This window comes from Talpa europaea (assembly GCF_964194135.1).
Source record: "Talpa europaea genome assembly, chromosome: 5".
Taxonomy (NCBI): Eukaryota; Metazoa; Chordata; class Mammalia; order Eulipotyphla; family Talpidae; genus Talpa; species Talpa europaea.
This window is the reverse complement of record NC_140071.1, coordinates 112,818,230-112,890,318: the sequence shown is the minus strand read 5'-3', so window position 1 is coordinate 112,890,318 and position 72,089 is coordinate 112,818,230. Positions and strand designations below refer to the sequence as shown.

The 72,089-nt window shown below is 36.9% G+C and overlaps 1 protein-coding gene across 1 annotated transcript; it reads left to right on the top strand.

Moving 5' to 3' along the window:
- Nucleotides 1-11,901: 11,901 nt before the first annotated feature.
- Nucleotides 11,902-63,380, top strand: CEP135 (centrosomal protein 135; the record flags this gene model as incomplete). Its single annotated transcript, XM_084233375.1, has 24 exons — nucleotides 11,902-12,029; nucleotides 13,745-13,935; nucleotides 14,834-15,001; nucleotides 17,001-17,142; nucleotides 19,275-19,359; nucleotides 23,085-23,213; nucleotides 23,582-23,797; nucleotides 26,693-26,758; nucleotides 28,663-28,801; nucleotides 31,020-31,243; nucleotides 36,362-36,514; nucleotides 37,401-37,553; nucleotides 43,372-43,449; nucleotides 44,606-44,757; nucleotides 52,005-52,120; nucleotides 52,192-52,346; nucleotides 52,762-52,817; nucleotides 53,552-53,720; nucleotides 54,709-54,819; nucleotides 55,096-55,281; nucleotides 58,188-58,397; nucleotides 59,230-59,432; nucleotides 60,311-60,415; nucleotides 63,281-63,380. The coding sequence occupies exons 1-24, from the start codon at nucleotides 11,917-11,919 to the stop codon at nucleotides 63,378-63,380; spliced, it is 3,420 nt and encodes a 1,139-aa protein (XP_084089501.1). The 5' UTR covers nucleotides 11,902-11,916.
- Nucleotides 63,381-72,089: the final 8,709 nt, after the last annotated feature.

Genomic DNA, 72,089 nt, shown 5'->3' with positions numbered 1-72,089 from the left:
ATTTATTTTATTTATATAAGAACCGGGGCACAGGCCAGATGCGCAGCAGGGTGAGAAGATTCACCAGAGACAGAGCAGGGAACAGAACAAACAGACTGATGAAACACACTGCTGAGGGGAGCAGCAGGCGAGACAGGAGAGGTCTGCTGCACCATGTGGGTTACTCAGAGGCTGGCGGGGATCGAACCAGCACTGCAGAGGCTGCGGACAGCTTCACAGAACTGTGCTCAACTGCCTGTGCCACCAGGGAGGTCCCCGCCAGTCTCTTGTACAGTCTTTTGTACAGCCCTGCAGGCTGCCCAGGGGCCCACCCCACCGTTCGAAACTGAGAACTTCTCTCACGTGCCATGCCTCTCTGGGTGAAAAGATCATATGCACCTCAGAAGCCATCCTCAACTCAGGATTCTCTCCTTCACTCAGGAGATACATACTAACTGGTCTCTTAAAATCCTCTCTCTCTTGATTTGAGATGAAGTGAGAAGCTCTCCAAAAATTTCTGGATTGATTTTAACATTCTGTTACACTTGTTAATAGAACACTAATTTGGTCTGGGAATAAATTGTAATTCAGGGTTCTGTGTCAGTGACTGCTATAAGGATAGGCACAGAACCCAGGTCTAGTCAATAAAGGGATTGCTACTGGGAGACATTTTTCTGACGGGAAGAGACTTTGAGGTTAAGCCTTTTTTTTTTTTTTTTTTGCCCTTGTCATGCAATCCCTGCTTGTTCTCACTTCTTGTTTTGGGTGCTGTTGCAAGTAGAACTGTTTCTCAGAGCTGTGACAACCATCCTGTGACCTTGACCTAAAAGGTCTAAGGATAAAAACCACCCACTGAGGAATGAGTAGAAGGACAAAATGTGGTCATGGCGACCTTGAACCACAAACCAAAATAGGACCTGCTACTGCTGGTCACTTTGTCAAGTGAGACCATGAAATGTTTTTATTGCTTAACTAATTATTAGGCAGGCATTCTGATAACTTTCTGGCAATGCACATAGACTGTGAAGCAGCCTGAGTCCTTGGAACCTGTAGTAAGTGGGGAGAAGTGGGAAGAGTTCTTGAAGGGGTTGGGAGAGAGTGCCCGTTTAGGCTTAGGAAAAAGATTTGACTCAGGTCCAAGACAGCAAATGAGTATTTTCTCGTTTCTGCACAGTTAGGCTTTCTGATCAAGTTTTACTGGAATCTGGGTTAAAGAAAAAGACTTGGAAATTAAATTATGACTCTGAATAGTGAGAGAACTCTGAAGAGATTTATGTCCCTGGATGTATGATTTACATCCCAAAGCAGGCAAAACCTGGAAGCAAGGAGACATCCCAGGTGCTGTAAACCAGGAGATGCTTCTCTTTTCATCCCCCTGGAGATATTTATTGCTATCCCAGAAGGTACGAATCCAGGAGCTTTCCCTTCTCTTCTCAAGGAAAATTAGTACATACCAGGCCGCAAAAGTTTCTCTCCCTTCAGCAGAAGGGGATGGAAGAGAGTGATTCCTCTCATATATAAGCTCTTACTTGGGGGAAGGGAGCCTCCTGCAGTACAGAACCTGGTACAGATAAGGCGACTTCTGCCTTTCATCATATCACCCTGCAAGACTGGGCAAGGGAACTGATAGTCATTGATGTAAGTAACAATAACTGATCTCTGTTCCAAAACCTCATATTTGCATTCATGATAATATAAATAAATAAAGATTTTAACAGCAATCAACCAGAGAAAGAGGCTCACGTATGCTTCTTTTTTTTTTTTTTTTACTTGTATAGGTCTTTTTTTTTTTTTTTATAAATTTTATTGTTATATTCCCCATACAATTGCAGCCCCCCATTCTGACCCCAATCCCTCCCCTCCCGCCCCCGCCCCCCTAAAAGTGTCTCTGGTTCATAGTTTTTTGTTGATTTTGATTTTCACTTTCTTATAGTTATTCATTTTCCTGGTCCCTTATTTAAGTTTTCTAGATTCCTGTTATGAGTGAGACCATCCGGTATTTTTCTTTTTCTTTTCGTATGCTTCTTCACTGGAGAGCGTGTGACTCAATTTGCTCAAAGGGTTACTGCAATACTGTACTGCACTGATAACATTGAATGTACTGCATATACTAAGCAAAGTAGATATATTCCGGTCCTTAGCCCCATTCTGATGCAATTATTTCTAGGAATAAATTTCAACAAGAAAACTAAGAAACTAAGTATTTCTACTCCAGAGAGGGCAGGCAGATTAGTAATAGATGTGAGTGAAGCTTGAAGGATCTGGTGTATTTATTCTGAAGGATCATCACATACTTGTAGGGAAAAATTCACATTTTAGCTTTTTATGAAGAATTTTTTTTTTCTAATAAAGATTCCAACAATGCAATGAACTGCTTCAAAAAGTAGTAAATTCTCTCACTGGAAGTAGCTAGGACCTTCCAAGCAGCCTAGGGGTTAATTAAATATCACTAGTATGGCCTGTGTTGGATCCATATGCCAGGGAGCTAAATCACATCTGGTGCAGCAGACTGCTCTGTCTCGCCTGCTTCTCCCCTTAGCCATGTTTTCCAGTAAATCTGCCTGTTCCACTCACCACTCTGTCTCTGGTGAATCCTCTCACTCCTCTCCCACCCCTCCCCACCCACACATACACCTCTGGCCTACACCCCAGTTCTTCTTTTTTTAAGGAAGGAGTTAGATGTCAACTAGGCTAGCCATCACTTGGAAAGGTTGCACAGGGAATCTATGTTTTATGTGAGAGATTGGTCTAATTGAGTTTGTAGGATCCTGGTGACTCTATGACCCCACAAAGTTAAATTGATTACTATGTAAATATTCTCTGCTTTTTTGGCTATTATCCTGCAGAGTTCCCTTCCAAGAGAGTCTGCCAAATTCAGAGTTGGTTTAACTTCCAGAGTTGAAGTCACGGCTCTATCACTTGGTGACTTCTGGTAAATTACTGAATCTCATATGTAAAATGGGGATAGTTCCTACTTTAGAGAGTTATATGGTGACTCAATGTAATAATTTTATCTGTTAAGCATGCATGACACGTGGAACAGAACCTAAAAGGCACTCAGTACTCAATGACTGTTAATAATTAATATCTATGCTTATTGTTTTTCTCCACTTTTCACTTGGCCATCTACTGAGCCTTCACATCTCAGTTTTCATTTACATTTAAGCATTTATTTATTTACATTTATTTATAAGCATCATTTATTTACAGTAAAATTGCAAAGAAGCACCTTTCTTTTCCCATGTATTCGGCGAATTACATTTTCACACCTTTGCCCAAATTATATTTAGTTTCTTAATATATTCTATTATTTGTTGGTCATTTGATTCTATTCTATTAAAAAATTTTTCTTAATGTAGTCTATTATTTGTTAGACATTTTACTGTCAATTTGTAGGGACCCTTTATAGAGTAGGTCTATGATAATTGTTGTGAATATTTTTCAAACATGTCCTTTATCTTTTGGTCATAGTAGTTCTGACATGTCAAAGATTTGTTTGTTTTTTTTAATGTATTTGTGTTTCACAATCTTCTCATTCATACAGAGTACCCACTCTCATCTCTATTCTTACTGACTCCAAATGGTGACTAAAAGGTGTAACTAGCATTATGAAAAGAACGTTTCAGAAGTTTTTATAGAGCCAATGAGCTGCTACATCATCAAAGTGCTTCAGCATTGTTCTTTTAAAGGGGACCCTTTCCGAAGATGAATTTTCCAGTGTCTCTGCTGCTAAAAAACAGCTTCTTGTAACATCTGGTCATTTACACAGCTTGAGTGTCTTTTGTACCCAAGTAACTATGGAGTTTCCACTGCCAGGCTCCAGACAGACTGGAACTGTGGTAATTTTATCTTTATCTGCCAGTAATAATCACATTGCCTGCCAAACCATACACCTGTGGCAAGAGGGAAATGGAGTCCCTCTTGCTTAAATGAAAGGACCAGAATTAACTGGCAATCATATTGACATTTTAGCTCCATCTCTGGACCAGTCACTAAAGAGAAGCAACTGAAGAGAAGCAACAATGCTGTCCTGAACTTGGTGTCTTCAGAAGGCCCTATTCACTCAGTTCAGTTGTGTTTAATTCAATTCACTCTTCCTGGCCTTTATCAAGTGCATACAATCTGCTTGTCACAAGGTTTTTAGTTGTGTCATTTGCTGCAAGTTTCTTCTCACAAAAGCTGAAGGGGAGTTTTTCCTTCCATTCCCTTGATCAGATCATTAAACAGGTAACTGGATCAAAGTATCTTTCCCTTAATTCCAATTCTAAGATTTTTCTATATTTTAATTTTTTATTGCGGTAACATTGGTTTACCACACAGTATATTATTTAGAGGTATAAGAAGGATCATATGCTTCAGATGTATGTTACCTCACCACACTCACCCCCAGGGCACCCAGAGCCCTCTATGGTTCATTGGTCCCCTCCCCACTTTGTTCTAACGCCTTCCCTCCCCCTCTGCTAGCTTCAGTTATATAGTCAGATTTCTGAGTTTGTTATTAGTTTGATTTTATCTGATTCTTTGTTTTATTTCTCTATATCTATACATAAATGAAACCATCCATATGTCTTTCTCCTTATTTTACTTACCATTATCCTCTCCAGTTCCATCCATGACGTTGGAAATGGCAGGCGTTTATCTTTTTTTTTTTTAATATTCATTTATTTATTTATACAAGCACTGGGTACAGTCAGAAGCGCGGGAGGGTGAGAGAATTCACCAGAGCCAGAGCGGAGAGCAGAGCAGGCAGAGGGACCGAAGTACACTGCTGAGGGGAGCAGCGGGCGGCAGGAGAGGTCTGCGCGCCATGTGGGACCCTCCTCAGGTGGCCGGGGAGCAGCCGGGGATCGAACCGGCGCTGCAGAGGCTGCGGGCAGCTTCACAACCCAGCGCTCAACCGCTGTGCCACCGGGGAGGCCCTATCTTTTTTATATCTGTTTAAGTGATACTCACCCTCCTAATCCACTCATCTGTCTGTGGGCACTTAAATTGTTTCCATAATTTGGCTGTTGTGAATAGTGCTGCAATGAACATAGGAGTCCCCATGTCCCTTCAAATTAGTGTTTTGCATTTGTTGGGAAGTTGCCTAGGAATGGTGATTTTGCCTTCCGAGGACATTGGCTGTATCTATAGACCATTTTGGTTGTTATAACTCAGAGGATACTACTGACATCTAGTGGGTAGAAGCCAGGAATGCTGCTAAACACTCTACAATACCCAGGCAGATACTTCATAACAAGGAAATTACCCAGCTCAAACTGTCAAAAGTACTAAGGTTGAGATACCTTGACTTAGATCATCTTAGACATATTCATTTTAAAGACTTCCACTAGCATCAGATTTCTTCATTGGTAGGTCATTTTTGTTTGCAAATTCATTTTCAGTGAAAGGTTATTTCTTTTTCACTCTATATTTAGCTCTGTATTATCAATTTTAAGGGTGACCTCACCAGGCACACCCCAATCAAGAACCAAGTCTTACCAGGGCACTTCAGACTTTTTGGGCCATAGTGATTTTGGAGAACTATAGAGAGCCTAGCAGGTTGTTTCTGTTGCCAGGCATGTTCCTTTTCCTTCTGCCTTCCTAGCCCTACAGAGACTCAGTGCCCTAGGATCTGCTTGGTGAGCAGCAGCAATTTTGTGTGTGTGTGTGATCCAGGAGCCCTCACCTGAGGTGCTAGAGTCCCGCAGTGAGCCTGACTCCCTTCCTCCAAGGCACTGGCCTTGGAGCAAAACTCGCCCATGACTTCAGTGTCTGAATCATCTTCTCACATTTCTTTTTTTGATTTTTACTTTGTCTAATAGCTATGTGTTTAAGGCAAAGGGAAGTCAGAGTCATGTGGACAACGTAGCTGTTGCAAAGTCATTTTGATATGGTATTAATTTATTCATGGCTACCTGTTTTCAAAATAGCTATGTATTTCAAATTTTTAATTTTTTTGGTATTGAATACAAAAAAGCATATAAATTATTTCATGGCTTTCTTTCATTGTTCAGCCAAAATGTGTCTGTTGTACATGTTCACGAGTACAAAACCACTTACAGAATCTAACACATCACCTTCTAGATATCTCAGAAGACAACTCTTTAGGTACACAGAAAACAGACAAGGCACACACAGTGGGAATGTTAAAGCAATAAATGAATGGATATCAGTTATTCACAATCCATAGCGCAGTTACATGACAAAGAGTAAGTACATTTTCAGAAAGGATGGCCCAGTTGGGGGAGCAGTAAACAGAAAGGAAATGAGTTTTTCTCTAATAAAGAAATTTTTAGAGGAGAAAAGTAATTCTAGGCTTTGATCGTATGTTTTTTTGTGTGCGAGCAGGTTCTCTAGCACTAGTTTATTTCAATTTAATTCCATCCATAAATGTTTATTGTGGTAGGTACTCAGTTAATATAGCTGACTAAAATAATCTTCCAGAAATTTAGTGCTGGGGTGCCAGGGAGGCATGTGTGAACAATTCTGTTTTGATTTCATGAGTTAAAAACAAAGGTGGCATACTGTGTTGACTATAATTTAAGATTCTACACAGAGCCTCAAGGTGACAAGAGTGCAGGAACAACAATTACTGTATTGAGTACTTGTCAGTGCAAGTTGCAAAGACAACAGATTCCTGACAAGTGGCGGTTGGCCTTGCGGGTGAAGCCTAAGGCACTGCAGAGACCAGGACTGGGGCGGCATTTTTTTTTAGTCAAATGATGAATTTATTGCCCAAAATTAAAATTTTTTATTTAATGTTTTAGTTTATATAATTCTGACATCATTTTTCATTTTTGCACAATGTATACATTTTCATTTTGGTTATATTCTCCCTACAATTCCATCCCCCTTATTTTGACCCTAATCCCTCCTCTTCCCCTCCACCCCGCAGTGTGTTTCTGTTTTATAGTCACTTGTTGCTTTTGATATTTAATTTATTACCATCAGTCTTTTTCCCGGTTGGGGCGGCATTTGAACCACGAGCACCATAGATGGTCAAAACGCGGCCCGCGGCAAAGCCCGTCGCGGGCGCCCGGGGAGGTTGGGCGCCCGAGGAGGTTAGGCTCTCGCGTTCCGCTAGGGGGCGCCCTAGCTCGCGCCTCCGGGGCTGTTTGCGTTTCCGGGTACCGGGACCCTGCGCCGCCATAGCTGTCGGGCGCGTCCCCGCTGCGCGCCGCGACCGTCCGCCGCTCCCGTTACCGAGGCAACCGCGGCGCCTCCGCCGCGCCGGCCCAGACCGTCTCTCCGCGCCATTTTCAAACTGTCCTAGCGCCGGAGCCGGTTTCTGGGGCGGAAGGAGCCTGTGCGGGAGGCGAGGCCCGAGGGCGATGCGGCCGCGGGCGGAGGGAGCGGCAGCGGGAGTCGGGGGTGAGCGCGGCCGGGCGGGGGGGCCGGGCGAGGCGGGGCGCCTTCGCGGGCCGAGCGGTCCCCGCGGGCCGGCCCGGGCGCTGCCGGGAGGGAGGCCGCGCGGCCGCTGGAGGAAGTGGGGCGCGGGCGGGGCGGGGGACGGAGACTCCCCGCGGCATCCGCTCCCGACCCCCTTTCTGTTCAGCACCCCATGTAAAGCTGCGGGCCGGGGGTGCTGCTTGAACCCCCAAATTTCCGGGGTCCCGCCAGCCCCCCGCGGGGAAACCCGGGGAAACCCGGCTACTGCTGATGGGTCGATTTAAAAGTTAAAATGCTTCCTGACTCTAAGCCGCACATGCCCTGGGGCAGAACAAAAATGTCGCAAAACGTAGACGAGAGCCGTTTATTAACGTTTGCTTGGCACCGCTGCGCGTACCCTTAAATTGCAGGCTCTGTTGTTGGGAGGAAGGAAGAACCCCAGGATCAGCTGAGCTAACGGGTTTGTTTCCAGGCCCCTGTGGGTGCAGAACTAGGCACGGGAGCTGATGTTAAAATAAGATTTACCGACTTCCCGTTGTCAGTTTCCCAGGGTTAAGTCGGTGGCCAGTTATCAAAACGTTTGTGTGTGTATTGGGGCGCCGGGCGGCAGTGGGCCTCCAAATCTACCCTTTTATTTTGTTTTGTTGGTAGTTTACAGTATAGCCATGTTTGGATGATGGAGGATAAGGACGGGGGATTGGGGCCGAGAGACAATATCCCAGAGTGGGAGGGCCTTATTTATTTATTTATTTATTTATTTTTTTATCCTTCCTGGGAGGATTTTAATCTGATCTTGTCCTGAGTGTTGAAACCCAGGCCGCAATTTTGGGCTTGTTTTTTTTTTTTTTTTTTAAATATCTGTTCTCTCTTTTATCTCTTTCTTAGGATGTGAGGAAGCATTTCTTTCTGGGTAAACAAAGTTGGTGCCAGCAGGAGAAATAGTTTAAATGAGGAGACTCTGCTAGTTCTTGCTATGACAGATGTACTTTTTAAAAATTTTTTTTGAAGATTTATTTATGCATACAAGAGCTGGGGTACAGGCCAGAGGGTTGGGGGGGGGGGTAAGAGGAGTCACCAGAGACAGAGTGGGGAACAGAACAGGTGGATCTACTGAAATACATCCCTGAGGGGAGCAGCGGTGCATCAGGAGAGGTCTGCTATGCCATGTGGGCTTTTCCCTGGCTGGCTGGGGATGGAACTGGTGCTGCAGTGGCTGCCAACAGCTTCATAGGTTGTGTCTTAACCCTTGCATCACCAGGGAGGCCTGACAGGTGTATTTCTGATGTTTCCAGGAGCGTCTCTAAAACACCCTGTGTTGGCCAATAGGAGTGGGAGAAGGAAAGATTTGTAGACAGGAGTAACCGAGGAGAGGTGCTGATATAGAAGTGACTGGATACTTTGCAGCAGCAGGTACAGAAACCAGGATGTTGGGCCTGTTCTCAGAACACTTGACAGCCCACTTGCTGTGGCTGTATAGTTTGGGGCAAGTTATTCTTTTGAGACATCCTTTCCTCATCTTTAAATAGGGAGAACATATTTAGCTCTCTTTCCCTTACAGGGTCTTTGTGAGAATAAAATTTTGCTTGTATTCACATGCTTTCATATTTTATAAATTGCAAAGAAAAATAGAACTGTAAAATAAAGTTTCTGTTTGGTTTAGATATATGAGAACTAAGACTACCTTTTAGTTGGCTAAGGGCAGAAAAGAGCAAAGTTTACAAAGAAATGATTTTTGGATAATGACATGTTAAGAAAAATTAATAGAGAATATATTTGTAAATATTTTAAAATATAAGGAATAAGCATACACAGAGATACTTATGTGTGTGTGTCATTTTTAGTGGAAGTAAAATTACATGGTGAAATGCATGGATCTAAAGTGCACTGTTGGAAATCTTTGGTAAATGCAGACACTTTTTGTGTAATGACTGTCCCATTCAGTATAATATTTTCATCACCACAGAAAGTTTTCACTGAACCCTTCCAGGCATTCCACTCGCACGCCCATCTTTTTAGGTGACTCCACTTCTAATTTCTGTCCACATAGTTTGATTTGGCCTCTTCTGAACTTCATATAAATGGAATTACACAAGATATGTGTCTGGCTTCTATTGGTCAAATTTTTTGAAGTCCATCCATGAGGTTAACATGTAGCAGTAGTAGTTCCTTCCCTTTTTATTACTAAGTAATATTACATAGTATAAATATATCATGGTTTGTTTATCTTTCAACTTTGGTGGATATTTAGATTGTTTCTAGTTTGGGACTATTATGAATGATGCTCCTGTGAATATTTTTGTAGACATTTTTTTTTATTTTAATGATATATTTTATTTAATCAAATAAATCTAAGACATTTTGACATGTAATTAGTAAAAAACAGTGAGATACTTTACATACATTTTTTTTTCATCCTGAGGCTTTAAAATCTGATGTGTATTTTACATCTATAGCACATCTTAATTCAGACACTAAGTTTTTTTTTTGTTTGTTTTTGTTTTTTTATAAATTTTATTGTTATATTCCCCATACAATTGCAGCCCCCCCATTCTGACCCCAATCCCTCCCCTCCCGCCCCCGCCCCCCTAAAAGTGTCTCTGGTTCATAGTTTTTTGTTGATTTTGATTTTCACTTTCTTATATTCATTTTCCTGGTCCCTTATTTAAGTTTTCTAGATTCCTGCTATGAGTGAGACCATCCGGTATTTTTCTTTTTCTTTTTGGCTTATTTCGCTGAGCATGATCCCTTCCAGCGCCATCCATGTTGCTGCAAATTGCATGTGTTTATCTTTTTTGAATGCTGAGTAATATTCCATGGTATATATGTACCACATCTTCTTGATCCAGTCATCTATTTTTGGGCATTTGGGTTGTTTCCAAAGCTTAGCTATTGTAAACAGTGCTGCTATAAACATAGGGGTGCAGGTGTTGTTTGGAATTGATGTTTCTGTGTCCTTTGGGTAAATACCTAGGAGTGGAATTGCTGGATCATATGGAAGCTCTATGTTTAGTAGGTCCAGAAATCTCCACACAGCTTTCCACAGTGGTTGGACCAGTTTGCACTCCCACCAACAGTGCAGAAGAGTTCCTTTTTCTCCACACCCTCGCCAACATTTGTTGTTGCTAGTTTTTTTAATATGTGCCATTCTCACTGGTGTAAGATGGTATCTCATGGTAGTTTTGATTTGCATTTCCCTGATGACAAGTGATGCTGAACATTTTTTCATATGCCTGTTGGCCATTTGCATTTCCTCTTCAGAGAAGTTTCTTTTTAGCTCTTCTGCCCATTTTTTGACTGGATTATTTTCTTTGTTGTTGTTGAGTCTCATCAGCTCTTTGCAGATTTTTGTGATCAGTCCTTTATCATTAGTGTTGGGTGCAAAAATGTTCTCCCAGTCGGTGGGGTTTCTCTTTGTTTTGTAGACATTTTTATGGATGTTTATTTCATTTCCCTAGGAATAGAATTACAGAGCTAGGGTGTAGAATTTTTTTTAACTTTGAAAGAAACTGCCATACTTTTTCCACATTGATTTTATTTTACACTTCTCTCAGCAATGTGTGAAGATTCCAGTTGCTCCAAATTCTTGATAACATTTAGTATTGTCAGACTTTTTAATTTTAGCCATTTTAGTTATGGGCAAAATTATAGCTCATTGTAGTTTTCATTTATATTTCCATGGTGATTAATAACTAACATTAATCTTCTCATATGGTTATTCCCATCCAGCTATCTTTTGTAAGGTGCTTATTCAGGTTTTTAGCTCATTTTTGTGGGTTATCTTACTGTTGAGTTCTAAGAATTCTTTGTATCTTTCTTTGTCAGATGTTATGGATATTTTCTTCCACTCTTGTTAATCCTTTTTTATATGTTATTTATGCATAGAGGAACTGGGGTATAGGCCAGAGGTTCCAGGGTAAGAGGATTCATCAGAGACAGTGGGAAGCAGAACAGGCAGATCTACTGAATTACACTGTGGAGGGGAGCAGGGAGTGAGACAGCAGAGGTCTGCTGCGGCCATATGTGGGTTTGCTCCCTGGCAGGGGATTGAACTAAGGCCACAGCAGTGATAGCATGATAGTGCTGAGACTTCACCCCTGTGACACCTGGGAGGCCCCCCTTTTGTTTCCTTAATGGACTATTTTCAGCAGAAATTTTTAATTCAATGAAGTCCAATTTATTAAGTTTTTCTTTCATATTGAGTGCTTTCAAAAGAGGTTTTTCTAAGAATTCTCCGCCTGTATCAATTTTGGGAAAATACTTTCTTCTAGAAGCTTAATTGTTTACTTTCTTCTAGAAGCTTCCTTTCTTCTAGAAGCTTAACATTTACATGTAGGGTTATGAAGGGATAATTTCAATACACCAATGTGAATACCATAAGCATTGGATTTAAATATTCTAGAAGACTGCCTATTAGAAGAGAAATAAAAGATAATTGCATCATATAAGAAGAAACTTTTCCTCTTATCATGAGACAATAATAACACTACAATGATGTAATGATGTTTTACTTTTTTCTTTTAGGACTTTAATACTTTTAAGCAAATCAAACTGGTTTTGGAAGACAAGATGACTACAGCTGCAGAAAGAAAGTATATTAATATTCGAAAAAGATTGGATCAGTTGGGCTATCGCCAGACTCTGACAGTTGAGTGTTTACCTTTGGTAGAAAAACTTTTCAGGTAAGGTAAACTTTTCACTTGTAAACCTGTACGGGCCTTAATCCCATGTCTAGTTTTCAATTGAACTTCTTGCTTCAGTAAAGAAGTGGTTAAATTCTTTGTTTAGTCCTTAAATCATCTGAAGTTCCTCTGCTCTTCTTTGGTCCTACTTCCCTACCATCAAGTCAGGTCCTCCATATGGACCTCTAGGGGTCACCATTACACTATTCCCCTCAGAATAAAACCTTTTACGGATTTTTCTTTTTCTTTTTTTTTTTTTTAAAATTTATTTATTTATTTATGCAAGCACTGGGTACAGTCAGAAGCGCGGGAGGGTGAGAGAATTCACCAGAGCCAGAGCGGGGAGCAGAGCAGGCAGAGGGACCGAAGTACACTGCTGAGGGGAGCAGCGGGCGGCAGGAGAGGTCTGCGCGCCATGTGGGACCCTCCTCTGGTGGCCGGGGAGCAGCCGGGGATCGAACCGGCGCTGCAGAGGCTGCGGGCAGCTTTGCAACCCAGTGCTCAACCACTGTGCCACCGGGGAGGCCCCTTTTACGGATTTTTCTGGGCAGCATTATACATTTTTTTTGTTGTCATGCTGATGTAGGTGAAAGTTCTGTGTCTATTTCCCTGACTGGTTTCTCATTACTATTATGTTAATAATGGTTCTCTGCTATGCAATTTGGCCAGTTCTTTAACTTGCTACCTTAACTGAAAAATTCTTTGTGATTTTTGTTCTTTTCCACCTGAGCTTTGTTATTGTGGTTTGAGACTTGGAGTAGGAAAGCTTAGGAAACTTTTTCAGAAGGACTGCAAGTGATAATGATGGAACAGAGAAAGTAGATAGAAGATAATTTGTGGTGTTTAGTATGGCCTCCAAAACTCTTAATGATCCAGGACCTGCAGCTGCTTCTCCTGTGTTTTGAACCACTGGAAGCTCTGTAAACATATGAGTGCTCTTTGCTCTCATCCGTGGTCTCTCCATGCACTGTTCTCTCTGCTTATAAAGTCCCTTTCGCCTCTCTCTCCGACGTGTGCTTGGCTAGCTCACTGGTTTGCAAGACTCTTGTCCGGCCTGTTACACTCTACTATAACTGCTTGCTATTGGACACTTATTTTTGTTTTCTCTTTAGAATGCAAACTACGAGACTACAGATTGACTTTATTCCTGTTCCATGTAGGACAGGTGGACTATGTAGTTGGCATTGAAGTGTATGTTGAGTTCATCACCTACACAGTATTGTAGCATTTTGACTGTCACAAAATACACTCTGTGACAGTGGGTTCTTTGTTGTGTTCCCGGTTTAGTAAAGTTTGGTGGAGCGGATATGCCACTGCTCTGTTGTCTGAGAAGGAGCTGATCCTTATTTGTTATGTTCCTGGCACTTTGCATATTATAGCAGACATTTAATAAGTATTTGCAAAATGAACAAATAAGTTTCATCAATTCTACAGGATCAAATCACTATTTGGCCATGGATGAGCAAAAAAGGAGACTCCAAGATGATTCTAACTGTTAGAATCTAACAAAGATGAATCTGTATTTCATAACTCTGTAACTTTTAATTAATTTTTAATTAATCTTGGTACTTTGAAAAGCTCTTAGTGGTTTTGTTTGGTTTTAGATTTGGGCTCACTTAGCATTAATATGTACTTTAAACCTTTTTAGAAATATATTTTTAGTTACTAGAAAGTTAATGGAATACCTCCTTGTATTTACATTTTCTGTTCTTTAGTGACCTAGTTCATACAACAGAAAGTCTTCGGAAATCAAAATTATCTGCTGTGAAAGCTGAAAAAGAAAGTGCCAATTTTGATTTTGTTTTGGAACCTTATAAACTTGAAAATGCAAAATTAAGCAAGGAAAATAATGAATTATACCTGGAATTAATGAAACTAAAAGAGCAGTCAGGTCAACAGATTAAAGGTAAATTTTGTGATTTTTAAAATGCAATTGTTTTTTGCCCTTTTCATTTTATATGTAGCAACAATTAATCTAATTTTAAAACAATTGATTAGAAAATGTTATAATCTTCCTTCTAGTAGCATTCGAAATACTATAGAGTATGTTGAAGAATTCCCCAGATGGAAAATAAATTTGCCTTTTGCAATTATATTTATCTTCACTATATGTGGATGAAATTTTTAGAATTAAAGTTACTACAGGTAATATTAAATGCTAGAACTGAAGAAATGTTCCTAAGCAGCATTTGTTTTTCTCTTACTGAAAAGGAGGAGTAAAACAAGGTAAAAACTAAGTATCATTCTGATTTTTTTTATATTCCATCTTTGAACTAGAAGTTGGAATAGAATGATTTCAAAGGTATGTGGCAAAGGCTAATTATGACTATCTTACTGTAACTTCTTCTTATATTCGGTAGAAAGCCCTAGCCAATACCTGTCGTGAATTCATAATCCTCATATCAAATAGTTATCATACTCAATTTACTGGATCAAAATTCTTGATTTGTATCATACTCATGCAGTAGAAGAAAACTATAATTCCCTTTTGTGCTTAGGGAGTTATTTGAAGTTTTGTTCTTAGCAGTGGAAAAGGTAATAATGTTTCACACAAAGCATGCACAAGAATGAGGTAGACTCTTTTGGTTATTTTTATCCAAAAAAGATTTATTGATAAGGGAGCAAAATTTACAGTATAATGCATAATAATATTTGTGTTTTCATATAAAATTGTGTATGTCTATAATGGAGAAGTAGATTTTTTAAGACTTTCCGATTACGTGACTTCTTGTATTTTGTTACGTAGAAGAACTTCATAGACTTCTTGATCGATAAAATAGTCTTGTAATCTTTTTCATTTTAAGAGTTGAAAACTACTTTGAAGAAGTGTGCACGTGAAACAGCTGATCTGAAATTTTTAAATAACCAGTATGTTCATAAAGTCAAACTTTTGGAGAAAGAGAGCAAAGCTAAGAATGAAAAAATTCAGCAACTTCAAGAAAAGAATTTGCATGCTGTAGTACAAACTCCAGGTAAGCCTGTTCCTTCTCAGAACAAATTTTATACATCTTATCTTTCGAGATATTAAAATTGTTGCCCTTGGACTTTCATGCTTAGATTTTGTTTTTAAAAACTTGTGTTGAAATTGTCATGTTAACTTTCTAATTTTTTTCCTGAAGATCCACAAGTATTTTATGAATGTGCTTAGAAGCATACAGAAATAACTAGTCTAGTGACAATGCCCAGAATTATACATTATTAATCATTTTTTAAATTACTTTTTTTAAAACTATATAATTGCATTTTAGTTATGTAAGTAATCCATACTCAAAGAATTTGGAAATGATGTACTTTTCTTAGTTTATTTTACTATTTTTAGCTTTATGCTCATTAGTTCTCGAGCAAGAGAAAAGAAATGATGGGGCATACCCAGAGTTGATGTTGTCCAGTCATAAGTTTGCTTGAAGAATCGCCAGTACTAGTGACAAGATCATTGAGATGTCTGAAGCTTGGGATCAAGATATGGAAGTAAGTGAGGTGTAGGGAAGTGCTGAATTATGAGACGAGATAGTGTCCAAGAGAATTGGTCAGAACAAAGATTATGAGCAAGGGAGCTGGAGATCTGGATGCTGGCACCGTTCTGTGTGCTGACGAGTCCCTGAACAGTTGCATTACTGTGTGCCTGATGTTAAGTGGAGAGGAGACCCAAGACTGTTGTGGGATTAGAAATTGATTGCCAGGGTGAGAGAACAATCAGTGCAGCTCAAGGTGGCAGGAAATGAGAGGGAGGGGCCTGTCAGCCAAAGGCAGAAAAGTGGGCAATCTTGGGAGTAACTGGAAGATTAAGAAAAACAGATAATCGAGCTTCCTAAGAAAATAGTGGACCAATTTAAGTGAGGTTTAGGTGGTATGATCTATAGAATTTAGTGACTGTGGTAGGCATGAGAAGTAGAGAATTCCCAGACTTTTATTTAAAATGAATGAATGGAGTCAATGAGGATGTTGTTTCTTAATATAGAAAATGTGGAAAGCAGGGCAGGAATCCACTGTTGGATGATTCGAGTTTGTTTTACCCACAGGACACTCACACTGAGGTTTCTAGTAGGCAGTGGGATAGCTGTTCTCAAAAGTGTTGCTGTAGGCGGAGATTCAAATTTGAGAGTCATCATAGTATCATGGGAAGTGAAGCTATGGCTGTGGTAGGAGTTACAGACTGGAAAGAGAGGAAAGCCAGAGGTAGTCCTTAGGAAAGTTTGCCTGTAAGGAACTGAGGAACAACCATGGAAGAAAATCAGGACATAAGGGGAGAACAATACAGTGTGCAGATCATTTAAAGTACTTAAGTGGCCTGCTTTTGAACAGTTTTTTATTCTCAAAATGAGAGATAGGAGTATACAAAATGTGTTGGGATTCTAGTGGAAACAAAGTTGTGGTTGCGGTTTGGTTTTTATAAGGATCGATTAGTTTTTCAATTACAGATCTAATTTTAAATAGATGCTAGAAAGAAATTATCCATGCAATTTAGACCAAGACAGCATACATCTCTTAATAAAAGGCAATTACTCCTGTTAGTTTCAAGGATAATTAAGAGAACATGCCCCACTAATCCAGGTTATAGTGTGATTTTATATTTCAGATGACACTCCATTGCATATTAATTTTGCTACTTAAAGTTTCAGTTACCTGCTTTTTTGGCATTGCTTAGTAAGCGTGTGTACATTTAAGCTCCTGGGTGATGATTTCCTGAGCTCATAACACCATCAGAGACACTCAAGTTTTAATCCTCCCAAAAACTAGTCATTATCTAGTAGAGGAATAGATTAAAGCCAGGCATATGTGCCAAGCATGGAGAAACTAAAACTTGTTTTACAGCCATGTTTTGTTGAAGTTTTCAGGAATTCATGGTTTAGTTAAAGATCCGTATATATGAGGGAGAAAATGTATCAGTATATACAAACTTTATAGCCTTTTCAAATATCTAAATCTAAGGCAATGTTTTGATTCTTTTTAAGAACACTTTTGCTTTTTTAGGTGGCAAAAAAAGAAGCATTGCTTTTAGGCGCCAGCGTATGCAAATTGATGAGCCAGTCCCTCCCTCTGAAGTCAGCTCCTACCCAGTTCCTCAGCCAGATGACCCTTACATCGCAGACCTCCTTCAAGTGGCAGATAATAGGTGCATTAAATATTTTTTTGTTGGCATTAGTTAACAGTGATCTCTTAATTGTAAGTTTCTTGATAGTGGGACTTTTGTTTTCTAAACTGTTACATCTGCCTGTTTCAGAACTTTGCACAGGCACTCAGTAAATACTTTCTGAAGGTATTCTGAATATAGAATGTTTTTACTTGTTTTGAAACTGATTTCAAATAGATCACATAACTGATGTTTCTCTCCATGTTTGCCTTAAAATAGTTTAATGCTGGGCCTCCCCGGTGGCGCAGCGGTTGAGCGCTGGGTTGCGAAGCTGCCCGCGGCCTCTGCGGTGCCGGTTCGATCCTCGGCTGCTCCCCGGCCACCCGAGGAGGGTCCCACATGGTGCGCAGACCTCTCCTGCTGCCCGCTGCTCCCCTCAGCAGTGTACTTCGGTCCTTCTGCCTGCTCTGCTCCCCGCTCTGGCTCTGGTGAATTCTCTCACCCTCCCGCGCTTCTGACTGTACCCAGTGCATGTATAAACCAAACAAACAAACAAATAATAAATAAATAAATAAATAAGACATGCCTCTAGAAAATTAAAAAAAAAAAAATAGTTTAATGCTTACCTTCTTTTGTATGTTTGACTTTTCTTACATTGGGGTCTGATATAAATTTTGTTTTAATTAAAACTTCATTAAGCTCGCTGGACAAAAGCACCATGTAAGTATTTTGGGGATGTAAAGATGAGTAAGATGGTGTTGCTGCTTTTGAGAAGTTTATAACACAGTAGTGAAGATGAAACAAAAGAAATAAAAAAGATAAAAGGCTATTAAGAAAATTATAGGGGCTCAAGGAAGCGAGAGAGCCCTCAAGGAAGTGACAGCTGCCAGCCAATAGCTGGACAAACGTTTCAAATAAGGAATATGCTAGTGGAAATGGATAGCACACATAACTTCTTATTTTGTAGATTATGCAGAGAAAATGGGGGAACTTTTCAACTTTATTTATCTCCATAACAACAATAAAGAGCATATTAGGTAGTGATTAGGATCTCTTAGCTCATTTCTTCTCACATAGTATTACCTACCTGTATATTTACAGTTGTATGACCTTAGACATGAAATATTTTGTTCTTCTTTTAGAAATTATATACTATTATTTCTCAGATGATATTTAGTAGCATTTTTTAAGAAGTTTTACAGCTGCATATACATTATTTTCTCTCTTTTTTTCCCTTAACTTTTTTCCATCAAGCCATCACAGGTGGTATTAGTCTCTTGATTATCTTTTTTGTTTTAGTTTGGACATGCACATTTTGTCTGTATTCAGAGTTTTCATGCACAAATCTGATGGCAGTTACATGTATAAAACCAGGTTAGTAGAAAACGTTGGTTCCATCAGTAGCAGGGACTAACTGCCTTAGCCCATGCAAAATCTCTCTTAAAAGCAGACATGGCTCCAGACTTTATCTTTTTTAGTATGAAAGTGGTTGTGTCATCTTTATGTTAATGGGTTGGAAAATTTGATGTAGTTTAAATACATTTGAGCAATTGTAGAATTCATATAATTTGGACAGATCTCGATTCTGTTAGAATTAATGGGTTCCAGAAAGAAGTGGTTTTTTTGCTATAGTTACTTGGAAAACTGTAGTATTTCTTAATATTTTTTTTTCTTTCCAGGATTTCAGAGTAGTTTATTAGAAAATACTGAGTCAGTTTTGGTCAGAAAACATATTTTGGTCCTTTATTTCACTTAATATTGTTAGGGAGTTTGGACTAGAACCTCAGTTTCCTGAACCTAAGAATTGGCAACAGTAACTCAGAGAGTTGTCCTAACAATGAATGCAGTTTGCATAATATATGTGTTTCTCATTTTTTTTTTTGTTTTTTTAATCTATTTTTATAAAATTAAATTTCTCAGATGATGTGTCCTAACAATGAATGCAGTTTGCGTAATATATGTGAGTTTCTAATTTTTTGTTTTTTTAATCTATTTTTATAAAATTAAATTTCTCAGATGATGTGCTCTGTCCATTCTGTGGCTTTGGAATCCAGTGGCAAAGCACCTCCTATCTCATAGAGAAACAGAAAGTAGAGATTTTATAAAAGAATGCATTCTTCTTAATTTGTAATTTTTAATGAAAGTATATTGACATTAGTTATAATGTGTTTCAGAATTCAAGAACTTCAACAAGAAGTCCACCAGTTACAAGAAAAGTTAGCAATGATGGAAAGTGGACTGAGAGATTATAACAAGCAGGTAGAATTTCTATTTACTTACATAGTAGGGATTGTGATGGGTATGCTATGATTATATATAGAACTGGATTATATTTGACATTACTGAGTTTTTATACCTCAATTACTTAATACAGTTAATAACTGAAGTGGCTTAGATGGCTCTAGGGCACTCTAGGTTATTGCTTTCATTATGCTTTGAAGTGCATAGTACTTTTTTGTTTTGGTTGTTATTTTACATATAGGTGAATAATTATCTCCCCGAGTATAATTTTATAACCATATTACTATTTCCATCACAGAAAGTATTTTATTGATGTATGCTATACTTTATTATTTTTTAAAGATTTATTTTATTTATGCATACAAGAGATAGGGTGCTGCCCAGAGGTGGGGGTGGGAGGTTGTGAGAGGATTCTCCAGAGACAGAGTGGGGAGCAGAACAGGTGGATTGACTCAAATACACTGTTGAGGGGAGCAGTGGGCAAGACAGGAGAAGTCTGTTGCGCCATGTAGGCTAGCTCCCTGGCTGGGGATCGAACTTGTGCTGCAGTGGCTGTGGATATCTTTATAGTGCTGAGACTTAACCCCTTGCACTACCAGGGAGAACCTGCTATACTTTGTAATGATACTTTAAATTATTTCTTAACACTAGCAATATTACAGATTTTTATCATTTTGAACATAAGTGTTTTTGAAAGTTACTCTTCCATGTTACATATTTGTTGTGTGTTTTCTCTACAGATACTAGTATTCTACAAAACTAGTTTTCTGAGGCACGGAAGTTGATAAATGCAGAATTAGATATAACAAGCTTTGTTCTTTTATACTTTTGTTGTCTTGTCTAAATTCTAATTTGGTTAATTATAGGCATTTTTTTCTTGATATGCTTACTGGAGTTTAAATTTGGGTAACATGTTTTCATTTTCTATACATGACTGCATTTTTTTTTTGAGTGAAGTGATATGTGCATACAATTATAGATGTAACTTTCATCTTGGTATAACTGTTAAGTTTGAAAAGTACTTTGAATGTTATTTGGATAAAAATGAAGTGAAAAGAAAAGGAATCATAATGTCAGCCAAAAAGCTCACACTATGGAGAGATGTTGAAAATACCAAATTTGCATGAATAGAGTATTATTGGTATTTTTCAATTTATAACCACATTTTTATCCCATTTTTTTTCCAACATAAACATACTAGTTTTTAACATCTGTGAGGGGACTCAAATGTTTGGAGAAAAATAGCCTGACCATTGTGATTGAAACCACCAATTAATTGTGTTTATCTATCTTAGTTGAGCCTACTTTGCCGCCTATAATTTTTATTTTTTTTGGCTTGAGTTTATACTGTTTTTCTTAGCATTTATTTATCAAATTTTGCTGTTTTCTTCAAGTTCTGTCCCCAACCTATAATACCTTCCTTCTCAGGATGTTGCCTTTTCTCAACTTCCTAGCTCTACCTTTAAAATTACCAGTATTCACTTTCTGCCTCTCCTTACCGACTTAGTGGATAATTTAGCCCTGTTTCCTTCCTTTTTCTTAGAACTTTGCTTTAATCAATTTTTCTTTATTTCTTTAACAAACACTTTGCCACTTTACAGTTATTCTTTTAATCTTCATAATAGATCTGTCACTGATAATCTCCTAAAAAAAATCTCTTTTAACTACCTCTCTCTTGCTAATGCCTTCTCCTTCCTCTTTAGGCAGACTTCCTGAAAGGGTATCTTTTTTTTTTTAAATTTAATTTAAGTATTTATATATCTTTTACATTTTTTTTAACAGTGTTTACTTTCTTTTCTCAGTTGTAGAATCCCTCAGTTGTAGAATTCTCAGTTATAGAATCCCCATAGAATCCTCCTATCTTATTTACCTCCAGCTCAGCCCTTAACCACTTGCAGTCTGCTTTGTCCCCATTCCCCCCATATATAAATTGGTCTAATAACACCAGTGACTTAATTGCTAGATCCAAAAGGATACCTTTAATATTTATTTTCTTGACTCACTCTGTAGTACTTTCCATTATTGGCATTTCCTCTTTGGAACTCCTCTATGACTTCATTTTCTTTCCTTTTCTTGTTAACCTGTTAGAGTGTCTTCCTTGCTTTTTTCCCCTCTGCCTGAAGTATCACTATTTTCCAGAACTCTGTCTTTGACCCTTCTCCTTTCTCTGTATGTTTCCTCAGCTGTTCTTATCCGTTTGCTTGGTTCAGAATACTGCCTGTATATTGATGACTCTCCATTCTCTCTCTGGCTCAGACCTCTCTGCTGAGCTCCAGGTCCTGTATACCCAAATTCACAGTGGTCGTTGCTGCTTGAAGGTTTCTCATGCTTCTACGCCTAGTACTGAATGTATTATCTTCTGCCTCAAATCTGTTTTTCCTTCTATATTCTCTTCTTTAGTTAGTGACATCACCATCTGTCCAAGACATCTTTCTGTAGCCTTTCTAGGTATCATTCTTGTCCTTTCAGATGTCACACACAAGTTCTGTCAGTTGTCCTGCCTAAGTAGTACTTAAACTTCTTTCTTCTGCTCTGTCCCATCTTACTGTTTTGTTTTTTGTATTAATTTTATCTCTCATACATTTCTACAGAAGATGTCCCTACCTCTGGTTTTCTTCTTATAATTCATTCTTTAGTTCAGTGTGATATTTCTTCTTAGCAAAGTATTCAATAATTATCATAATTAGTTCCTGCTTAATTCTTCAGACTCATTTCCAACCAGTAATTCTTTTGTACGTTATAATTCAGTCATACTGAGCCATTTCTACTTCCTCAAATGTGCCATGTGATTTTATGCTTCTGTGTTGCTGCCTGAAACATCCTTTCTTCTGTTCATAGATCATATGACCATTTGGACATATTTATTTGAAAAGGCCTTCGCTAATTTTCGTGGTCATAAATATTATGGAAATGATTATCTACTTCGATGCTATATACCTGTTTCTTTATCACTAAACAACATATTATACAGCAGTCATTGGTTTACTTGCTAGTTTTCCTTATAATAAGCTGTGTGTTCTAAAGGTCAGGGAATTCATTTTATCTTAGTGTATCTAGAACTGTATTGAATAATTGCTGAATTTGATGGTTTGATATTTGTTTTAAATTCTTTTGGAAAAGAAAACCAAAACTTTAAAGTGCTGGGTTTTTGGTTTTTCTTTCTTTCTTTCTTTCTTTTTTTTTTTTTCAAATTTTTGCATGTCAATTAGTGTAAATTCATGGTTGATAGTGATGCTGTCATGGTTGAAGCTTTTTTGCTTATAAATGCCTCTTGTTTTCCAAATAATAGATAATTAAATTCACTCCAGTCTCCTATCTTTTAATATTGAGCTTTAGTGGCAATTCACTTTTCTTTGTGTATTACATTAATTCATTTATCTACATTTACTCTACCAGGCATAGGAGTAGCGTAGTCTTAGTTTCAATATTCAATAGTTTATTTTTATGTTAACATAGGCTAGTCTTAAAGGAAGGAAAAAATTAAATTAGGAAGAATTTATTCAATAGCAATACTTATGAAAGCAGGGCTGACAGATCTTATGTTGACATTTTCTGTGTTGCTTATTTTTGCTTTGTTTAAATGCATTTCCTAATCCCATATGTTTATATACATATTGAAGTTATATCTTATATACATTGTAGGATGTAAGAAAAGTGAAAGTACATCTAAATAAATATTCAGCATTAATCATTTTGGCTCAAAATCAGATTTTTTAAATAATAGCACAACTTTATGTCTTCAGATTGAGCTAAGAGAACGAGAAATAGAACGACTGTCAATTGCACTGGATGGTGGTCGCTCTTCTGATATCCTCTCTCTGGAGACTAGAAATAAAAGCAATGAAAAACTTATTGCTCATTTAAATATTCAGGTAACTACTTCTATAATTATTTCCCTGGCTGTGTAAAATCAGTAAGTGTTTATAATGATCCATGGCTTTGTAAAAGCGACAGGGTTGGTCATTGAAGTATTACTTAGAGTGGGAAAAATTTATAGAACTCTGTTGAAACCAAGGTCACACAAACTTAGCATCTCCTTCCATGCCTAAAAATCAAAATGCATGTATATCTACTTTTATTAAACTACACATTATCAGTTTTACAAATCAAAACAGTATTTTTGCAAATGTATAATACCTATGGTTTTAATTTTGAATATTTTTTAAATATATTTTGAAAGTTTAGTATTTTAAGATTATTTTCCAATTCATATATCTCATGGATTACATATTCAATTTAGGTTGACTTTCTTCAGCAAGCTAATAAAGATCTGGAGAGGCATATACAAGAGCTTATGGAAACCAAGGAAACAGTGACTACTGAAGTTGTTAACTTAAGTAACAAAAATGAAAAACTTTGCCAAGAATTAACTGAAATAGACCAGTTAGCTCAGCAGTTGGAAAGACATAAAGAAGAAGTGCTCGAGACTGCTGATAAGGAACTTGGGGAAGCAAAGGTACGTCTAAATTGTAGGAGTGTTTGTTGAGTCTTCTAGAAGATAGTGAGCTTCGGCCCTTTGATATCTGTATACAGGTCTTGTGGTTTGTCTTTCTGTTTTGTAATTCTAGGCTTTCTAAAGTTTTTATATCCTCTAAATGCTTGTGCTTGCTGTAGGTGTTTAATGTCTTTCTAAGGCACACCTTTCTTTAGGCTAGCTCTCCAGATCCTGTTAATTTTTCTTCAAGATTTTCATCTCTATTCTTTTATCTTTGCATTGTGAGCAAGTTTTAGAAGCTTGTCCTCTGTCATTTTGTGGGTATGTCTTTAAACTATGTACGTCCTTGCACACTTTAAGTTGGCAGCTAACATTTTACAAAGTCTTTGTTTAAATAGATGTAAATGATGTAATTTCCAGTTTGTTGTAAATACTGATTTCTTAAAATAGAACTGTCACATGATTCTTTTAAATGTAGCCAGTGAAATCCAAATGACCGTTTCTCCTTGAAATCTTCAAAATTTTATTCTGTTTTAACATTTTATGCTTGAATATGTTTTATGATCATTCAACCAAACATCTGCAATAAAAAAATACTTAAATTGAAATTTTTTGTTTTTTTTGTAAGTCCTGTGACTGCAAGGTTCATGTGTTAGTATTTTTGTCTGAATAGTGTTAGTTAAAATGATTAGTACTCAGTGGATCAAAATGACAAATATGGAACACATGTTAATAAAGACTTGCTAAATAAAAAATAAAATTTTATTGGAAATGCACCTCTTCATGAGACATAATGGGAGAAAATATATTTTAATTAAAGACTTCACATAGCACCTAACCTTTCAGATTATTTTTTTGTCTGATGCCTCTAAAGACTTTTGTCTTAAGACAATATGCAATGAAATGTATGCCTTTGTTTTGAAAGGTGGTAAAAAGGCATTTGTGAAAGAGAAAGTGGGAAAGGGGAACTCACATGATACCTAGACCACAAGCAGATTTAAAGATACTTTTTTTTAATTAATAAATTTTTTTTTAATTGAGGTAACATTAGGATATCCTTTATCAAGGATCACCATCAGGTAGACAATGTTTAAGAAAGAACGTGTATGCAAAATTAAGAATCTAGTGATTGATTCCTTAAAACTATGGTTTAACTTAATATTTGGAAAATTTTCATGTTATTCCAGGAGTTAGTATAAGCCAGTTGAAAGACTATACCATTCTACATCACTGAATTAATTTTAAACATGTCACCTCTACTAATTTGTTGCATAGAAGAAAACTACCTGAACATTGAGGGGCTATATGAAAAGCTTACAGCTAACATCATACTCCGTGGTGAAAGGCTGGAAACTTTTCCTCTAAGATTAAGAACAAAACAGAGATGCCTAATCTTACCACTTCTGTTGAACATAGTACTGGAAGTCTGGCTGGAGCAGTTAGGAAAGAAAAGACATGAAAATTGGAAAGAAAGAAGTAAAATTGTTTTCTGATAGCATGATCTTATTTGAGGAATTCCTAAAGATGCCACACCAAAAAACCTATAATCCGTTATAATCCTGTATTTCTGAGTCATATACAATATTGTAAACCAATGTTACTGTAACAACCTGATCCTATAGACAAATTTAGCCAAATTGCAGCATACAAAATCAGTGAACACCAAAAAATCAGGTGTATTTATACACTGATAATTAACAATCCAAAAAGGAAATTAAGAAAATTGGGCCTCCCCTGGTGGCGCAGCGGTTGAGCACTGGGCTGCGAGGCTGCCTGCAGCCTCTGCAGCACCGGTTCAATGCCCGGCCGCTGGGGAGGGTCCCACATGGCGCGACAGACCTCTCCTGCTGCACCCGCTGCTCCCCTCAGCAGTGTATTTCGTCAGTCTGCCTGTTCTGTTCCCAGCTAGGGTTCTGGTGAATTCTCTCACCCTCCCGCATTTCTGACTGTACCCAGTGCTGTATAAATAAATAAATAAATAAATCTTTAAAAAAAGAAAAAGAAAGAAAATAATCCCATTTACAGTAGCATCAAAAAGAATAAAATGCTTCACAGTAATTTAACCACAGAGGCAATAGACTCCAGCAGTGAAAACTACAAAACATTGCAAGAAATTAAAGAAGACAAATAAGTAGAAACACAATCCTGTATTTGTAGATTGGAAGGCCTAATATTGTTCAACTGTCCATTCTACTCAAAGCATTCCACAGATTGTGTGCAATTCCTTTCTAAATCTCAATGCCAATTTTTGGTGGAAATGAAAAAAAAGGTCCTAAAATTTCTTTAGAACCTAAAGGGGCCTCAAATAGCCAAAACACTCTCAAGAACAAAGAACATAATTAGTGCAGTCTTAAGTCTATGTCTGTGGCTTTAGTTCCACTGCAACATTCCTGTCTCTCATCATTCTCCCTTTACTTCCTTTTACCACTCTTATGCTCATGCACAAACCATGCTGAATATGGCTTCTCATGTGCCATTGGAAGTGCTCAGGAATGACAGTGTGGTTCAACCAGAACCTTGACATTCAACGTTTTTAGTTGCAATGTGAAGGATACAGGTTGATAGTAGCAAGTGAGGGAAAAGCAAATAGGATAGTAAAATCAGGAAATGATAGTACTATAAAATGAATCCTCAAAATCAAGGCTCAAGGAATATCCTGCAAGTAAGCAGCAAAAAATGGTTTTCAAGTTGCCCTTACGTTTCAGGGGTTACAAATAGGTATTCGGGATCCCAAGAAATTAAAATGCAAACTTTGCCTCTTCATTGAAGTTGAGGCTTAGTGTGCTAAAGCCTCAGATCTCAGTGGTGAGAGGTAGGGAGTCTGAACTACTTAAAAATGGCTGATCTTATTTGTAATGTGACTTATGATATAGTCTCAGCTTTCAGACGTTTACCTAATAGGCTTTTTATTCCTAGAAAGAGATTAAAAGAAAGCTCTCTGAAATGCGGAATCTTGAGGAAACAATGGCAAAACTTCAACTAGTAAGTAGATGTATAGAATTGTCAGAATTTTCAGTAAGATAATTTAATCCTTTATTTTACATTTTTTTAATTGAAGATATAATTTACACATCATCATATTTACTCTTTTAAGTATACAATTCAGTGGTTCTGTTACAGCTTCGAAGTAGTGCAACCATCACTCCTGTCTAATCCCAAGACATTTTCATCACTCACAAAATAAACCTCACACCCATTAGCAGTCACTCCTCCATCTCCTCCTCTGCCCAGCCCCTGACAACTATTGATCTCTTTTGTGTTTTTGTAGATTTGCCTATTCTGGACATTCTGTATAGATGGACTCATACAATATGTGATCTTTTGGCTTCTTTCACTTAGCATGATGTTGTTAAGTGATTTAATTATAGCCTCTATCAGTACATGCTACTTATGACTGAATAATGCTCTGTTTTATGGATACGTTTAGTTTCAATTATATTTTTATAATTCTGTAATCTCATGTAGTAGATGGCAAGTTCAATTTATATTTGGAAAACCTGTTGGGGATTTTACGTTCTTTGAATTACTTCTTCCTTGGCACTTTACAAATATTAAAACTAAGAATTGATGATTTTTTGATAAAATTGTTAACTTTTTTATTAAAAGCCCTCAGTTCTCTTTTAATAACTTTGTTTGGTAGTGCAAAAACATTTTTATAGTCATGTTGTTTATTCTGGTAGTCTTCAGATGAGAAAAATAGTAGTCATTCCAACTTAAGCCTAATCCAAGCTGGTATAGTTTAAAACTGAAGAAAGAATGTTGCTTACAGGTAGAAACTCCTGCGTAGCTACTCAAAAGATTATTAAAGATTTTTTTTTTTGATAGCCTCTTAAATTGGTTGAGTTTCTTCTAAGATTGAAAACAAGGACTAGTATTAACTTCCAAGTTTTCTCATTTTCTGTACTCTGTATCGTCCAGCTGCAATGTTCTAATGGCATAAGGAGAATCAAAAAACCCTTGTGATATGCAGGCACATAGTAGGTGCCTATATACTTAACAAAATTTTGCATGCTCACAGTGACCAGGATATCAACTGCTTTAGCAGGTATTTGGTTCAACTTAGTTCACTATTGAATAATTGAATTAGCTAAACCCGCTAAATGTTGCTCAGCCTGAATCTCAGAGATATTGTAATTTTCTCCCATGTGGTCAGTAAACATCAAGTAGATGTTGTGGTGTTTTTACTATAATATAAGCTCCTTGAGGGCAGGAATTTTTGCTGTTAGTTTATGCTATTTTTATGCACACTATAGAGTGCAATATGATTCGTTATGCATGTCTGTCTTAGAACTGTAACCATATTTTGGTAGTGTGGACTGATAGTAAAATGTCAGGTGTAGTTACTTTCTTATCATTTATTTTGTATTTTTAAGATAAATGCTAATGATATTTATAGCTAACATAAAGTACATGCCACATGCTGGAAACTGTAGTACCATGTTTCACATTTATCGATTCATTTTTCCTAGTGAATCCTCCGTGTCACAGCTACCGCATCCCCACAATGCAGAGGACCCTGAGAGAACAACCAGTATAGTTACAGTTATCGTGGGCAATCTTAAAGCACTGGGTCTTGCTATTGCCCTCCTTTAAATATAAACTTTTTAAAGATTTTTGTTGTTCAAGTCCATATTCATTTTTAAAAATAGAACAATATGCTAATCAAATTAAAAGAAAGGAAAAGATATTCTACTCAAAGACACATTGACATTTGAATTTTAAGTACTTTTAGTCACAGTTGATAATTTTAACAGAAACCATATATTTGACGGAAAATGTGTATGTGTACATTGTTCTTAAATGTGTTTACGAGAACACCTACTTTTGTAAGCTATAATATTTTATGAAGTTGTTAGAAATCTTAATTATGATGTTAAAATTTGCAGGAATTAAGTTTATGTCATAAAGAAAAAGAAAGACTGAGTGATGAACTTCTTATAAAATCAGACCTGGAAACTGTTGTTCATCAGCTTGAAGAAGAAAAGCAAAGACTTACCAAAAAAATTGAAAGTTTTGCAGTTACAGGTAAATTATAAATTGTTGATCATTCAAAAAGCCTGGTAATTTCTCTTTAAAGTATTCTTTTACTTGGTAGAAGATTTTTCATTCATTCATTCAGTAAATATTTGTTGAATGTTGCTCTAGACCAGCAACCAGAGTAGGCACTGAGATATAGTAGAAAATCTATCTTCACCTCCCTTATAGGATACTTGTATTATGACTGCTTTGTACAGGAACCCTGCTTGAATAGTTTTCAATAGAAGCGTATTCTTCTTTGAGGCAAACTTGTAATAGAATTAAGATTAAGAGGAAGACCGTTTTGGTTTTTTGTTGTTGTTTTTATTTTTTTAAAGATTTATTTATTTATTTATACAAGCACTGGGTAGTCAGAAGCGTGGGAGGGTGAGAGAATTCACCAGAGCCAGAGCGGGGAACAGAACAGGCAGACTGACGAAATACACTGCTGAGGGGAGCAGCGGGCGCGGCAGGAGAGGTCTGTGCGCCATGTGGGACCCTCACAAGCGGCTGGGGATTGAACCGGTGCTGCAGAGGCTGCGGGCAGCTTTGCAGCCCAGCGCTCACTGCTGCGCCACTGGGGGAGGCCTGAGGAAGACCATTTTGAAATAGTAGAAAATTGAAGTACAGAATCTTTTTAAGGAAATGCTGTTCTGTCACCTAAACTACACAAACACACACACCATTTAAATGGACTTTCTGCCATGAGTTAGTTTAAGGAGCATATATTCATTCATTCATTTGACAGGTGAGTTTTGGAACCTGTTTTGTGCCAGGCTCTTTTCTGGGTGCTGGAGTATATAATGATAAATAAGATACATTGGGCCCCAACTCTTAAGGAGCCTTTAATCTAATTAGGGAGACAAACTAGTAGCACATAGATACAGAAGTTACTTTTAGTTGATAAGAGGTACCAAAATACCTGGAAATTGGAATGATATTGGATATTTCCTCTTTCCAGCCTTTATCTTCAGTATCAGCTCATTTTCTCTGGAAGTAGAGTGACTGTATCTATATGACAGTCACCTCACCTCACCAACAAAACTGCTCTTGTTAAAGTTATCACTTACCTCCTTTCTGAATGCAGTGGACACTTTTCATGTTTGTTTGTTTGATTCCTTAACATATGACAGAATTTCCCATTCCTTCTTACTCTTCTTTCTTCTTCTTTTCTGGTCACTCCTTCCTTCCTACCTTCTGCCAATTTATCCTCCAGATTGTATTACATTTAATTCTTTTGTAGTGCTTATTCAACCACATTTGGAGTAATTGTTTCACCTTGGCTATGTTTTTCAGAGTTGTATTTTTAGATAGTGTGGGGCATATAGTAAATGCTCAGTATATATCTGTTGAATGAGTGAAAGAAGAGATGGGAATGAATCAGAATATATCTTTTTTTTAAATTTTTTTTTTTAAAGATTTATTTATTTATACAAGCACTGGGTACAGTCAGAAGTGCGGGAGGGTGAGAGAATTCTCCAGAGCCAGAGCGGGGAGCAGAACAGGCAGAAGGACCAAAGTATACTGCTGAGGGGAGCAGCGGGCAGCAGGAAAGGTCTGTGCGCCATGTGGGACCCTCCTCCGGTGGCCGGGGAGCAGCCGGGGATCGAACCAGCGCTGCAAGGCGCATGCAGCTTCACAACCCAGCGCTCAACCGCTGCGCCACCTGGGAGGCCCTGAATCAGAATCTATCTTACAGATCATTTCATGCCTCATGAAATGGTTGTAATAAACCATCAGTTAAATTAGGTTGAACTGTAGGAAATTGCCAATGTAACTAGTTTTTGACTCATGAAAAGGTGATTTCTGTGGTAAAAATTAGTCATTTTTCTTATTTGCTGAAAGACTTGTATGTATGCTGTGTTAAATTCAAACTTAATTTTAAAATCATGCATAGTATGACTGTAAATTTTCTTTTAGTCCATTTTCAGGTCACCAGAAAGTACTGCGTAATGACTTAACTCTTGGATTCAACAGTAGTGATTAGTACCCATCCTTGTGATAAGACAAACGCAGGACGATTTTTTAAAAACTTGAAGTTTTGTTTTTTTCCTCCTTTCCTTTCAATGTTTTCCTCTTTGATACCTTTCAGTGTTTATAGGCAGTATATAAAACAGCTAATGATTTTTAGTAGCTTGCATTTCAAAAGTTATTGATATAATTTATTTGGCTAATTATATATTTTTCATGTGAAATTCCTGTAAGATTTAATTACTTTAATTTGCAGAAAGAGAACTTACTTTGGAAGTTGAGAGAATGAGGCTAGAACATGGAATAAAACGTCGAGACAAGTCACCTTCTCGTTTAGATACATTTCTGAAAGGTATAGAAGAAGAACGAGACTATTATAAGAAAGAGCTAGAAAGACTCCAACATATAATACAGCGAAGATCTTGTTCTGCAAATTATTCTGCACGTGAAAAAATGTCAATATTTAAAGCACCAGAAAAGGTAGTATCTTCTTAAATGAATAACTAACTGATAAGGCAAGATAATATCTTTATGAACAAACTTTTCTGATTTATTGTATTAAATGTAACCTTCATACTTGCTTTTTTTTTTAAGATTTATTTTTATTTATACAAGAGCTGGGGTACAGGCTAGAGTCGTGGGAGGGTGAAAGGATTCACCAGAGACTGAGCAGGGAGCAGAATAAGCAGACGGACCAAAGACACTGCTGAGGAGAGCAGCGGGTGAGGCAGGAGAGGACTGCCACGCCATGTGGGATTCTCCCTGGCTGACTGGGAATCGAACTGGCGCTGCAGAGGCTGTGTCATGATTCATGACAGAGTAAAATCAGGTGTCCCTACTTTAGGTCTTAGTTATTTTCAAAGCTTTATAAATATTATTTGAATTCTTAAGGTTTTTCTTTCTAAAAAATTTTTGGAGCTATGGAAATCATGGAGGCTTATATGATCTTAACATTATCTACACACTGGATTAAATTAGGGCAAGTTAGGAATAATATCATTAAAACTCAAAACATTTGATTTAGTTTTGGTTAAATTTACCAATTCCATCTTTTTTTCTGAAGGTCCTGTGTATATTGTGAAATGATTTTATCTTCTGATAGATTTTATTTTTTTTTAACCTTACTGGCTAATGGCTTAATTTAATTTATAGTTGTTAGTATAAACAGTATGCTTTGTTATCCATGTTATCTGTTATAAAGGGAAAGAATTGGGGGCAGATACAGCATAAGTTACTTTATGTGTTACTGAGTTGTCTTTTAAGCTCCATGTATTCTTAGGACTCATGAGAAAGAATTGATCACCTTGATTGTAAAGGAGAATCCTCAGCAAACTATTTGGCCAGTTGAATCAAGTATTCATTAAATAGAGCTGAGTAAATAAATCTCTCAAAGCTTTTTTTTTTTTTTGTTGTTGTTGTTGTTGTTGTTGTGGGACCCTCACCTGCAGCCGGGGACGAACTGGTTCTGCAGAGGCTGCTGGCAGCCTCGCAGCCCAGCGCTTAACCGCTGTGCCACCAGGGGAGGCACTAAATCTCTCAAAGCTTTTTTTTTTTAATTTAAATATTTTATTTTATATGATTCTTACATCTTTTTTCATCTTTGCACAATGTATGCATTTTCATTTTGGTTATATTCCCCATACAATTGCACTTCCCCCCTTATTTTGACTCTAGTCCTTCCTTTCCCCACCCCTCCCTTCCTACGTGCGCCCCCCCCCCCCCCAGTGTGTCTCTGGTTTATAGTTGCTTGTTGATTTTGATTTTTACTTTGAATTGATTAGTCTTTTTCCTGGTCTCTTATTTAGGTTTTCTAAATTCCTGCTATGAGTGAGACTATCTGGTATTTTTCTTTCTGACTTATTTCTCAAAGCTTTTAACCTAAATACTAGATTCAGTTGTGTGATGTAGACTCATAATTGAAAGACAAATAAGGTATTGGTAAGGTTCTGGGTAAAACTAGGAAATACTTTCCACTCCCCACCCCCCCAACTTAATTACTGCCTTGAATTTTTTTTTTTAAAGATTTATTTATTTATTTATACAAGCACTGGTACAGTCAGAAGCGCGGGAGGGTGAGAGAATTCACCAGAGCCAGAGTGGGGAACAGAACAGGCAGACCAACAAAGTACACTGCTGAAGGGAGCAGCGGGCGGCAGGAGAGGTCTGCATGCCATGTGGGACCCTCGCCCGGCGGCCGGGGATGGAACCGGTGCTGCAGAGGCTGTGGGCAGCTTCGCAACCCAGCACTCAACCACTGTGCCACCGGGGAGGCCCACTTTCTTGAAATGTTTTGATGTTACCTAGTATACATAAATAATTTGTTCCTGTCCTCATAGCTTTGCGTGTTGTCCATGTAGGTACATGAGTAAGTATGTTTATGTGTGTGTGTTGGGAACAATGGAGGAGTAAAGGGCATTATTAACAATTATATTCATACTAATACAAAATATCTACATATAATATGTCTAGAGAAAAGCTATAGTTTCTGCTTAAGAAGGCTAGTCAGTAAATGTTAGGGTCATATACTTTGCAGGGTACCATGCTAGCACTGAAGATGCAGTTACTAAGATCACACACCTAGTATGTCCTGCAGGATTTACATTTTAGAGGTAAAGGAATACATTAAACAAATGATCGTGTAAATAACTTTATATTCTCACTTATAATAAGTGTTAATGAAGAAAGAATATAGGAAAGATTCAGAATGCTATGAGAGTAATATAGAGGGAGATCTATTTAGATTGGAGAATTTGTAAGAACTCCCTGGAGAAAGTGGCATGTAAGTTGAGACCTGTATTGAAAATTGACTGTCAAATCCTTATTCACTAAGCTCTTCTTTCCTTAAATTTGTGCAGACCACCTCCTTTCTCTAAGATTAATTTTAATTTAGATTATGGCTAGGTCAGATTTTCTTTTACAGGCATTTATGCCTTAATTCATCAGACCTTAATCTGTTTTTGTCTTGAAAAACATACTGTCCTTTGAAGGTGTTCAGATACCTAATCTCATCCATTATGCCCTGATTTTGCTTGTTTAATCAAGAAAATATCTTATTTCCAAGTGGGAGATAAGAGGCACCTCAAAGAGATCTATCATTTATTAGTCTACGTTGGACATTGTAGTTGTATAACTGATATTAAGGAAGATAGGTGAGGATGCTTTCCATTGTATCAAGGTAGGATCAGATCCCTACCTGGAACTTCTGTATTTAGTACTTTGGTGTACCATACATTCCAAGTCTACATTTACCATCTTTATTTTCCACAATGATTGTGAAATTAGTGGAACTTTTTTTTTTTAAGATTTTTTTATTTATACCAGAGCTGGGGTACAGGTCAGAGGCGCAGGAGGGTGAGAGGATTCCCCAGAGACAGAGCGGGAAACAGAACAGGCATCCGGACCTAAAGCACTGCTGAAGGGAGCAGCGGGCGCGAGACAGAAGAGGTCTGTTGTGCTATGTGGGAATCTCCCTAGCCGGCCGGGAATTGAACCCGCACTGCAGAGGCTGTGGACAGCTTCACAGCTCTTTGCTCAACCCGTTGCGCCACCAGGGAGGCCCCTAAACTTTTTGATTTTACTAGAGCTATAGACACAATCTTGTTTTTAGAAATGTTGGAAGTAGTTGCTTACTCAGTGAACTGAACATCACAAATGTTCACTGCCTCATAGAAATATTTGCATTAATCTGATTATAAAAATAGGCCTCTCATAGATTTGTTGGGAATTGGTGTGCATGTGAAGTTATTTGGATTCAGCCACAGAGAACACAGAAATGTGCTAGATTTGGTCATGGTCGTTTGTACTGTTTGACCAGTACAAACGAAAGGGTTATAACCTAGTGGCTCCTGGTATTAATGTACATCAGAACGATCTGGAGGACTTGATAAGCCACAGTAATTGGGCCCTAGCCCCAAAGTTTCTGATCGAGTAGATTTGGGGTAGGCCCTAAATTTGCATGTCTTACAAGTTCCTAGATGTTGCTGAAGCTTCTGGCCTGGTGATTACACTTTAGTTACCACGAGTTTAAACAATTCCAGGAAAATAACAGTTGAAACATCCAATGGGATCTGACCAAGTAGTATCACTGATACCTGGGTCACTCCTGGGAGCTTGTAGGTCAGGAAATTTACCTCAGTACTGCCAGTTCTCTCATCTCCTGCTCTCATGATAGATCATAAGTTGTATTCTTTAATTACATAAAAGGAATTTATATCTTTTGTCTATTAGCATCTTTCAGTCTCATCATCAGCATCCTTGTGACAACCATGTAGTAATATTTATGACAAATGATAACTTCTATTTTTAAATTGTTTCAGGGTGATTACAATTCAGAAATTCATCTGATCACAAGAGAAGGAGATGAACCTCAGCATATGTTTAGAGAGATTTGAAAAACATGGAAGATATATACAGTCCAGTGTTAAATTTTTTTCAGAGACAACTTTGGCTTAATAAATAACTAGTAACTAGAGTTCTCTAGTAATAAAATAATATTTTGTAATGTAGTGGGTACCTTTTCACTAGAAATGTTTCAAAGAGGCTGAATAACCATCAGTCAGTGATGTCATAGAAAAGATCAAAACTTAGATCTCAGGGGCCTCCCTGGTGGCGCAAGGGGTTAAGACACAACCTGTGAAGCTAACTGCAGCCACCGCAGCCACCACAGCACGAGTTCAATCCCCGGCCAGGGAGCAACCCACATAGTGCAGCAGACCTCTCTTGACTCGCCCGCTGCTACCCTCAGCAGTGTATTTCAGTCAATCTGCTTGTTCTGTTCTCCACTCTGTCACTGGTGAATCCTCTCACCGCCTACATCTCTGTCCTGTACACTCCCATTCTCGTATGCATAAATAAACAATCTTTAAAAAAAAAAACAACTTAGATCTCAGGACTCAAAAAAGTTAGTTGTCATTCAGCTTTCCTTCTAACACATGAATTCTTCATAAATTCCCTAGCTAGTGATCACTTAATTGATGAGGGTGCATGTCCGCCAACAGAAAAGACAACTCTTTGGAGAAAGATGGAGTCAGACATGTATTTCTTACAATGTGGTTGCAGGTTATCTGCTTCAGCTTATGTGATTTGATTATCAAAAAGCTATAGATTCCCTGCCTCCCTCCATCACCAACCCCCTGCTCCAAAATGTCTGGAATAACCCCAGGAGTCTGCATTTCCTTTTTTATTACTTATAATTGACATGTGACTTTATATTAGTTTCAGGTATGCAACATGGTGGTGATTCAGTGTTTGTGTTTTTGTGAAACAGTCACAGCAGTAAGTCTAGTTAACATCAACCACTGTACAGTTACAAATTTGTGGTGTGTATAATGAAAACTTCTAAGATTTACTCTTTTAGTAGCAACTTTCAATATACAATTTCATGTTATTATAATGTACTGCTGTACATTACATCTCTGTGACTTATTTTATAGTTCGACATTTGTGCTTTGCAACTCCCTTCACCTATTTTGCCTAGGCTGCTCCTGCTTACCTCCACTTCTTGTAACCACCAATCTTTGTACTCACGAGCTTGTTTTATGTTTGTGTTTTTTATGTTTGTTATAACATGATCACTTTTGTTTTTAACTTATGTTTCAGGGTGATTACAATTCAGAAATTCATCTGATCGCAAAGGAAAGGGATGAACTTCAGTATATGCTAGAAAGATTTGAAAAACATATGGAAGATATACAGTGTAATGTTAAATTATTGACAGCAGAAAGAGATAAACTAAGCCTCTTATATAAAGAAGTAAGTAACTGATTATAATTAAACCAGCATATTATATACAATCAGATTAACTATAAAGGAACCAGTGTATATCCTTAGAATTACTGTACTATATGGATATATGGACCTTGTGGTTTTTCTTCATAATTAGAATTATAAGTAGTAGTTTCTACTGTCACTCTGTTCCCAAAGCAGAGATTTCTGTTATTTTTCCATATTTATTCTTCCTCTTTTCCAGCCTATCTATGAGTTATATAAAGAAGTAAGAAACAAAATTATAATTAAACCAGCATGACCTTGAGCCAAGTTTATCCTAGAATTCAGGCATGGGTTATATCTATCAAACGGTGGGTGGTGCTCACTATTTGGATATACAGGATAGTAAGGACTTAGCCTCTACTGAAAAAACTCTAGAGAAAATAATCAATACAGTTTGGTCCAGTTAACAAAACTGCAGTTGTGAGAGCAGAGTCTGTGGAAACATGGTGTCTAACACTAAATTTGTGCCCGTCAATCTCCTCTTAGTCTACTGCTACTTCAAGAGGGACAGATGGATGTGAAGTTAAAAAGTCAAGTCGAGAAGTTATTTTCACTTTTGGCACTTTTTGCGGGATTCTGTAGTGCAAATTGATACACTTCTGTGCTTTCCCCATTGTTGGCTTAGATTTCAGCTTTCTTGGGTCTGCTTAGTTAATTACTAGTTGCCCATCTGCTCTCTGGTTTCCAGAATTTGGTAGCAGGCACTTTTTCAACCTCCTTGTCTTTTCTTTTTGTTGTTGCTATTATTTTAGTCCTTTTACTCTCATTTTCTGAAGATTTGGGAAAGCAAAAGAACATGTTAGTTTGCCTTTTTTTTTTTAACTGGAGTTTATCCAGATGTTTTCTTTATATCTTTTAATTCTTTAAGGCTCAGGAAGAATTATCGGTACTAAGACAAGAATCTTCCCAAACCGCAGTCTCCCAGAATATTATTAGTCTTATGGAAAAGGAAAAAGAACTTGCAGTATCTGACTTAAGGAGGATTATGGCAGAAAAAGAAGCTTTAAAAGAAAAATTAAGAGTAAGTATTGAGATTGACTTATTTTTGAAAGATAATTTATTAAGAAAAGGGGAGGTTATATGTTTCCCTATGAAGTGACTTTACAGTGTAGTGGGCTTGACAGACAATGCACATGAGTCAAATCTACACCAGTATTTTTGCATGGCCTGTGTGCTAACAATAGTTTTTGAATTTTTAAGGAATTAAGAAAATGTCAAAAGAATATTTCATGACACATGAAGGTTATGAAATTGAAATTTCATTGTCAACAAATTGTTATTGGAATACTATGCTCATTTGTTTATGTATTCTATATAGCTGCTTTTGTGCTGCAGTGGCAGAATTGAGTTACAACAGAAACTGGATGGCCCACAGAGCCTAAAATATCTATTCTCTGGTTCTTTATAGAAAATAAAAAACCCCTCATCTCAATAGAAGTTCCTCATGTGGAAGAACATGATCTTGTTTTATAAAACAGCTTTATGAAGATAGCCACATACCATACAATTCACCCATTTAAGGTGTGTAGTTCAGTGGCTTTAGTATATTCATAGACTTGCTAATCATCAACACAATCCATTTTAGAGCATTTTCATTACCCTAAAAAAGAAACCTGATGCCCATTAGCAATTATTCTCCATTTCTCCCCTAGTCTCCTCAACCCTAAGCAACCACTGCTCAACTTTCTCTGGATATATCTACTCTGGCCATTTCTTTTAAATAATATCATTCAGTATGTCATTTCTTATATCTGACTTCTCTCACTTAACATAATGTTTTCAAGATTCATCCATGTTAGCATATGTATCAATACTTCATTCCTTTTTACTGTGGAATAATATCCCATTATATGGATAGACTGGGCAGTTGCCACTTTTTGGCTGTCATGAATTGTGCTAGGAACAATCAGGTACAACTTTTATTGTGTAGATATTTTCATTTATCTTGGCTGTGTACCTCTTTTTAACAATTTGAACACCTGCAAGGCTGTTTTTCAAAGTACCGGTACTATTTGTATTCTCCCCAGCACTGGTGTAAGATTTCTCATTTCTCTATATCATCACCAATCCTTGTTACCTGTCTTTTTTATTTTCATTATGCTAGTAAGTGTGAAATAGTATCGTTGTGATTTTGATTTGCCTTTTCCCAATGGCTGCTGATGTCTCCCCTCTTACCATGTTTGTGTTTGGCCTCTTGTATATCTTGAAGAATTGTCTGTTCAGATCCTTTCCCGATTTTTAAATTGGGTAATTTATATCATGATTTTTGAGTTGTAAGAATTCTTTATTATTCTCAATACAAGTCCCTTATCTGATGTATGATTTGCAAATATTTAACCTTTATTCTGTGCATTGTGTTTTATTTTCTTTTTTTTAAATAATAAATTTTATTTTTATATTCCCCCATACAATTGCAAACGCCCCATTCTGACCCCAATCCTTCCCCTCCTGCCCCCCACCCCCCAAAAAGTGTCTCTGGTTCATAGTTTTTTGTTGATTTTGATTTTCACTTTCTTATATTCATTTTCCTGGTCCCTTATTTAAGTTTTCTAGATTCCTGCTATGAGTGAGACCATTCGGTATTTTTCTTTTTCTTTTTGGCTTATTTCGCTGAGCATGATCCCTTCCAGTGCCATCCATGTTGCTGCAAATTGCATGTGTTTATCTTTTTTGAATGCTGAGTAATATTCCATGGTATATATGTACCACATCTTCTTGATCCAGTCATCTATTTTTGGGCATTTGGGTTGTTTCCAAAGCTTAGCTATTGTAAACAGTGCTGCTATAAACATAGGGGTGCAGGTGCTCTTTGGAATTGATGTTTCTGTGTCCTTTGGGTAAATACCTAGGAGTGGAATTGCTGGATCATATGGAAGCTCTATGTTTAGTAGGTCCAGAAATCTCCACACAGCTCTCCATAGTGGTTGGACCAGTTTGCACTCCCACCAACAGTGCAGAAGAGTTCCTTTTTCTCCACACCCTCGCCAACATTTGTTGTTGCTAGTTTTTTTAATATGTGCCATTCTCACTGGTGTAAGATGGTATCTCATGGTAGTTTTGATTTGCATTTCCCTGATGACAAGTGATGTTGAACATTTTTTCATATGCCTGTTGGCCATTTGCATTTCCTCTTCAGAGAAGTTTCTTTTTAGCTCTTCTGCCCATTTTTTGACTGGATTATTGTCTTTGTTGTTGCTGAGTCTCATCAGCTCTTTGCAGATTTTTGTGATCAGTCCTTTATCATTAGTGTTGGGTGCAAAAATGTTCTCCCAGTTGGTGGGGTTTCTCTTTGTTTTTGTTATTGTCTCTTTTGCTGTGCAGAAGCTCTTTAATTTGATGTAGTCCCAGCTGTTTATCTTTGTCTTCACTATCACTGCTTTGGGTGATGTGTCTATAAAGATGTCTTTGATGTGCAAATCCCGTAGTGTTTCGCCTATATTTCCTTCTATGTATTTTATGGTTTCAGGTCTTATGTCTAGTTCTTTAATCCATTTTGAGTTGATTTTTGTGTATGGTGTGAGGTAGTGGTCAAGCTTCATTCTTTTGCATGTAGCGACCCAGTTTTCCCAGCACCATTTATTGAACAAACTTTCTTTGCTCCAATGCATATTCTTTGCTCCTTTGTCAAAGATTAGTTGACCATAGATCTGTGGGTTTATTTCTGGATTTTCTATTCGATTCCCTTGGTCTGTATGTCTGTTCTTGTTCCAATACCATGCAGTTTTGATTATTATGGCTTTGTAGTATAGTTTGAAGTCTGGGAGTGTGATGCCTCCATTCCCTTCTTTTTTTTCAGGAGAGCTTTGGCTATTCGGGGTTTTTTGTGATTCCATATGAATTTCATCAATAATTGTTCTATTTCTTTGAAGAATGACATTGAAATTTTGATTGGAATAGCATTGAATCTGTATATTGCTTTTGGTAGGATGGCCATTTTAATAATGTTTATTCTTCCAATCCATGAGCAGGGGATGTCTTTCCATTTCTTTGTGTCTTCTTCTATTTCTTTTAACAGTGTTTTATAGTTTTCTTTGTATAGGTCCTTTACCTCTTTTGTTAGATTTATTCCCAAATATTTGATTTTTTTTTTGTTTCGATAATAAAAGGGATGGTTTTTTTTGATTTCTTCTTCTTCAGATTTATTGTTTGTGTATAGGAAGGCTACTGACTTTTGTGTTTTATTTTCTTAATGTGTCTTTTGAAGCACAAAAGTTTTTAATTTTGATGAAGTTTAATTTAGTTTTTCTTTTGTTGCTTGTTCTTGTCGTGTGATATCTAGGAACAGTCTTTTTATGTTTTCTTTTCACAGGCTTCAAAAAAAAAATAATACACAGCTTAAGACACACAAAGTATTTAATGCCCAGCACATTCTAGGAACTCAGTATTAATTGTTACAGGTTTTATTATGGAGTGCCTAGTTTACTTCCAGTAAATAGTACTAGATAAATGCTTTGAAAGTAGTACCTAAATTTGGGAGTAAGAACATTTAAGCATTATAAAGATGGTCTTTATGTCATACACTTTTAGTTAAAGTTTTACTCCAATTATTCAGTTTAAGAATGCTTTTAATTGGGATCTTTTGGAATACTGTCTTCCAGAAAATGTTTTCTTATAAAAAATAAGTGTTAAAATTACCAAATGGAATAATTCTGTGCACAATATGGCAACTCTTTGCACTACTACTGATTTATTCCTTTCCATATCTGCTCAAATGACCAGGGAATGCAAAATAGAAATGAAAAATGCAATAGTACTAAATAAAAACTTGGGAAGAAGTGACATTTTCTTAGAATCTTTCTGCATTGTAGGAGACAGCATTTATGAGTTTATACTAGGTCTTTTACTTAAAAGCTGAACTAATTAGCTCAATCCGTAAGCCTCCTTTGGTATTTTCCTGTTATCCCATTGTCCACCCGGTGGATCACTGACTCCTCTCTGAAAGTTAGTATATCTCTCTCAGTTAACTGCCAAATCCTAGTGATGCCACCTCTTAAATAATATGTGACATCTGTTAAACCCCTCCCATGTGAGAGGCTCTCTTCTAAGTGCATTTTACGTGGACTGTTTTAGTAAATCTTCACAGGTCACTTATCAAATTGGATTTGGAGTATACTGTGTTATATGACTGACTATTTCAAATATAGCTTTAAAATTATAAAATAGTATGCTTGAGAAGCTGTGTAACAGTGGTCTTTTTTCAGGTAGGTAATACAGAGACCTCTGAGTTACAATGAGTTTGAATAATTTAACCAATACTATCCAGCTATGAAGTTATAGGAAATCTGGATCCTGAGCTCACATTCATTTCTCTTGAATCTATTTCTTTCCATTCCCTCTGCTATCATGTTCTGGCCATTACTCTCTCTTACCTGCATTACTGTATTCATATTCTCATAACTTCTAGGCTTGCCCCTCTCAAAAATATATTTCACACTGAAGTCAGAATCATCTTTCAGAGATCTAAATCCTGTCACATCACTTACTACTTAAAATTTATTTACTGTTTCAAGGACTTCCATGATTGGCCCCTGCCTGCTATGAGGTTTAGCTTCTTTCCTACAGATCCTACCACTCTTTCTCAATACTCAAGACTTAATGGACTTTTCTAGCCTGCAAATTTCAAAATAGACTTATTAAAAAATTCCTTTATTGGGCCTCCCCGGTGGCGCAGTGGTTGAGCGCTGGGTTGCGAAGCTGCCCGCAGCCTCTGCAGCGCCGGTTTGATCCCCAGCTGCTCCCCGACCACCGGAAAAGGGTCCCACATGGTGCGCAGACCTCTCCTGCTGCCCGCTGCTCCCCTCAGCAGTGTACTTCGGTCCTTCTGCCTGCTCCGCTCCCCGCTCTGGCTCTGGTGAATTCTCTCACCCTCCCGCGCTTCTGACTGTACCCAGTGCTTGTATAAATAAATAAATAAATAAATCTTTAAAAAAAAAAAAAATTCCTTTATTACTTCCAGTCCATTCACCTAGCTGATTCCTGTTCATCCTTTAAAGCCAGCTTAAACATCATTTCCCTCAGACAGAAAACAAATCATAGATTTCAGACTTACTTTTGGTATGTTGTTATACAGTTCCTTTTTCTAGCAGATTATTCATGGATTTTAACTCATAAGTTTGTCTTTTCTATTAAGCTATACTATCTATAAGGTCAGATACTGTTCATTTTACTGACTGCTAAATTCCTATTACCTGTGTGGTGCTTGGCATATAGTATGTGCTTAATACTGGTTGAATGACTTAACAAATGAATAAATTTGTACAGTGCAGTGACCCTTTCAACTAAATACATAATCCAAATATCAAATGTCTTTATTTTTTAATGAATAACCTGGATGGAAGTATAATGCTGCATTAGAAAACCTCAGCAAGAATTGAAAACGCTAGTATAAGCAAAAAACAGCACTTGTGTTTATACTGTTGATCAGCTCATACTTGAAAGTCTGATCTTTTATATGGCGTTGTAGTATTCTGTTTTCTGTGTCTTTCTGAGCTCATATTTTCTTCCTTATACTCTTTCTTTTCTCTGTCATGAAGGCCCATTCTTGAGCTTATTTAATTTCCTGGTACTCAAGGATTAACCTGTATAAATATTTATAGATGAACCCATACCAATCTATATGTTTTGTTACAATCATATATGAGGTTAGAGTGTAAAAGATGAAACCCCATTTTGCATTTTTTCTAATCTAAAGCATCATTTTTATAAACCATCTAATGATTTTTTTCTAAAAACATTGTTTTATGGAAAGACAAAGTAATAGTATCATAAACTTGCATTCCTTACTTTTCCTAATTCTTTATAATCTCATACAAGTAAACATCTATAAAATTATCTTTCAGAGTCTCCAGGAAATGAGTCATTTTGGAAACTCAGAATTAGAGAAAATTGTTGAACATTTGACATGTGTTAATCACCAGGTAATTTATTAAACATGGTGTGGGACTTGCACTTCTAGATATGAAGACTTCAGTGTCATGGGTGATTAGGAAAGGGTGGTATAGTGCACAGAGATTAAGAGAGAATGATAAAAGCCAGTGGAAGAAACCCCCAAATATATGGACACTTGATCTATAAAGAACATAGATCAATGGGGAGAAAGGAAAGATTATTCAGTAATTATTTTGGGAATAGTTAGCTATTCATATGAATGTATATAAAAAGAAGTTAGATCCTACCTCAAATATACCATACCTAAAAATCAATTTAAGGTTACTAAAGTTCTTGAAAGATAAAACATGGGAAGACCTTGGAGAAATAATTTGTATTATATTACTATCAGACACTTGTCTCAATATTATATATGTATATATAAATTTGTTGTATTTTATGATGTTAACTCTCTCAACAACCATATAGCATATAAAATGCTAATAATATTGTCCTCATTTCACAGATGAGGACACTGAGGTGGTAGAAAAACTTGCCCAAGATCAAACAGCTCACAAGTGTTAGTGCCAGAGAGTGCTCCTAGATAAGACACAATAAGTTTATTCCTTAAAGGAAAACAGTTAAATAGTATTGCATTAACAAGAACATCTTTGCCAAATACCCATAAATTCAAATGACAAGTATTTGAGGAGATTTTAATATATTTATGATATTGTGTTATTATTCAGGGGCATGATATGTCTTTATATTAAATCAGGGGTGGTTTTTTTTTTTTTTTGCAGTTAAGGAAAATTTTATAATTTTTTCATATATGTCTGGCTTATTTTATGTTTGGTTTACAGTGTTTTCTGCTCTGATGTTTCTTCAGTTCAGTGCTTTCTACTTATTGCTTTTTAGGAATGCCTCAAAATTTTTGTTCTGTTGATGGTTTCCCTTCCCGCTTCATTAATATTATGAATATTATGTTCTTTTTTCCCTTTTTGTGAGGGTATCTTTTCTTTCAATAATATTGAGGGAGGAGTTAAATATGTGAATTCATCCTCACATCAAGAGCCTAAAATAGATTTTAGGCTTGACAGTATTTTTAAGTAAGTCTAACTTATTTCCTTAGTTTTCTTCCAGAAATATCAAAGACTCTTAAAAACTGAGACATATACCTATTAATTTTCAAAATTTAAATTGTAGCTTGAAAAAGAAAAATGTGAATTAAAGTCTAAAATGTTGATAATGAGAGAAACAATAGAGTCATTAGAGAATAAAGCAAAATTCCAAGCCCACAAACTCAGCCACGTGGCTGGTGACTCCTCTCTTCAGAAAACAGAGATGAACTCACTCAGGTAAGTATATTCAAAGTTTTGTTACTACACTTTTGGGGACATGTTTGTGGTTATATAAGGTTCAGAATCATGGCTTTTTAGACCAGGGCTCTGAGCAGTAATTCCCAAAGTTGGCCTTTCAGCAGAATCACCTGATTGAGCTTTTAAAAAGTATAGATTAAAGGGCAGATTGTTGCAGCTTCTTAGTCACTGAATAAATCTGGGAGGTTTTAATTATGTGTGATTTTTAAGACTTTTATAGGTTGATTGGATTGTAGGCAAGTTTTTGGACTACAAAATCCTTCTGATCAGTTGTACTCCATCATGTAGGGTTACTGAAAATTATAGAACTTTTCCCTACGTATATTATTTTCCTTCTCTTTCTTCTTTCAAAGAAATGTAAAATCAGAATATTCACATACCAGTTTAAAAAGGTGGTATGTCTGAAGAATGGTAAGAGGTCAGTATGTAAACAATAGATGCTGTCAGGAGATTGGAATTAGGTTATGAAAAACTTAGCAGGATAACCCAGATTATCTGGACTTATAAACATAGAGAATAAAATGAAATTTTTCATCAAGGGAATGATACTAGGAAACTGGTAGAAATAGGGAAGAAGTCCTTGGAGTCTTAGGCAACTGAAGGCACACAATGACAGTGAACTTGGAGAACACAGACCAGATTTAGAAACCATTTCTTACATAAAATCACACAAACTGAATAGCTTATTATATGGGATTGAGAGAACAATGGAGTAATGCAGAACATTTGTCTTAAGGAGATTGGGTTATTGGTTAGCACATAATCAGTTTAGAATTCAAACAACTAAAGGAACAAAGAAACTGTGAAGTTGGTTTTTTCCAGGACTGGTAGCTGCGTAAGCAAAAAGATGTTTAAAGATCAAGAGAATAGGGGTTTGATTCTAAAGAATCAGAAAATACTATATTTATAATAAGAATCTAAAAAAGATTTCAGCTATCACATGACATTGCATATGTGGAACTAAATCAGTCATGAAGCAGTAGCAACTTCTATTGGAAAGGATTATGTTTATGATCATTAGAAAAAGATTGATAAATTAAAACTGAAAATGTTAGTGAACAGTTAATTGGATATTGCTGAAAACTGAGTTGGTGAAATAGAAAACAAACTCAAAAAAATTCACCTGGAATTCAGACTCAGAAGAATAAAAAGAAATGAGAGGAAAAAAAAAAGACACTGGTCTAAATGCAAACACTAAAAATCCCCAAAATATATAATAAAATAAACAGAAATGAAAATTGAAGGAGTGATTGGGAAAAGAAAAGTCTGAGATTATATTCAGATGGGATCCCTGGTTATCAAGCAAAGTTAATGAAATAAGACTGAGAGCTAAATATGTCTAATTAATTAAGGAATATTGTATTAGTGACTGATAGTCACTCTGATTTTTGCCCCATTGTTACTCTGACTAAACATCTTGAAAATAGACTTTAGAAAGAACTAGGGTTGAAGCTGATTTTACTGGGGGGGAGCATTGTAAGCACTGTATATTCCCTATGAAGGAGAGCTAGCTGAATAGCCAGCCCTCCTGCTGGTTCATGTCTGTGTTCAGCTCCCAGTACAGACACAGTGGTGTATTTCTGTTACCAGAATTGCTAGTCTACCCTTCTCTCTTGTGTCCAGCTGACTGGGTTCGGCATTTAATCTGTGCTTTTTCTTCAGACTATATCTGCAGCTCCCTTTTCCTTTCTTTATAGGATCTTCTTTACTTTTAAATGGCAGAAATTTCAGTGCCTTCTCTTGGATCCCCTAGCCTACAACTCTTTGGGGCATTTTCTTTCTTAAACTGATATCTTTTTGTCTTGCAAGCTCAATTTCTCATTTCCCTCACTTAGGGGTAACTCAGTCTCTGTGCTTGAGGAAAGGATTGTGAGAATTTTTCTCTCTACCTTGCATAACCTGGGAAAATTGCATGATTCTATAACTGTTTCGTTTCGACAGAAACTTGTCTCTGAGAAAAGCGTGTCAGTCAGCCACCATATCTGTAAACATTGGTAGAACCACAAGATCAAGCTGTCAGGTTCAAATCCAAAGCTAAACCCAATAAAAACTGTAATGGCATTCTGTGAAAGCAAAGCCACATTATCCAAACCTTATGTTGCTTTGGATATGCTGTTCCTTTATTCACATCAAATTCTCTTACCTTGACATGAAGTTGTTTAAGAAGCTGGTACTCAGATAGTTGAAGCAGTCCTTTCCGTTTACTCATTGAACCCATCTCCGTTTCCTTCCTGGGGCAGGCATCTTCCATCAAATTCAGCACCATTAGTCTTCTTTATATCAAGCACAGTCTCTAATTGTCCAAATAGAAGATCTTTTGTCAGGTCTTTTGGTGCAGCACCAGAGGACATAATACAGAATGCCACCACATAGTCACTTGTTAAGGGCCTCCCTGGTGGCGCAGGGGTTAAAGTCTTAGTGCTATCAAGTTATCGCTAGTCATTATGGCATGAGTTCTGCCCTCTGCCAGGGAGCTAACCCACATGGACAGCTGACCTCTCCTGTCTCACCCACTGTTCCCCCTCAGCAGTGTATTTCAGTAGATCTGCCTCTTCTGCTCCTTATTCTGTCTCTGGTCAATCCTCTCACCCCCCACACCTCTGGTCTACACCCCAGTTCTTGTATGCAAAAATAAATAAATCTTTTAAAAAATGACAACTTGTTAAACAAATAACTTGATTTTTAGCATTTAATGAGACCTGGCATTTTATACCCCAAACCTAACCTTTATAATGCTATAAAGCAGCTTTTTCTCAACCAAGGAAAGATTGTATATTAGTCTTTCACACTAGCACCTAGAACTGGGGTCAGTAAAGTTCTTCAGTAAAGGGACAGAGTCAATTTGTTAGACTCTGCAGGTCGTACAGTATATTTCACCTACACAACACTGTCTTTGTAGCACAAAAACTGCTATACACAGTATATAAATGAAGAAATGTGTTGGTGGTCCAGTATAACTTTATGGACACTGAAATTTGAACTTCTCATAATATTCATGTCACAAAATATTAATCTGTTGATTTTTGCCCCCCATCATTTAAGCATGTAAACCATTCATGGTATTCATGGTACCTTACAGAAACAGTTTGCAGACCACAGATTGCTAACCCCTGCTTAAAGACAGTTTCCAGCCAACTTAGACATTAACTTTTCTCAATCAACAACCTTAATCCTCACAACTGCTAGATGTGAGACTCTAAACATTTAGATTTCTGCAGTTGAAAATACCTCAGACTGTTTTCAGTTTGCCTGAGGTTATATACTTAGCCAGAATAAAATGAATGCATTAGCAGATTTTCCAGGAAATGCCCATAAACTCTAGTTAGAGTAATTATTATGGCAATAGGTATCAGTTGTTATAGTAGGAGTTGTTTAGTTGTATTGAGAAAACCAAACTTGATAGCTGCTTCCCCTTCAATAGTATTTATTTGTTAAGGCAGTTGAAAGGGAAAGAAGGCTTGTCTCCTTAGGAGGCCTAAGAACTCTCTTCTGGGCATGCCTAACACTTTTTTCTACTAAGACAGGAAGAGGAGCCAGGGTCTAAGTAAGGACAGCTGAGCTCATGGAGCTGAACTTGATAGGGCCGTCGATACAGATCATCATCCCTTTACAGAAGGTAAAAAGAAAGACCATTCCTGATTCCTCTCCCCTCTCTGACCACCAAGAGATGATACTTATTTGAAGCCTTTCACAAACTCTTATGAGCCATCTAAAATATAACAAGGACACCATATTGGTTTCTCTTTTCTTTAATAGGCCATCACTTTCCAAAGCCCTTCTTAGAGCTTCAATTCTATTTTAGAGCTTGAACACTTACAAATTTTTTTTTTTTATAGAGGCATGTTTATTTATTTATTTGTTTGTTTTGTTTATACATGCACTGGGTACAGTCAGAAGCGCGGGAGGGTGAGAGAATTCACCAGAGCCAGAGCGGGGAGCAGAGCAGGCAGAAGGACCGAAGTACACTGCTGAGGGGAGCAGTGGGTGGCAGGAGAGGTCTGCGCACCATGTGGGACCCTCCTCCGGTGGCCGGGGCGCAGCCGGGAATCGAACCGGCGCAGCAGAGGCCGCAGGCAGCTTCGCAACCCAGCGCTCAACCGCTGCGCCACCGGGGAGGCCCTTGAACACTTACAAATAAAGAATGCTTTAAGATGCTGTCTTTGTTTAAAATATATCCCATCATGAAGGGAAGTAATTATTTTTGTCCCCTAAAATAAGAGCATGCCTACATTTGTGTAATGTAATATAACTGAGAAACTTGAAACACACAGATACAGTCTTTATCCATCCACATGGTTGGTGAGTAGAGAGCTAGAACTTTGAGTCTAAGATTCTAATTTAAGTTTTATTCTTCACTCTGCAGTGAAAAGTCATCACTTCCTTTTGCTATGTTTATTAGTACTTTCAAAATTTAGAAATTGATTCATTTTCTTAACAACTTAGTTCACAAAATTTTCTTTCCAAACACCAGGATAAACAATAATATGATAGTCACACAACTCTTCTTCCTTATGAATTTTGTACCTCAATTCTTCCATTGAAAAGACCTTCCTTCATCTTGATACTCTCAGAAAAGTTACTATCCAAAGTCAGCTATAGAATATGTTATTCCTTTCCCTGTCTACACTAGAATATGAAAAAGCAGAGCTATTTTTAGGACTCAGTAAAGGCCTCCTTTATATGTATAATCAATCACGTGTTATCCTGTCTTTCTTTATCAGTCCCACTTTCATTAGGAATTAATCTGGGGCCTCCCTGGTGGCGCAGCGGTTGAGCGCTGGGTTGCGAAGCTGGTCGCAGCCTCTGCGGTGAGGGTTCCATCCCCGGCTGCTCCCCGGCCACGGGAGGAGGATCCCACATGGCGCGCAGACCTCTCCTGCCGCCCGCTGCTCCCCTCAGCAGTGTGCTTTGGTCCTTCTACCTGCTCTGCTCCCTGCTCTGGCTCTGGTGAACTCTCTCATCCTCCCGTGCTTCTGACTGTACCCAGTGCTTGTATAAATAAACAAACAAACAAATAAATAAATAAATAAATAAATCTATCTTTAAAAAAAAAGGAATTAATCTGCTATGAACTTAGATGTAAGAGATCTTTCTATCTAGGATTGCAAGCACTTGATAGACTTCATTAGGGACACTGGGTCATTCCATATTTAAGAGCATCCCATATAATGTCCTGGCAGACATTTTCCCTTTCTCATAGAAATGTTAATTTCTCTGAATCTACATAGAAGACAATGTGATGTGATTGACATCTGACTAGACTAGCCTAGATTTCTATCTCCTCTTTGTCTCAATAGGTTTGTACCTTGCAGTAGTTATTTGTTTCTATAAAATTGGGATGGTAGTTCTAATTATGGAACTGTTGTAGGAACAAATGAGTTAATGTATATAAAATTTTAAACAATTTGAGTATTCCTTTTCTTCTTTCTTTCACTCCTTGTAGTTATATTTCTCAGAGCAACAGCTGCAGCTTTTAGGAGCAGCTTAATATAGTGCAGTAATCTGGACTGCACAGGTAATTTTATGGAGTAAAATTGCCTGAACCTAGTGTAGTTCTAATGTGGGTTCTGTTTGTATACTTCTAAAGAAGTCAGTCTCAGCTTAACTTTCCTTCCTACCTCTGGGTCATCATTCACTTGCTATTAAGACATGGTCATTTCTTTTGTTTTTCAGAATACCTCAGTATTGCCAGTAAAACATCTTCATTTCTATGGGAATGTCCCATCTTCCTAGTGGCTTCAGAATCCAAACCTCCTCTACCAAGTATACCAAGGAATCCTTGGTATCTTTGTCTTGGTCTTATTTTCAGATGAACCCTAAAGGGTCCTATGGCACTTCTTGGTAAATAGCTTAAGTGACAGTGTTGTCTTGCCAGCAAGGCAGGTTAAGAACTCCTTAGTCAGGACTAAAAGCATTTTGAAGGTTCTAGGTAATATTAGAGCAGATTCTTGTTACTTCTGAAAAGTAATGTGACTGATAAGTAACAGATTAATCTGAAGCCATCTTTATTTCCAGTACATCCCTTTCTTTTGAAACCAGTCTTTAGTCTTGAAGTCCCCCCTACACTATGAGAAATGCCTTCCTTCCCTGTTTACTGTTGTTAGGGGAGTGGATGCTTGTGGGTCCAGGTGTGTACGCCGGTTGAAGAGTAACAGCCGCCACACCAGACTTGAGAGCAAGCAAGTGTGGATTTATTGACGCAAATGGAAAGAACTCCTGACAGCAGGAGGGGGTCCAAGGGAGGGTGCCCAGCCCTGTCTATGACTGTATACTGTCAGACTTCCGGTTGTCCAATGTGCCAGATTATCGATTAGGCACTAGGTGGTTGGGAAGTTTTTTAGTGGTTGTTTTCTGTCCAGAGGTAGTGGCTGCTCAACAACATTTCAGTAAAACACTTGTGTTTTCCTGGGAGCTGTTTTGTTCCTTCTGATCCTATATTGTTTAAATCACTGTCTCGTGTCTCAGCCTTTCCTGTTCTCCAAGTTCACCTGGTATCAGTTCCTCTCATTATAACCTCCAGTTGATTACCCAGCAGAGATTTCAGAATAGGAAGCAAAGTTAAAAGTTCACTGGTTAGAATGGTCAGGATTTATGAATATTCCTTTGACGTTGTCAGGCTGTACTGTAAAAGCAGGATTTTAGAAATAGATTTTTTTTTAAAGATTTATTTATTTATTTATGCAAGCACTGGGTACAGTCAGAAGCGTGGGAGGGTGAGAGAATTCACTAGAGCTAGAGCAGGGAGCAGAACAGGTGATGGACCGAAGACACTACTGAGGGGAGCAGCGGGTGCAGCAGGAAAGGTCTGTGCACCGTGTGGGACCCTCGCCCCGCGGCTGGAGGTCGAACCGGCACTGCAGAGGCTGCGGACAGCTTCACAGCTCAGCACTCAACTGCTGCGCCACCAGGGGAGGCCCTTTAGAAATAGATTTTAAGAAAAGAAAGTTGACATTAGGATACAGAGAAGAGCTTTAAAGCTACCAGGAAGTCTCTGAAAGAGAGTATGCCATTAATTTGATGTTTATACTATATTATTTTGGGGAAGGTACAGCCATATGAAGAAGAATGAGTGGCAGTAAGGAATAATATTTAATACTATTAATTGTTTTTCTGGAAGAGCTTTAAAATAAATAAACTTTAAAAATAAGAAAAAAAGTTTTTAAGAGCTCTCATTTTTAAAAAACTATTCCTCCCAGAGATAAAGAGTGCCATTGTTTTATCTCTAGGATAGTAAATGAGCAGCTGCAGCGGTCACTTGATGATTATCAGCATCGACTTTCCGCACAAAGAGGTGAAGTTGAATTAGCCCAAGCACAAATTAAAACACTGGAGGAGAAAATAGGTAAGTGTTTTTAAATTTTGTTTTTGCTAACCTGAAGTTACTTTGTCTAACAAACAAATCTTCATTTACAGGTAAACTACACCTTAAGATGACTTCACAGAATGAGGAGGCTCATGTAATGAAAAAGACCATTGGTGCTATTGATAAAGAGAAGGACTTTCTCCAGGAGACTGTAGATGAAAAGACAGAAAAGATTGCAAACTTGCAAGAAAACCTAGCTAATAAAGTATGTAACTGTTAAATATCTTCTAGTATCTGAAAAGAAAAGATGATTTCATTCTCTGTGTCAAAAATGCCATTCTTATTATCCGTGTACAAGGTCCTAATGCCAGGACTTTATTAGAATATATTTAAATTTCATTTTATCCCAGTTATTTGAATCAAAAGTTCTTGACATATTGAATGTGATTTTTATCAGATATGATTACATTAAATTCAAGGAAACCAAGTTATCAAGGTGGGTAGAAACATGCCAATATGTGTATCTCCATCTGGGTGATGAAAACATGCTTACTTGTAGCTTTCATTATAGGGCAATTTATATAATTGGATTTGAACTATGTAAGTTTGATAAATTATGGAAATTAAACTAAAGATTTCTATGGGAATGCATTAGAATCATATTTTTAAATTTTCTGTAGGACAGAACTATTGCTCAGATGAAGATAACAGTCTCAGAATATGACTCTTCTATGAAGTAAGTAATCAATGAAATAGTATCAAACTTTTAAAAAAATTTTCAGTGAATGCTAATTTGGTCTATTTAAGTAACAGACAGCAGCAGGAAAATTTCCTTGTTCAGTTTTTCCAGTTTTGCCTATGGCAACATACTTTTCTATCTTCTATGTGAAATTATATTATCCTTTTTAATTTTCCCTCATTCTCTCATCCCCACCTTGAAATCATTATAACTTACTAGTTATTCTTTAACATTTCTACTTGCCCTTTCTTTCTACTGTAATTACCCTTATCAGGACTTAATCATTAAAACTTAGATTACTTTAGTCATCAGTCTTGAATTTATTGTACCTCTAAACCTATCTTAAACACTATTAACAAAATTTTACATTTTTTATGTGTTGTATCTCAAGACAAGTCATTAATTTTATTTAAGTACCGTTGCATTGTATGTAGTAGTGAGGAATAAAATATTAAATAAAGTATCTCCCAATTGAATTTGTTGTGTTTTACTCCTAACACTTGCAAGTTTTCTGTTTTTACTTTAGGAATAATTTAATTTTTTACTTCATTTGCATATGGTGATTGATAGAGATTTCATATAGCTGCTTTATCTAATTAATGAGTATCCTAGTTGAGTTACTAGAATTTCTTGTATTGTTAGCATGCTTAATTCCAATTATAACAATTATCTTTTAAATGAACTAAATCCAAAAAGTTTCCTTTATTATTTCCATATCACTCATTTAACAGCCAGCTAAAGGAAACATTGTCTAATCGGGACCGGGAGATAAACAGCCTCCGGCGGCAGCTAGATACAACTCACAAAGAACTTGATGAAGTAGGAAAATCTAAAGAAATATCTTTTAAGGAAAACAGACGATTACAAGATGATCTGGCTACAATGGCAAGAGAAAACCAAGTATGAACACAATGCATAAACTTTGACAGCTTGCAGTATACAGTTTTACAGTATATTTGTTGTTTGCTGAATTTTAAAGCTCTATGTTTCCTAAAATTTGATAACACAAATAATAACATGAGAAATAATTATCTAAGGAGAATAGTATTTGTAAGAGTCTTTTAAAATGTGGTTTAGAATGCTGCTATTATGTATTAAAGGATGTCTAATGGATGCAACTGTAGTGGTCTCCTCACCATTTAGACCTTTGTTACAAAGCATCCTAGAACTGGAAGCACGGAATTCTTTTTTTTTTTTAAAGATTTATTAATTTATGCATATAAGAATTGGGGGGTAGGCCAGAGGTACGAGTGGTGAGAGAATTCACCAGAGACAGAATGGGGAGCAGAACAGGCAGCTCTACTGAAATACTGCAAGGGGAGCAGCAGGCAAGACAAGGAGAGGTCTGCTGTGCCCAAAGCATGGAATTCTTTATGAGCAAAATCATTGTTACTTTACTGGGTGAGAACCCAGCATCACTCCCAGGACCAAGTTGCCTGGTTGTAAAGACCCACAATAGATTTAATTATTCATACTTATTTCTAGTGACTTAGAAATATACCTGTAAGTTAATGAGTATTAGAATGGAAAGTACTGAAAGGTACTGGTTTTTATTGTGCTAGTTTGTTAAAGGATTAAAAAATTAATTTCAGTATTCAGTATAAAGAATATTGCTGAAATATGAATTTAAAATATGCAATCCCTGAGCATAGCTAGCCCTTAATAAAAATGCCAGCATGGTCAGAACTATTGCAAGAGATGTATAATAAGGTTTGGTTAAAAAGCCGGATTCAGCCAAGAAAAATACTTGAAAATAACACCTACAAGCAGTTTTACTTTTTTTCCTATTCTCTTTTATTCCAAATTCAAAAGAAGCAATATGAATATAAATAGAACTCCTTAGGTACTGCATTCATTTTAGATTTATCTTTAATATTTGTATTTATAGGAAATTTCATTGGAATTGGAAGCTGCAGTGCAAGAAAAAGAAGACATGAAGAGTAGAGTTCATAATTACATAACTGAGGTGTCACGATGGGAGAGCTTAATGGCTGCTAAGGTGAAAAAGCACTATTTAGGTTGGATTTAAGACTGATTTTTTTCAACTTTTTCGTGTTTGTTAAATCTGTCTTCTTAGAGATTTACTTATGAGACTAGATAGAGGTCTTGCCTACTGTCTTCTAGTATTTTCCCACAGATGTTACTTCCTATTGTATCTACACATCGTTTATGCTTCCTAAATTAAAACAAAACTACCATTTTGTGTATATGTTTATGGCATGGGTATTTCAGTGAGTGACAATTACTAATTTAGAAACAATTACATTTAAACCAGGAAAAAGAAAATCAAGATTTGTTAGATAAATTTCAGATGCTTCATAATCGTGCTGAAGACTGGGAGGTCAAAGCCCATCAAGCTGAGGGAGAGAGCAGCTCAGTTCGACTGGAACTTCTTTCTATTGACACAGAGAGGAGACACCTACGAGAAAGAGTGGAACTATTAGAAAAAGAAATTCAGGAGGTAATACATTCATTTGTCTTGTGAAGATGATATTTAGAAAACACTCAAAGATACTTGAGGTTTAAGCATTGATAAAATCAATTTTGATGATAATCATTAATTCTAATAATTTGCGTAGAAACTTTTTTTAATTGTGGTAAAGTACATATACCATCAAATTTCAGCCATTTTATGTATGTAGTTCTGTGGTAATTAGTACCTTCATATTGTTAAACAGTCTTTACCACCATCCATCAGAACTTTTTCAGCTTCCTAAATTGAAATTTCGTATCTGTTAAGCACTAACTCTCTATGGTCTCTTCCCCTAATCCCTGGCAACCACCATTCCACTTCCTCTCTTATGAATTTAACTTGCATATATAAATGGAATCATAAAAATTTTTGTCTTTTTTTGTGACAAGTTTATTTCACTTAACCTTAAGTTTCACTCAAGATTCATCTGTGGTGTAGAATGTGTCCAATTTATTTTTTTTTTCTCTAGTTCCCTGTATTTTTGGTGTCATCCAACAAATTGTTGCTAAAGCTTTTCTCTTGACTTTTCTTCTAAGAGTTTTATAAATTTAGCACTTAAGTTTAGTTATTTGGTCCATTTTGAGTTAATTTTTGTCTAAGGTAAAAAGTTCAGTTTCTTTTGCTAGGATTAAAAATAAGCTTTTGTCATAAAGATGGTTTAATAAATACTAAAAGTTTCAGCCTGGTTTCTCCTTGCTGCTCATAATAAAATGTAAAGGAAAGATATACATTGAGGAAGAAAATGCTAAGCAAAAAAGGAAACAGGACTTAATGATTTGAAAAATTTTTAGTCTGTCCAAATAGTATCCTCTGAAGACAGGACCAAGATTGACTAGACAACACCTGGGTGAAAAGACTAGGTATGTGACTCATGAATCCAATCTGTCATCTCAACAAAAACACTGCCATTGTGAACTGAAAGGAACAGAAACAGGCTGAAGTGAAAGAAAGATCTTAAACTTTTGGGATTTTGCTAAATAAAAACCAGGCCACTTTTCTGCCAACATGCATTCTCCATCAAGTTAAAAATAGAATGACTCTGAAGGTGGCTCAGAGACTAGTAGGACTGCTCAAAGGCTGGTGAGGCTGCTTTTTGCCCCACAGACCCGGAGGGCCCACACACACAATGGGATAGGGCTACTGCTTCCTCCATTCCAGAAGACAAGGCTGGCACTATAGCTAAGGGCTAAGAAGGAAGGGCCACCCTCACAGGCCTGGAGAACAGAGCATCATGCCACAGATAATTAGTCTTAGGTCTTGAACACTAATGGAATTTGCCTGCTTGGTTGCAAGCTTACTTTTGACTACCTACCCTTTTACTCCTTCTAGTTTCTCTCTTTCAGAACAGGGTTGCCTATTTTATACTTGTGTTTTGGAACTTGCTTTCTAGTGTCACAGATCTGTGGAGGGGGAGGAGTTTTGCCCTAGATGGACTATACCTTAGTGTCCTACCCATTTCTTATTAGATGATGTTTCTGTAAAACTTTGTACTTAGTGTTAATATTAGAATGTTGGAAGAATGGAGTGAGTGTATTTTGCACATGGGAAGAACATGAATTTGGGAGAGCCAGGGGTAGGTAGAATTATGGCCCCCTAAAATATGTGTTGAAACCCTAACTCCCCAGTAGGTGACCTTATTTAGAAATGGACCCTTTACAGGTGTAATAAGTTAAGATAAGGGTATACACCATAACCCAGTTACTTTATATGACATGAGAAATCTGAACACAAGAAACACAAGGGAAAACAAAAGATGAAGACAAATCAAAGATTAGAATATAAGGTAAAGAATGCCAAGGATTGCCAGCAACTAGCAGAAGCTGGCAGAGTCATGGAACAGATTGTCCCCCAGAAAAAAGCTGTTTGAACTCTGTGGACATCTAAATTTCAGACTTATAATTTTCATATTTGTGAAGGAAAAAATTTCTGTTTTCAGCCCTGCAGTAATTGGCAGTAATTTGTTACAATTTGAGGAAACTAATACACTGTAAGTTTCTCTATTAGGAGTATAATAACTAAAGAAAAAACTAAATGCTTTTCAACTTTCAAGAATTCTCGGGAGTATTAGAAGTATTATTAGTTCTTTTGTTCTTTGTCATTGTCTGTATTCTTATATGGTATATGAAATTGACTTTTATGTATTTATATTTTGTTTCTTATAGGGAAGATTCCAATATTTTTCTGTATACATTTTCTGTATGCATTTTCACAGCACAGTATTAGATTTTTAATGTTGATAATTTCATTAAAGCCTATTAAAATATTATTTTTCAGGTGTGAAATTCTTACCAAATACTAGAAGTGGAGATTATAGTGTTTTGTATTTATCACTCACAATTTAAATTGTGAGAAATTGAAAATGTGGGTTATTCTAGGAAAAATATCTATTCAGTATTTCACACTTTATGTACTATTTCTATTAGGAATTTCATAAAGTTGGGTATTTATTTTTAGGTTAAATTAAATTTGAATATGGTTTCAGATATTTAGTTCTAAAGCAAACTCCACTTTTAAAATACAGAATTTAAAGACAATTTAATGGTAAGTATATGTGTTACATTTTCTTAAAAATGCATTATCATAATAGAATTTATAAAAGAAAAGTTAATATTACTTCAAAGATCCCTCATAATTCATAACACCCTAAAACAATTTCCATCTTTGCATTTCCAAATATATACATGAGGTACTTAATTACCATGATTAATGATTATACAGAATTCATTGTGTTAAGCATTAAATAGGGTCTTTAAATAGCAGACAACTTCCTGAGACTATGTTAATATATTCACAAATCGACTTATATTTATAAAGTGAGTTTGTGGCTACATATTCAAGCCTTTAAAATTGTCAGAATACTTTAACTTTTTACCTATTTATTTTTCTTTTTTCAGCACATAAATGCGCATCATGCTTATGAATCTCAGATCTCATCAATGGCAAAAGCTATATCTACATTAGAAGAACATCTGAGACAACAAGAAGATGAGAAAGCATCAACATTAAGTGATTTGTCATCTCTTAGAGAACTATGCATTAAACTTGACTCAGGCAAAGATATTATGACTCAACAGTTGAATGCCAAAAGCCTTGAGTTGGAGAGGGTAAGATTAAAGATATTGTTTCAGGGCTTTGTTTTATTGAGTCCTACTCTTAACTGTTTTGCTTTATCAGTTACTATCCAATATATTTCTTTCCTTTTGGAGCAGTTATTTTTGACTACAGAATTTTAACAACTAGATTTGACTACTAGATTTCTCTGGCAAACAGCGATGAAATTACATGCTCTCTGGTTTGGAGTAAATGGAGAATACAAGTCCTAGTTATAGAAGAGGAACATAAACTAATGCATTCTTTCTCTGTTTAAAGATAAAATGTAAATGAATTATCAAGCACTATCATTACTTCCTAAGTGAAATATTTTTTCTGATTAAAATCTCATGGCATTTAAATCTTTCTTACTTGTAAAAGTTTCCATCCACAAAGAGAGACATTGCTTTTAAATAACTTAGTATTTGTATTCAAATGTGGGTGTTTTCATTTTGTTAATTTTATACTATCTTTGTGTTCAAGTAGCTGAGAAATACTAATACTGACTTGACTTTGTGGTCAGAGATACATATTTAATAGGCTAGAAGGGCCTCCTTGCTGATAAGGTGGCCACATTTTAGAATTTCAAGTTAATGACCCTCTCTTGACAATATAGTATGAGTGAAAACTATTAGAGGGTTGTGGTAGGTCGTATGGCCAAATAAGCCCTGACTAAAATGGCAAAAATTATTTTGAAAATAAGGTGTTTTTCTTACATTTGAAGTAGTAGCTCAAAATCTTAAGCTGGTCCCCAAAATAGAGCAACTGATGGGCATATAGTTCTGCAGATAATTTTGGAGCATATCTAAACTCATACTGAAGTGATCTACTTTGTTTTTCTTATAGGTTATAGCAGAATTAGAAAATGTAAAATCAGAATCAGACCTGTTAAAAAAACAACTCTTAAGTGAGAGACATACAATTAAAAACCTTGAATCATTGTTGGCTACAAATAGAGATAAAGAATTTCAGTCTCATTTAACCTCCCACGAGAAGGATACAGAAATTCAGCTACTTAAAGAGAAGCTAACCCTTTCAGAAAGCAAATTGTAAGTGTCATAAGTCAACCTACATGAGGAAATAGCTGATCAAAAACAACTTCTTGATTTGTGGAACAGAGGAGGATGGAAATGTGAAGGATGGTACAAAACCAAAATATTTTAACTATATGGCTGCTGCTTTTAGAAATTCAGGGGTTTATTTCAGGAGATACAGAGTATTTGGAGATGTATTGAATATTGGTAGATTTGTATATCTTCACAGAAAGGTGTGGTATTCCTGGAAGTGAATGAGTGAACTTTAAATAAATGCCTCAGTTTTAGGAAGAAAAAAAGATGTTCAGCAAAGGCAAGAGCATTTCAGGATGGGGAATGAGTCTGCTCTCTCTCATTGTGTGGATTAGGAAAAAGACGTCATACATGCTGTGAGGTTTGAGCCTCATAAGTATATTCTTTATCTTTTAGGAGATTGATGATGGTATCTCTTTAGGATGGAGAAATGGGTACATATTTGTTTAAAAAGAGGAGGAAACACAGTAGATAGATAACACAAGTGGAATAATTACCTTTTTTAAGAAGTTAGGAATATTTTTCTGAAGCAGGAGTCAAGAAAGAGCCAATGAAAATACATATTTTCTGATGTTACAATTCATGTCTTGTTCAAATTCGTATCTCTGGCATCACTGCAGTGCCTGCCACATACTATAGGAGCTCAGTAAATGTTAAATAAATGAGATAAATGAAAAAGAAAACTTAGTGTTAGAAGCTCCAAAAGATTTGAAAATTAATATTGAAGTCTTGATCATCTCTTTTATCATCCTTAAGGATCACTTCCACTTGTGTTTATTCATAACAAAAATAAAAATTTGTCACAGTTGACTCTACAACACAGAATATATATTTATTTAATTTTAAATCTGTTTTTCAAGAACTAGCCAAAGCCGGGAAAATACCATGCTTCGGGCTAAAGTGGCACAATTCCAAACTGATCTTGATAGTCTCAAGAGGCAGATTTCAACTGAAAGATACGAACGGTAAGAAAAATTTTTTAATACTGGAATGTGTTTTTATTTATTCCCTGTCCTATTCCAGAAAGGATTTACCGTGGCTTAAAAATAGCATAGTTCTTGGGTCTCCCCGGTGGCGCAGCGGTTGAGCGCTGGGTTGCGAAGCTGTCCGCAGCCTCTGCAGCGCCAGTTCGATCCCCAGCTGCTTCCCAGCCACCGGAGGAGGGTCCTGCATGGCGCGCAGACCTCTCCTACCGCCCACTGCTTCCCTCAGCAATGTACTTCAGTCCTTCTGCCTGCTCTGCTCCCCGCTCTGGCTCTGGTGAATTTTCTCACCCTCCCGCGCTTCTGACTATACCCAGTGCTTGTAGACATAAATAAATAAATAAATCTTAAAAAAAAAAAAAAGCATAGTTCTTTCTAAAAAGACAAGTATTGTAGAGATAATATCCTTACAGTAAATAAAGTATGAAATATATAAGTTTTTTTTTTTTTTTAAAGATTATTTATTTATATAAGCACTGGGTACAGTCAGAAGCGTGGAGGGTGAGAGAATTCACCAGAGCCAGAGCAGGGAGCAGAGCAGGCAGAAGGACCGAGGTACACTGCTGAGGGGAGCAGCGGGCGGTAGGAGAGGTCTGCGCGCCATGTGGGACCCTCCTCCGGTGGCCGGGGAGCAGCCAGGGATCGAACCGGCGCTGCAGAGGCTGCAGTCAGCTTTGCAACCCAGTGCTCAACCGCTGCGCCACTGGGGAGGCCCTATATAGGTGTTTTTAATAGTCTTCAGAGAGAAATTCTTCAGAGAGAATTATTTCAAAGGGTATAGTTAGGAAATCAACAAGTTAGTAAGGATTCTACAGGAGGCTTAATAGGAAAGTCCAAATACAAATCATCATGAAAGTGATGATGATCAAGTGCAGTTAACAATATGTGCCAGATATCATACATGTATCTGATTAATCTTACCAACAACGTATTATTATGTGTATTGTAGGAAACCAAGATCAAACAAATAATTAATTGCAGAGCCAAGATTAAAATCCAGGCGCACACTACCTAATTTTAAAACCTGTGCTCTTAACCACTACAATATATTCCATTCAATTTGATAATTTTCATACTGACTTATATTTTAGTTCCTTTGCTTTATTATGTTGAAAATTATAATCTCCAGGCATTACAAACAGGCATCAGATCTGCCTTTAACAGTTAAAATTGAAAACTATATGTTACTTTTCTTTAGGTGCTCTTTCCTTGTATATTAATACTATTGACACCAACATTATTGAGATTTGATTCTCAAGTAGTGGCCAAATTGCTTGTTAGGTCTTCTTTTTAGCTCTCTTATTCTTATATTTGCAACAAAACTTGAGAGTGATAGGCTTTTTGGAGTATAGGTGGACATTTCCTAGGAAATTTTTTTTCCGTGATTTCAAAGAGAAAACCCAAGGTTGTATCAATCTTGTGAAAGTTATGTTACTTCCTTGTAACTTAAAAGATTAGTTTCTTTTTTTTTTTAAGATTTATTTTATTTATTTATGCATACAAGAACTGAGATGTAGGCTAGAGGTGCAGGGGATGAGAGGATTCACTAGAGACAGAGTAGGGAACAGAACAGGCAGATCTACTGAAATACGCTGCTGAGGGGAGCAGCGGGCGAAGCAGCAGAAGTCAGCAGAGTCACGTGGGTCAGCTCCCTGGCTGGCTGGGGATCAAACTCATGCTGCAGTGGCTGGCGATAGCTTGATAGTGCTGAGACTTAACCCCTTGTACCACCACGGAAGCCCCTAGAACATTAGTTTCTTAATGTGCTAAACTATACATATATAATGACTTCCATATCTTACTGATAACTTAAATTCCCTTCAAATCCTAAAGCAAGCTCTCTATAACGTAGGCCTATAAACTCCTTAACTTCCCCTTTTTCCTAGACCCTCGTTCTCAAAGAAACCTTGAGCCACTTGAGCATGTTGTTCTTACCACTCTTTAAGGAGCCATAAATAGTGTGAATGAATGAAAACTTCATTGGGTAGGGGATGTAGCTAAAAAAGTTCTTGTAGGAATATAATAATGAAGAAATGTTTATGAAACGCCGAACTAGGTAGCAGTCGGATGCAAAAGAACTCAAGGTAGAAAACATCTAGAGATACAAGACCCTGAATACCCTACAGAGGAGATGACAGCACCGTCACCAAGCTTGTGGGGCTGACCCAGATACAGGAAAGGAAAGCATAGCAGAGAATGGATTATTCCCTATATGGCACTTAGGAGTTTAAGATCGGAAAAAGAAGAAAGCTAGATTATTGTGCAAGAAGAGTGGGAAAGGATGGGGCAGAGGAGGTAAATGACCAGCTTTGAAAATCTGTACTCAGAGAACTGATATGTAGTCCTAGGATTTTGAAGAGTCTTTTTTATTACATGATCTTTTAGTTAAATCTGTTATCAATTACTTAAAAATCATAATAGTACTGAGGATTTAAATTTAGTAGAAATATTAATTAATTGAGTAGAGATTGCATTAATTATAATAACAGCACCTTATATTTATATCCTGCTTTTTTTTTTTAAAGATTTATTTTTATTTATATAAGGAAATGGGGTACAGACCAGAGGCGTGGGAGGGTGAGAAGATTCACCAGAGACAGAGTAGGGAGCAGAACAGGCAGATGGACCGAAGACACTGATGAGGGTAGCTGTGGGCGTGACAGGAGAGGTCTGCCGTGCCATGTGGGTAGCCCCCTGGCCAGCTGGAATCAAACCCGTGCTATAGACAGCTTCACAGCGCTGCGCTCAACCTGCTGTGCCACCAGAGAGGCCCTTTTGGGTTTTTTAATAGTGTTTACATATCACCTCTTTACTGATATTTATTTTTGCTTTGATCTTTACTGACAGAGAGCGAGCAATCCAAGAGATGCGTCGGCATGGTCTTCCTACACCACCTCTTAGTTCTACTCTAAGGTCTCCTTTACATTCTCCTGAGCATATGAATTAATACTTATCAGAAAGGTATGTATGTAATAACACAGGCAGATAAAACTAATCTATGGTTATAAAAATTTAGGAAGTAATTTTCTGTGCAGGGAGAGAGCTAGTTACCTTGAAAGGTGGTCAGGAGAACTCTCTAAAATAACAGAATGTTTTATATCTTGGTGCTAATGGCTACATGGGTATAATTAATTGTAAAATCTCATTGAATTGAATAATACAACCTGTGCATTTTATTGTACATAAATTATACCACATTTCCAAAAGAAGACATTCACAACAAAACCTTAAATGGCAATATGAGATTTGATGACGTGCCAGCTTCAAGAATTAAATAACAGATAGTAGGGTGTGAGCATGGACATAGAAACAGGAACACATGCGGCATAATATATTCAGTCTGGCAGAAATGTTAGCTTGTTGAAAAATAATGAGGGAGAAAATAATGGAAAGTAGAATGAAACATATGGAATATATTGAATATATTAGTGATTATAGACTTTATTCCATAAGTCAGGGGAACCTTTGAAGGACATGCTAAGCATAGGATGGGTGCGCTTGAAGGGTTAAAGTGTAGGAACTATGCTGGCAGATTAACTTTACAGCTGTATTTGTGGGTACTGTGGGGAAGGTAGAAACCAGAAACAGGGAAGTAAGGGATATGAACTGAACAGCAGAATCAGTTCAAGGTCAATATAATAATATTGAAAGCTAGGATTATAATTATAAATTATAAATTATAATATACACATAGAAAGTACCCTATCATAAATACCAGCTCAGTGAGTTTTTACAAATTGAACGCACCACTGTAATCTGTACCCACATCAAGAAACAAGACGTCACCCCTCTTGGACTCCCTTATGGTTATGACCTCTTCTCTAAAAATGTAGATTCCTTTTTGTCTATTTTTGGATGTTTTATAAATGATTTCTTTTCCTCAACAGTGCATTTGTGAGATTCATCCATATTGTTCCTCTTCTAGATTGTTTAGTCTTGTCCTGCATAGTATTCCATTATGGGACTTCACTGTTCTGCTATGCATTTCATTAAGTAATTTCTAGTTGAGGTATTCCAAATAAGTTATGATGATCATTCTAGTACCTGATTTTGGTAAACAGATGTGTACATTTCTTTTGGGTATATACATGGGAGTGAAATTGTCAAATCACTGGACATGCATTTCAGTGCACATCAAGTCATTGGACGGGCATGTGTTCAAGCTTGAGCAGATAGAGCAACACAGTTTTCCAAAGGGCTTATAAAGAACTAGGACACATTTGACTGGGGCAGGGTAAGAGGGATGGGTCGATTCTTCGAGATGAGAATAAATGGGAAAGAATTATGAGTCAGAGCCACTGTTTGAAGGTAGTTGACTGAAAAACACTCATTGGCAGAAAATATTAAGTCAATCTTTTTAAAAATTATGTATCTCTGCCTCTTTTAGTAGAAGTATGTAGTAGATAATTAAGTGTTAAGCATTCCCTCCATGACTCAGCAGTCTCATTATGAACATTAGTGCTGTACTTTAGCATGCTGATTTCCCCAGTGTTTATTGGTGTTTGTATGGCCTCCGTTTAAATAGTTCCTGATTGCTGTACTTTTGCTTGTTTGTTGTTTTTTGTTTGATTGATTAAAAATTTATTTTCCACTTTCACTCTGAGGTCTTCTTCTCAGTGCTGGCTGCAATCACTGTGTCTTCACACCTTTTAAACTGCTGCATTAATTTGAATGTGATTAGATGGAGGTTCAGCTTCTCATTATAAAGCCTTGTAACAGTTGTGACACATTTTCTCATGCTTGACTCGTAGCTGCATTTAGTTCAGGTATTGGAAAACTAGGGTCATGGGCCAAACCTACCCTGCTGCATATTTTTGCAAATTAAGCTTTACTGGAGCATAGCTACACTTGTTTGTCTATGTATTATCTGAGACTGCTTTTCTGCAGTGGTAGAATTCAGTAGTTGTCACAGAGAACTGTGGCCTGCAAATCTAAAATATTTACTAATTGGCTCATCGTACATGTAACTTCTGGAAAAATAAAAACTTATTTGAAAAAGCAAATAATTTCTTAGTTTTATGAATATAGGCTTGACCTTGTAGACCCCCCTAAAGGGCTTTGGGGAGTCCTAGGGATCCCCAGACTATAATTTAGGTACCACTAATATAGTCAGTTTCACAATCTCTAAAGCTGTAGTAAATTAAAAAATCTTTTTTAATTGAGATAGAATATATATAACATGAACGTTGACATCTTAACTATTTTTAAGTGTATACCTTATATAGATCAAATTCACAGCATTATATAACCATCAGCAACCACCATTTCCACAAGTTTTCTTCACCCCATACAGAAACTCTGTGCGCATTACACATTAACTCTTCGCAGCCCTGATCTACCCCTTCTCCAGCCCTGGTAACTTCTCGTTTACTTTTCTGTCTATGAATTTGCCTTTTCTAGATTTTCATATGAATGAAATCATACATATTTGTCTTTTTTTGTCTGGCTTATTTTACTTAGAGAAATGTTTTTAAGGTTCATCATGTTGTAGTATGTATTAGAACTTCATTCCTTTTTTATGCCTGATGATATTCCATTGTATGTATATACCACATTTTGTATATTCATTTTGTAAGTTGATGGACAGTTGGGTTGCTGCTATGAACATGGATGTGTAAATAAAAATCACTTATAATCCTACAACTCAGAAAAGATATCAGATAGCATTTGGTGTATTTCCTTCTCATATTTAATTGATAATGGGCACATACATACTTGTATATACAATTCTAATAGTGCTCATACTCAAAGTAACTTTTATCCTGTCTTTCGTTTGTTGGGATTTTTCCCTTTAATATTGTCATAAGCATTTATTCTTGTTATTAAAAGTTTTTTCAAAAATGTCATTTAAAAATAGTGATCTAATGGTTTGTCGTATTAGATCACTATTTCTGAGACTACCAGAGGGGAGGGAAACGGGGGAGAGCAAAGTGAGGATGCACAGTCGACTAGGATAGAAGATTATAGGTGTCTTCATGGTGGTTGTGGTGTGCTAACAATACGGCAGGGGACATATAGCTTGTTACTCTTTTTTTTTTTTTTTAAAGATTTATTTATTTATTATTTATACATGCACTGGGTACAGTCAGAAGCGTGGGAGGGTGAGAGAATTCACCAGAGCCAGAGCGGGGAGCAGAGCAGGCAGAAGGACCGAAGTACACTGCTGAGGGGAGCAGCAAGCGGCAGGAAAGGTCTGCACGCCATATGGGACCCTCCTCCGGTGGCCTGGGAGCAGCCGGGGATCGAACCGGTGCTGCAGAGGCTGCGGGCAGCTTCGCAACCCAGCGCTCAACCGCAGCGCCACCGGGGAGGCCCTAGCTTGTTACTCTTTTTCCCCTTATATTTTACAGTAGTGTTGGCAGCATATCTGATAATTTCTTCTGTAGCATGTCTTCCTAGGTACAGAAAAATCTTTTTTTTTTTTCATTGTTTCCATTGTGAAATTTTTCATATTTGAATTTGTGTATGGTTTAATTGGTAAACATATCAAAATCAAAATATTTGGCTATCCATAATATGCTATTTTTCAGACTCAGACAAGCCTGAATATTGTATTGTCCATTCTTCTATGTGATTTTTCTCAATTAGCATACTATATTATTCCATTCTTTTCACTTTAATTCATTTAGTTCTCATGTACTTTGATGTACTTTGGTCGTTTGAGGGGACTATGTCTTCGAAGTATAAAGCAGTACTTAACTATTAAATAGAACTTGACTGTGGGTAAAGGTTTTATTAGAGATTGTAATTTCAGTTAGTAAAACACTACTGCATTTCAGGTTTTTTGTGAACACATTGAGTGATTTTGTTTATCATTTTTCTCTTAATTCACCTTTCTTCGCCCTTTTTCAGAATGATGGTTTTTCAGTCGTTGGCTGTGTGGATTTTTAAAAGGACAGAACAGTAATGAAATAATTCAAGTACTTGTTCCTGAAAATCATGAACATTGACACAAATTCTACCTCTGTCAACTTTTATTTAAATCAGTGAATATTTATGTAAAAAATTTTGGTTTTAAAGAGCTATATATATGTATATATGTGACAAACAAAATATGCATTAATATTGCTAACTGATATTATATCTTTGTTTTTATTATTCCTGACTTACTCCTCGAAGTGTGTTTACACTGTGAATTGACACAATGTATTGTTCACATTATGCTTTAGTTTTCTTTTTCTTAATGAGCCATAATATGTATGTGTAAATATTCTTACAGTACTTGTTTTTTACATGTATTTAGTTTTCATACCTATGTTTATAACCCATATCCTTAATACATTAACAGGAATTATCAATTTGGATACTATGCTGTCATGCTTACGTTTTTCTTGTTAGTCTAAAATTAATTTTTTACCAGTTTGCTATCACTGAGGGGAATATATTTAAGTCAGTCTTACATTCAAAAAGAGCTTTACAAAATAATGGCTACCACATGTAATTTATTGTCAAGTAAGAGAACTGTAATGGGAAAGATACATTTATATATTACATAAAATATTTTGGCTGTCACATGGACTGTTTTCATAATACAAGTTCTATAAAATTTATAATTTTGTGGAAAAAAAGAACAGAAATTTGGGACATTTTTTCAATAAATAAAATTTCTGAGTGTATTAATCTAAAATTTCAGAATATGAAAGTATATAGGTTAAATATAGTAAAACATTTTGTTAAAATTCAAATACATATTCAGTATCAGTTTTTTGCTTCGTAAAGCTGTATGTTGTAATTTATCAGTCTTCCAGAACAGTATGTAAGCACTAAACTATGACATCTAAAATAGAAAACAACTTTTTATAATTAATTTTCAAACTTGTCATTTTGAAGATTTTAGGCATATGTATTAATGAAAGAATAAAAGTACAAAATAGAATGTCACCTACAAAGACTAATCGTGTTTGAACTGAACACAGGTGAAAATCCTATTCTTAATAGATTTCATTATGATTGAAAAAGAATTTAAAAACTGACTAAAGAAATTGGAAGACCAATTATTCAGAATACATTTTGTTTCCCCCTGTGGTTTTATAAAGTAGTATATTTGGATGTGTGTGTGTGTGTGTGTGTGTGTGTGTAGTGTATACATACATATTGGGGGGACAGTGCTCTTTTTCTAAAACTAATATGCCTTATATTTCAGGTATGCCCTTTGAATAATTCAAGGTGTATTTGGGTATGATGTGACTTACTGTTCACCACCTTTGTAATTTAATGTATTACACTTCCTATGTGTGAATTCATGTATTATAGCGAAGTACAAGAGAATGGGGCTATTTGCAATGTCATGTGGAAAATCTTTCAATAAATATTTGTAAATAAATTTAAAAATATTTGTTCCCACCTTTTCCCCCAAAGTAACTGCAAGTCATTTTGATACTGTTTTCAGTCTTTCCTATAATTAAAAAATTTATAGCTCACCATAGTTGTTATTTTCATAACCATGATACTACAATTTTTAAAATCAGTTTTATCATAAAATTCTGAATGTTCTCATTTTGATAGATGTCTTTAATTTTTTTAAATAATTTTAAATTGTGGGGCTTGATACAGATTTTCCAATAAACTTTCCAGTTAATTTATCTTCTTTTTCTTACAAATTGTTTTTAAAATAATTGTAATAGTATACTTAATTCTACAATTAAGTAAAAATTTACTCAAATCAAGATTTATAGTGGAAAGATAGGAGAAATCACTGAACTTAGATACTAAACACTTTTTTTAAAAAACTGACATCTATTTATTTCCATTTAGCTCAAAAATATAAGGAAATCAAAGTTTGTGATCTGTCTACAAAATCCAAGTTTTTCTCACTTGCAGATGCACTTTGTTGACATTAATTATCATTAACTGTTCCACCTGTTGTCCCAGTTGCTGCAGTTTACCACACGTCTGAACTCAACCCCTCTCCCCAACTCTTAGAAGATTTTAGTTCCTGATTTACATGACTGTCACCAACCTTTGCATTTCAGTATCTGCTTGGACCAGTGGTTATTGACCAGGCACACACATTGGCATTATCTGGACAATTTAATTGAAAAAAATTGATGTCTGAATGCTACAGCAGTCCAAATGAGAACCTCTAGGAGTGAGGTGTGGGCATTATCTTTTTTTAGATACTCTATTATAATGTGTTGCCAGTGTTTTAAAATACTAATTTAGAAACTGACCCACCAAATGGATTTCATGACCTAGAACTCAACCTATAGTTTGAAAACAAGAAAGATCTTGTCATTACGTCCAAAAATCCGAACTGCTAGCTTCCCACTCATCCCTCTTTCTAGAACTCTAATTATTAAATCTATTGCAGTAGCCTTTGACTCTACTAGGATCTCCAAACAATGTATTCTTTCACCTATCCCTTTGTAATTTCATCACTCTCACTTTTCTCTTTATCTGGCATAGATGTTTCCTGGCATGTACCCTTTATTCTCTTGTCCCTCTGAACTTAGAATTCAAGCTACTCCAACCACCCTGCATCTGTATCTAAGCAGCTGAATATGGCTGGAGAGAAAACCACCATGTCCATTTTACTTTACATTTATAGCCCTGAAAATCTAGGGCTTGCAGCATTGTGTGACAATTCCTATCCTTGACCTCTCCCCAGGTACTTCACACCTTCTCTTGACTGAGACCTTCTAATCCCTCCTCACTGTTTCTTTTTACACTGAGAAAATGGTGACAGTAAGAACTCTCACCATCCAAATCTATTAACATCAGATCTATGTCTATAATTTCCTTCCCTCCTATTATAACATGACTATCTCTGACCTCTAGCCATTCCATCTAGTTGTGACCAGTTATCTCCTCAACTATTCAAAATACTCCTGTAATTCACGCTACATTTCTGAATCATTTTTACTATTGACTTGGTTCTAGTTTTATGCATACCTCCCATTTTTGGCTCCCTGTATTGCAAAAATTTCTCTAAAAGTCATCTATGCTACCCATTTCATCCCCCACCTTCCAGCCCTTTCCTCCTTAAACCACAGTTATGGGCCTCCCTGGTGGCGCAGTGGTTAAAGACAGCGCTATCAAGCTATCCCCAGCCATTGCAGCACTAGTTCAATCCCCGGCGGGTCAGGGAGCAACCCACATGGCACAGCAGACCTCTCCTGCCTCGCCTGCTGCTCCCCTCAGCAGTGTATTTCAGTCTGCCTGTTCTGTTCCCCACTATGTCTCTGGTGAATCCTCTTGCCCCTCACAACTCTGGCCTGTACCCCAGTTCTTGTATGCATAAATAAACTAAATCTTCAAAAAAAAAAAAAAAAAACAGGAAAATGGGATATTCCTGGGTTAGAGACCAAGACATTTCATGGCAGAGCAAGTAGCATAAGCATTGTGCTTGTATTGGTTCCCTTGACTCCAGTCCTCTGGGACAAGTTGGACAGGCTTAGATGAATACCATGCATGCAGACGTTCATGTCACAGCCTAGAAAGACAGTGCTTAGGCAATCACCCGTATTATTGCAAGTAATAAATAAGGCCACTCTTTGTCCTAGAAGGAGACATTACCCTCATTCCTCAAGACTTACCATTTCAAACATAATGCTGAGAAATAATGTGAATAAAGATTAATCAGGTCCCTGTATTGTTGGCATACCCACATAACATAAATGTGTGGGGATGCTTGGGCTCCCTGGCAAATTGCCTATACCATGCCATGCCTTTACCCTTGTGTTTTTATCCAAACTTGAGTTTTCAAACTTGAGTGCCACTCCATTGGCCACCCTGCTTAATCTGACCAACAGAGGCTGGGACCAAGCCTGTTTTACTCATCTCAGACAGCATCCATTAATACTAAAATCAATGGGATGTCAACAGCAGAAGACGTTGACCAGCAAGACTGACCTCAAATATGGCTCCAAGGATCCCAGACACAGCCAACTGTGAGTACCTATCATACAGTGCAGTGGATGTAGTGATGTAGTCTGCAGCCAATTTGTCATCCATTAGGTCTCAGACAATTTAGTATCATTTGCTAATCTCTTGTGTCATTGCCAATGGCTCAATAGAAGAGGCATAAGCAACCCTTATCTCCCCCCTACATATAGACAGACAGCTGAAAGGCACACAGGTCACTCCAGTTTGGGGTCGCTTGTTAAATTGAATTTGAATCATTATTACATTGGTTTGGTTTAAGAGATACTTACTGTGTCACTGAGTAGTTGCAGCCTGAGAGCCATGTGTGGCATAACTCAAGGCTGCTCAGCCTTCAGGAGAAGCATATGAACTGGCATCAATCAGATTTTTACAAGTTGTGCTGGTCTGTGTGTTCATACATGTACAAGGCAGAACCCATGTTCTAGAGCTGCCACCGACAGCATCAGGCAAAGCAGAATGATACGCCCTCATGAGGTTTTTTGTTTCCAAACATAGCATGTGGACAGGGATGGCAGCAGGTCAGATTGCCAGCCACTGCAATTTCTGGACTCAGGCAGACGTTAGGATGCTTTCATCAGGCTGCTATATAGGTAGGGACAAAGAGTATTCATGGGTATCAGTTTGGGTCCCACTCAAAGAATGCTAATTTATGGGTTAGCTGATAGAAAAGTCTAAGAATGTCCAAGTGAGGCACATACTGGCATCAGATCCTAAAATGTCCAACAAGGAGCTGAACTTCCCTTTGGGTGGATGTCAGCAGGAGGACTTGAGT